A 60,948-nucleotide genomic window follows, 5' to 3' on the forward strand; every position below is an offset into this window, starting at 1 on the left:
GTCTTCCATGCAGATGGAATTGCCAGACAATTTTCCAACTACTTTCCAGAGCAGTTTCTAATCCATAATACAGCAACAATAGAAGGCCTACAAGGCATAAAAAACAGAGTAACATGGATTCAGCCAAAAGCTGAATAAATGTATCTTCAGGTGGCACTAATGCAAATAAATGCATTTTCATGTGGCACTGAAAACTAGAAAAACAAGTCAGAACTAACCACATAAGCATGAGTTTCATCAATGATTCACCAGTCTCTAGGAAGCATTATCTTTAGAGTCATATTACAAAGGCTCTAGCCAAGCTAACCTTAAAAGCGGAGTTTGAATAACCCTGGCAAGTATGCATTTAAATATGTGTCTCTAATCTATCTATCTATTTTATTTATTTGTTTATTTAATTTATAGTGTCTCCTATTCACCCATGGTGACTCAAGGCTGCTTACGGAATATAAAACCACACTTAGAACAATAAAAACTAACAAAAAATAATCGCATAAATTAATATAATACAATGTAACAAAAGCACTCCCCAACTCCCAACCCCCTACCCCGGTGACAGCAGATCACACGAGCCATTTAATGGGCTCCATTCACTCTCGGTTCCCCAGGCCCACTGGCAGAAAAAGGTCCTCAGCTCCTTCCGGAAAAGTATTAGAGTGGGGGCCATTCTAATCTCTGGGGGAAAGAGAGAGGGAGCCACGACGGAGAAGGCCCTTCTTCTGGGTCCCACCAGGTGTATCTCCCCTGGGGATGGGACCCGCAACATTCCCTGCCTCCCCGCTCTAATGGGTCAGATAGATGTGACCGGCAGGAGACAGTCCCTCAGATAACCTGGTCCCAAGCCATGAAGGGCTTTAAAGGTGACAACCAGCACCTTAAATTACATCTGGAAGCAAATTGGCAGCCAATGCAGCTCCCACAGGAGAGGTGATACATGTGCACACTGGAGTCTACAGAAAACCACTGCATTTTGCATCAACTGGAGTTTCCGGATGCTCAAGGGCAGCCCTATATAAAGTGCATTGCAATAATCAAGATGGGAAGTGACTAGGGCATGAGTAACTGTGTGTAGGGACTGTTGGTCCAAAAAGGGCATAACTGGTGCACAACCCACAGTTGCGCAAAGGCCCTCCTGGCCATGACTGCCACCTACTCTTCAAGCAGGAGTTGTAAGTCCAGGAAAATCCCTAGATTACACCTAAGGTCTGTTTGGGGTAGTGCCACCCTATCCAAGACCAACAAATCCCAAACCCAGAGCCACTTGGTCTTGCAAGGGTTTAGTTTCAACCCGTTGCTCCCCATCCAGCCCCTAACAGCCTTCAGGCATTGTGAGAGGGAGGATACAGCATCACTTAACTCACCACGGGCCAAGACATACAGCTGAGTATCATCAGCATATTGGTGATACCTCGGTCCATGGTGATGGATGATCTCATCCAACAGCTTCATATGTTGAACAAGAGCGGAGAGAGTACCAAGCCCTATGGAACCTTGTAAAGCAGTGGGTGAGGGCTGGATCTCTCCCCTCCTATCAACACTGATGGAGAGCGGTTGCAGAGGAAGGAAGTGAACCAGGACAGCACAAGGCCTCCCACTCCCATCCCCTGAAGCCACCCTAGGAGAATACCATTGTTGATGGTACCAAAAGCCCCCGAGTGGTCAAGTAGAGCAAGGATGGATGCGCTACCCTCATCCCATCCCACCAGAGATCATCAAAAAGTGCGACCAATGCTGTTTCTGTCCCAAATCCAGGCCTGAATCCTGACTGGTAGGGGTTGAGATAATCTGTTTCATTCAGAAACCTTCCTTCAGAAACAATAATCAAGATGGAAAGTGACTAGGGCATGAGTAACCCAGAGCCACTTGGAGCTGCCATGTTACCACCTTCTCAACAACCTTCCCCAAAAAGGGAAGTATGGAGACAGATCGGAAATTATCCAACCGGGTGGAATCCAGCGATGGCTTCTTAAGAAGAGGGTGGACCACAGCCTCCTTAAAGTGTTGGGGCACTGCCCCCTCCTCTAGGGAAGCATTAATCACCACCAGAGTCCACCCGCCTGTCACCTCCTGGGAAGCTTTCACAAGCCAGGAGGACATGGGTCTAAAACACAGGTGCTTGCGTCCATACTCCCTAGGATCCTGTCCACTTCCTTGGGAGCAACAGGATCAAACTGTTCTCAGATAACAGGGCAACCTCAGGTATATATACTAGAATCAACACCTGAATTGAACCGGTAGCTATTCTGTGCTTTCAGAAATAGTGCTAGATAATTCCAGTTCTGGATCAATAATTAAGCAAAATAAAAATGTATTTGGAACACCAAGGGAGTGAAGAACCAGAATATTTCCCCCTAGTGATCTTTTACTACCGTAGTAACTCAACCTTAGTTTTCAGCACTTATTAATACTTAATAGACTAGTCAGATAAAACAATGAAAGAGGCTAGGAGTACCCTGTGTTTAGGGCATCAGTTTGCCTTAATCCAACCTGGGTAATTCTATTTTCATGCAGGTAGTCCTCAATTTCATTTAGTGACCATTCAAAGTTACAATGGCACCAAAAAAATGACTTATGACCATTTTTCACACAACCTTTGCAGCATTCCCATGACATGTGACCAAAATTCAGACACTTATCAACTCACTCGTATTTGTTGCAGTTGCACAGGGTCACGTGATCACCTTTTGTGATCTTCTGACAAGCGAAGTCAATGGGGAAGCCAGATTCACTTAACAACTGTGTTGCTAAGTTCATAACTGCAGAGATTCACTTAACTACCGTGGCAAAAAAGGTCATAAAATGGGGGCAAATTCATGAAACAACTGTTTCACTTAACAACATAAATTTTGGGCTCAATTGTGGTCATAAGTCAAGGACTAACTGTACTTCAGGCATTCTGCACAAGGTATGTATATACATGCAGAATGTATTGGAATAACATGGTTGTGAGATTATTAGGGCATGGCCTAACAAAGCTACCAGTATTAAGAATAAGTCATAGCTGGGCGTAACTACATTTTACCACTGAAGTCACTTGAACATATGAAGACAATTTTACTTTCCCCATGTCCTTTAGAGGGAGTATTATAGTTGTTAAACTGGTTGTCTGCCTAGTTCCTGAAAGCCACTAATCCACAGTTCCTCCATTTTATCAGGATTAGTTTATTAGCTTTCATGTAGCTTAGCACTGTCGATTTCTGGCTTTCAGTAGCAATAACAACATATTTTGATGGCTGAGTTTTAAAACATGTTCATCCCATGCTTAAAAGCAACTGTAAAAGAAAAGGATTTCAACTCCGAGGCACAGAGTATTTCTAGCCAGAGAAAGTGCAAGATTTCATGATACAGCTTTAATTTAGTGTGGAAACGGATTTACTCTTATCATATTATTTGTTTTAAAGGAAGCATAGCAGGAAGGAAGTGCCTCATTGCAAAAAGGAAGCACGAGACAGCGTCTCAGTAAAGTTGCACAAGACATAGAAAATTCTTTGTTTTCTCATTTTTATTAATATTTATATAAAAATGGGGAGAGGAGCACTTTAGAATTTAAAATTATTATTTTTTCTTCAATTGAAAGGACTACAGAATTGAAAGAAGAAGAACTGAAAATTGGAAAGGAAGGAGTCTTTTTTGCCTAGGCTAAATGACCTTTTTATATGCTGTCTTGATGGCTGATCTTTTAGTACCCCTCATATACATTCTTCTCTGTATATGTTTTCATTTGTCTGAATTTTTCTTAAAGTGTAATGCTAGATATGATAATTAAGGGTCTGACTAGTGTTAAGGACAATAAAGTGAAATTGTTATACCCACTTATCTAGAAAAGGTATTTTGGTTGAAATAGGCTAAAATTCCACTTGCCAACTTGTAGTTATGTTCACAGTATTGACTATTGGTTTTGACAGAAGTACTAATGACAAACCATGCAACTTTGCATTTGTTTCTGTTAAATTTTGTTCTTCTATTTCTGTCTTCCGAAGTATTAGCTAGTGCTAGCTAATACTTTTGTGTTATCTACAAATTTAGCTAAGCATTCCATCTCCCATTCATGTCATTAAAATATTTAAGAATTATATAGTTGCCCAGAGTTGCCTGACAGTGTGGAATCTAATGCAAGACCCAAAATCAATAGTCTGCAGTAATGATTCAGTATACATTGGAAGAATTTCCTCCAGAAAATAACAGAAGGGGCTCCTACAGGCAAAAGGATGCTCTCCTATTTATACTTTTCAGGTAAGGATAAATAAGTGTGCACGAGTAACAGAAGATGTAAACACAAATATTCATAATTAGTAATCCTCAAGTTTGCTTTACCACGTATCTCCTGTTACTATCCTCAAGGAAATTGTTGTCTTAGTAAATATATCATGTCCATTGCCATAGCAATTTTAATAAAGGGACTGAGGACTGAGGATTTCAAGGTTAACCCCATTAGTACACATTTCTTTTATGTTTCCATCTTGTTAACATGCTCCCAACTTTTCCAAGAATTTATAAATACAGAAATAAAAACTGCACAAGGTTGGTCCCTGGGGGCACTCCATTAGGCAACATTGTTCAATGTGAGCACACTCTTTATTTTTCTGCCACTTATAATCTGTTTACCTCTCCTGCCATCCAATCCATACTTAATATGCTTGCTAATGAAACCTTCGTGGCAATGCCTAAAAAGTTTATCATACTGGATTTTTGGATTCAACAATTTCCCCAATAAATGCTTTGAGTCTCAAAAAACTTCCATGATAAAGAAGTCATTAGTTTAAGGTGCTATAAAGCTAATGTTTTAATTTATTGTATTTGTTTACTGCATATTCCGAGAAAGATCAACGGTCATCAGTGCAAATACTAGCCTGGACTGCCTTTTGGAATAACTTGTTTTTAATTTCTTTTAATTGGAAACAGCAGCTGTTTATAAAATTCATTTGACTAAATCAGCCAAGTTTATGATTCATTTAGTAAAATCAACAGACACATGAAAAACTAGTTCTGGATTTTGATTTACTTTGATAAAACTTTTTAAAGTGGATTGTTGTTTCATCTATTGCAATGTAACAAAAAAACTATCTTTTAAAAAAATCTTGAAAATAAAATAGCTACACTACATGTTATGTGGTATGTAGAGTTGTAATTGCAGGAATGTTCCAATCTCGGATGGCAAACCTCAGATAAAAAATGTTTCCAAGCAAATACAACTCAGGTAAACAAAGTCACTAATCTAAAGGAGGATTAGAGAGAGGAAGTAAACATATGTTAGACTTTAACTAGAGATAATTAATTGTATGGATTACTATGCTAAACAGTAACGAAAGTTAAGCAGTAACCAAAGTTAACCAATGATGGAGGATAATTAAAAATGTGTATAAATGCAAGACTAGACTCCAATAAAGATCATCATGATTCAGTTGTTCATGATCGAACAACTCGACTGCCTCGTCATTACAACAGTGGTACGTCATGCCAATATTTCTGTGGTCAGCATTTAAGGCTTTTGGTGAAGCTTTTAAGGCTTGAGGTCAACCCAGGAGAGAAGAAAAGGGCCCAAGACTTAGGAGTGGCTGCTGTTAAAAGCAGAGTCCTAATTTCAATGTGAAAGGGCAAAAAGCAGCTGTTTAAAATTGACGTATGTTGTGTTTGTACAAAAATCTTATTTTAAGTCAAAAAGGGCAGATAAGAAATAAAAGCAACCAGGGTGGAAAAAAATGATATGAAGCAAGTGTGGGCCCTATTCTTGCAAGTGGCAATGCTTCCTTAAATGTAGCACCTTAAGCTTCTGTAGTGATTGTGTGATCCCAGGAATCTTCACACCTAAGTGAAGGAGGGCCCTGGGGCAAGATAATTTAATCCAAGCAGTACCCTTAATGTTTTCCTGCAAATGTTTGGCTTCCATGTGAAATCTCCCACCCCCAAAAAAGACAGGACTCCTTTGAAGAGGCACTGAGAGATCCTGCCAAAGCACACAGATACTTCGAGGCACCTTTTCACTTCAGATCCTAGATGCACATCCTGAGGAGTTAAGCTTACAGCTCTCTTGATGATGAACTAATCAGAAATTACTTCTGGTAAAGCCACTAAAAGATTTCAGAGCCAGATGAACTGACTAGTGTGACAGCACGTAGCTGACCATGACTAATCTCACTAAGCTAATCATAATTAGTCTTATTTCATAGAGAATAATTGAGTAATCCCAGGATTATAAAAAAGGCTGAGAAATTAAAACAAAGAACCGCTTCTGTAATCTTTCTAAAAAGCCACTAAGCCATCATGGGTTGAGGTAAACTCCAAAGATTTTAGTTTATTGCAGGGTTGTCAAACTTGCGGCCCCACAACCCGGTTTAGCAAAGGGTAAAAAAGCCGCAATAAATCATGTGATGCCACGATAATGCGAGTTTGACACTCCTGGTTTATAGAAAAAATAAGAGACAACACACACACACATTTCTATAGCAAAGATTTGAACATGATGTTGTAGGACGAGAGTTAGGCAAATGTTTCTTCAGTCTTTCCCAAAATCAAAGACCCGGGAAAACTTAAATAGTTCAATCCATTTGATCTGGATGTAAAACATTATACCACAATTTATTAAGTACCTCCTTGTAAACATCTTAGCAGGAAAACAAGAGTAAATGTGTTTCTTTCAACTGGAATACTAGCTTAGTGGTTTATAGCAACGCTGTCTGTGTGGTTTGAATTTAGTTTCATCAAAGCAACTGACCAAATTCCCTATCTTATTTTAGTTAATAGATTAACTATATATAGAATGAATAACAATACTGTCAGGCAGATAGAAAATTGATTGAAACAGCGCTCCTTCTGAAATTGGTAGTAGTAGGGTGTTAGAGCTGAGTGTTTGGGCCAGAGAGGACAAGCATCCTTGAGGTGAGGTAATAAAAGTCACACTGTCTTCATTGTTGTGCTTCTTCCCAGTTTGTGCCTGAAATTCTTGTTACTCTGCAAATTATAAGTAATACACCTGTAGTTTTCACCAAGCATCTTTCCACATTTTTAAGCTGAATTTCAATTTCTTAAGCTCCACAAAATATTTTTCTTATGCTCCTTTATAAAATAATAATTAAATGGAAATGTTATATCTGTTTTGAGTTTTTATTTATGCCTGGAATGTTCTAGTGGCCCCTCTGGAGCTGCCAAACATTCTTCAGATTCTTCTCAGAAAAAAATGTAAATTTGTCAAAACACAAATGCTCTGACCCCCTCTTGTGGTCAGTTTTGAACACTGCATGTTTGGATAGCCAAAAAAAGTTTTTCTGGACTTTTTTCAACATGACTTATTTTAGAAAGTTCATATATATAAACTTGGTAACAGTTTTAAACTTTCCAAAAAAAATTGTAAACAGGGAACCTGATCAATAAGTGCCTTGTCTTTTCATGTTTCTTTTGAAATACAGAAAAGATAGCTCTAGCAGGCAGGATAAACACATACTGGATTTTTCTCTAAATCTCTTTAGATTTAGAGTCTTAACTATGGTTATGATAAACCAATTAATGCTTAATTTAGGATATGGAGCTAATTATTAATTCAGAAATGGTTTCAGATTTGGTACCACCCCTAATCTAAAATAGTCCTAAGTACAATTCATGATGTTGCCAATTGCAGCTCCAGATCTCTTTGACAGAGAATATACTATATAACTCATCCATAATGGGACAGTCAGGATTAAATTTGTATCAAACGTAGGAAATATCTGCAGAGAGCATGCTGCTTTGTTTCATTTCATAACCGTTTTTGAAAAAGATGCATCTATGTTAATTGGTTATATTTAAAATATGTAAGAGAAAAGTGGGTTAGAATGAGGATCTAGAAGGCATTTTCCTCTTTGACTCTGTCCAATCCCACACCATGTTTTTAAAAAAGCACTGAACATTTCAGCCCCTTAATTTTGCAAGGCTCAAGCACCTAAGAATGGGATGCTTTAGAACTGTTAAGGACCCCCTTTAGAGTTTATTTAATCTACACCAAAGAGAGACACTTATTCTTTGGGGTGACTGATTCAGACATTAACAGTGACAGCCTCACATTATAACTTTTAGTGGAGTCCTCCAAATATGTTAATAAAGCAAAGTGCATCTTAAGCCTTCCCTTTTTTATTATTGTCGTACATCTAAGTAGGCACCATCCCTTTAAGAAATGAAACGGTAAGCCATAAAACTGTAAATGTGCTTTTCTAGCATCCAGATGTGTTCTCTTTCATTTTCATCTATAAAGCATCACAAGTTTACAGAATCAAGTAATGTCTTTGATCTTCACATTTTGAATTCCTTTGAAGCTAAGATGGCTACCATCCTTCAGTTATCACAGTACTGTACCTTTAGTATAGACAGCATCAGCACAGTGATAACTGAGCCAGGGCAGCCTGTCAATCATTGCCTTTCCTTGGAAAGACTGACTTCATGTAGAACCATCAGATAACCCCAAGGTGCAGGTTCCATCAGTTGATCCACAGCTGTGGGTTAAAAAAAAAAGGAGACCACAATGAACTCCAAACTTTCTGAAAGCTTTGTTGCTTGTTTCAGACATACCTGATGTGCACACAATTACGTACATATAAGCAGAAGCCTTCCTGAATATCCATTTGTTCATTGTGCTGAAGGTTCTCTAGTTAATTATGCATTACATAACTAAATAGAAAATTATTAAACAAAATACTAGTAGTATATTTATTGATAAAATGATAACCGAACCATCCAAATTAGTGCTAGCAATGTAGATTTCTGATGAGAGAAAAGGAAAATATCTCTGGAACTTATGTTTTTCTACCACACATATTAACAATATAGGCCCTATTTTTCCACAACTTTGCTGAAATTAATGTCACTTAAGGATGCGCTAACTATTCTGCTGTCTAAGCCAGACAAAACTGATGTATAGGATTTCCCAGAAAAGAAATCCTCAGGGCACATTACAAATAAAAATAGAGTTTAGTGCTAAACTTGGGGTTCCTATAATTTTTAGCTGCCAAAAACTAAAACAACCTAGTTGGGGAAAAAAAAAAGACACTTTATTTGTTAAACAGTTCCCCTAAGTCTGACATAGTCCACTTACTTACATCAGTATGTACTCTACTGTGGTATCTTAATGGTTTTAAGCACAGTTCCACACAGCAGAAGACTGCATTAACCTGCTGTTATTATTCATATGGTATTCCTAATTATCTGCTATAAAGTTAATAACTTTTGTAGCCAGATATTCTGTCAGGACTGGACTTTTGGACTGAGTCCAGGGAATACAAGTGGAAGAAATTCACCTCTCCATTTCTGACTGAAAGCTTCCATGTGATGCACGCCTGAAAAGAAACGATTTTTTAAAAGAAAACCACAAGAGGGCACTAATGAGATGAAAACATATCCGACAAATGCTCAACCCTTTAAGAAAAGTAAGGACAAAAAACAAGAGACAACCCAATGAATTAATTAATTAGCACTTGGCAGGATTAACTACAAGTAGTCCTCGCTTAACAACCGTGTGTTCAGCGACTATTCAAAAGTATGTGTTTACAGTACAGGACATTTACAGCATTCCCCCACAAATAAGAAGAGAGAATCTTGTCCTTGGGGGCTGGCTGGCAACACTCCATGCTGCAAATGCTCCATGCCAAAATCCTACTTGGATTTCAGGGTGGATGCTCAATGACCACTTTGCTCAACACCCAAAGATTCTGGTCTCAGTTGTGTTTGTAAGTTGAGGACTACCTGTGTTTTATTTGTATAAACTCACATGTATCTTCCCCAAAACCCATATTTGTGCAAACAGGGAGAGTTATATAAAGGCTCCAAACAAAATCAACATGTGTAAATAAACTAGAAGCAGGGATTTCCCGTATTTATCTTCCCATACAATTTGTTGGCAAAACACCCAAGTGGGAGATCAAGGAGTCTCTATATGGATAGCCAAGAAAACAAACAAATGGATTGTTATTATTAGGAATTGTATTTGCGCTGTGCGACACGAAGACTGATTCCACTGCCCTGATGCCTTCACTAAAGCATATGTAAACATACCTGGAACTTAAGATTTCTCTGATATTTGACAACCAGTAGCTGTAGAGAGACAGATGGAATCAACTGTAAAATCATGTTTACTTGAATGAATATAGTAAGCATCACTTCATAAGATCTTTGATGTGTTTTCTACACAGGAATGGAATTAATGTTGTGCCAATCTGTGCCTAACCCTAAACCTTTTTTGCAACTTTTCTTGATTTTAAGTCAGCTTTTCATCTGTCACCAAGGAGATTATGGGACCAATCATCCAGGTCATTGTTGTTCCAAAGATGCTTTTTTCAAAAGGAAACTGGACTTTTTTCTTTTTCTTTAAAAATGCTTTACTTTTCACCCAATAACTTCTTCAATTCATTGAAGAACTGAAGAAGCTTCTTGGATAAGAAGAGAAATATTTTTAAAGGGAAAAAAACCCAAGAAGTCCAGTTGCCTTTTAGAAAAAATACCTTTAATAGACTATGGGATGATCTGAGGCAATAGTCTGTTTTCTATTGATAAAAGACTGCTACTACTTATTCAGTCGTCCCAAAGGTACTTTTACAAGAGGCAACTGGACCTTGTTTTTTTTCTTTTGAAGACATTTCGCTTCTCATCCAAGAAGTTTCTTCAGCTTTGACAAAATGGAAGGGAATGGAAGGATTTATATCCCTTGAAGACAGTTGGTTATTTGCATTCTTTTAGAGCAGGGATGTCAAACTTGCATTGCCACGGAGTCGTCATGTAATGTATCACAACTTTTTTCCCCTTCACTAAACTGGGCATGGTGTGGCCAGCACATGATGGGGCCATGAGTTTGACAGCCTTGTTTTAGAGAGTCGTTGAGGCCACCTGGAGGTTTATCTGTGACCTCAGGGTCACCTGAATAGTGCAAATGGGTGTGGAGCCTTCTTGGCTGCAGGATGTTTTTTTTCCCTGTGTCCCTTCACTGTTGAAGACAGGCACAGGCTGTTGGAGATGAGCTGTTGTTGTCTGCATCTCAAACTGAAGTGCAAATGGCTCATGTAAGTTTCAATTTTTCTCAAAATCCATTCATATTCCCGTACCATATGAAGGGAGTTCATCCCAAAGTGCATAGCTAAAAGTCTATGGAGATTCTCAGTCATCCAGGTTATTGTTATCCCAAAGGAGGCAACTGGGCTTTTTTTTTTCCTTTTTAAGAAGTTTCACTTCTCATCCAAGAAGTTTCTTCAGTTCTGACAGGATGGTGGACAATGGAAGGATTTATATTCCTTGCACATAGCTGGCCATTCCCCACCATCCAAATGAAAAAGTGTTACTGCTTAGGAATGTGCAAATAAATTCTGAATTCTTCTGATGATGCTGACGTGTTGGGGAAATAATTACAACAAGTTGAGCTTATGGTTTTCCTCTGCTCAGAAATAGCATTCCAAAGTTTAAAATAGACTGTAGCATTTGGACTGGATGCTAATTTTTGCTCTACAATGAAACGTATCATGGTAACCTATTTCTTTTATATGCATTAATTTCATATCCAGTTGGTGGGTCTTCAGATAGAACTGGGGGAGGTTCCTGGAAAATTATATTCAAAATAAACAATGTTAGAATAAATAGCCTAGTAATATATTTGGTGTAAAGAAGAATGCTGCATTTTTGTATACCTTAGCCTTAATAATATAATATTATTCTAATAATATGCTGATACATTATGGATCAACATCATGTAAAGCACACTCAGATTTGAACATGTCTATTTAATTCCTCCTTTCCTATGCATGGCTGCACAGGGAATGAAAGTTTTATTTTGCATTTTAAGTACAAATGTTAATATACATAGTTTATTTAAGGTGTGGATGTAACATTAGTTTCTGGTTAAAAGAATGTAATTGAAAACTGGTGATGTCTTCAATTTAGTCATCGTGAAGGACTGGGGAACTTATTCATATAACATTAAATCATGGTTCACTGCAGGCTTTCTGAATATAGTAACCTCTCAGTTGTTTTAGGAGAGCAACTGCCAGAATTCCCAGTCACAACGGTCTGGGGTGTGCCTTATATCTATTTTTATTTGTGAGTCTATACCCAGCTTTCCATTCAGAAACTCGTGGGTACATACACTGTGCTCCTTTCCCCCATTTTACCACTATAACAACCCTGTGAGGTAGGTTTAAACTGAAGTAGTCCAAAGACACCCAGGGACTTATAAATGAAGACTGACTCAATGGTGTATGTGGTGTGTCTGGCATTTACCTCAGGAAAACAGTTTAAGGGCGGCTAAGCTTCCTCTTCCTTCTCAAGCTATAAACCACACATTCCTCTATAGAACGAAGTTTCTCAATCCTGCCAACTTTTAAGACTTCAATTCCCAGAATTTCCTCCTCTCTTTGCTAGCTACATCTTTGCTAGCTAGCTACCCAATAGGTGTTAGTATGATAGACAGTTAAATATGCAAATGTGGAGGCATGTGCCAAAGACAAATCTAAGTCCTTCAAATATTTAGGAAAAGGAATTATATCTAGAATTTGGTTGATATAAAAGTAACAAAAATAATATATTGAAATAAGATAATAATGAAAAATTATAACTTAATAAAACAACTGTACTATTATTAGAGTTATATAACTTGTCCAACGTAAATATGATGAATACTATTTTATTTGTAATAAATAAAATGTAAAATGTGAGTAGAAAGGGGATATTTTTTAAATATAATAGTGGCATAGTTAAAAATCAGAAAGGGGATAAATAATGGAAGATTATAACCCAATATAAATTGGTGAATTTTTATTAGAATTATATAAGTCTGTTAAACACCACAAATATGGTTAATAATATTTTATTTGCAGTTAAAAGAGGGATATTCAGAATATGGAGATTGACACAAAAATAAGATTGAAATGGTAAATAATCAAAGAATGAAAGACTACAATTTAACAAAATATGTATCAATATTAAGATTGTCAACTGTATTAAATATGAAGAATATTGTCATATTTGTTCTAAAACGTAAGACACTCTGGTGCCATACTGTTCACACAATTATGTTTGTAAAAAACAAGAAAAAAAAATAAAAAAATAAATTTTTTGTTTGATTAGCATTTATTGATATGGTTGCTACGGTGATTCTAAGAGATTAAAAAGTAACAACTGTTGCTAAAATGCCCTGAAGGTCACCTCCCCCCCAAAAAACAATTTAATTTGGTATATTTGAGAATCATTTTTTAAAAGTTTGGTAAAAACCTTACTACGTCTTTTGCCTAAACTCTTTGTCCTGCCTCACCGAAATATAATTTGGTTACTCTGACTAAATTTATATGCAAAAAACTATAATACACAATCTTTATACTGCTAAAATTCTAGAGTCTCTTCCTCTATTGCTACAAGGTGTCAATAATACAATTGAATAAATATTCTATCTCTGCTTTTATCTTTCTTTTAAATTTCCACAGAAGTATAGGTCCTTCCTTTTGCATAGCAGCATGAAGTTTTTCAATCTTTATACTTAACTACTTCTAAATTGACAAAGATGCATTAGAACGTGATTAGCAAGAATTCCCTGTAACCTTGACCAAAATATGAAACATTATCCACTGGGAACTTGAGTACAAGCTCTGCTAAAATAATTGACTCATTTCAGGGAAGTTTGAGCAGAAGGTGTTCTCAATTTAACCATACATGCCTGTTGTATGTAATATTATTAAAGCCTGAAAGCACTGTGATGCTATAAGAAACTCTATAGATCTCAAGCTGATAAATTAATTAGGGGTAAAAAATACAGATGTACTCATAGCAATATTATTGGTTTAAGAATAATTGAAGCCAATGTATTTATTTTTCTATAAACTTACATTAGCTAGTTCTCTCCCATATATTTTCTTTTAAAAAAAAAACTTTTAAACCCTTCAGGCCTATTTAATTTCTGAAAAATTTCTGTCTTAAGTAATTAAGATTTCTTTATTTTACATTTTTTATTTTTATTTTCATTATATATATCCTAGCTTTATTATTTTCACAAACAGCTCAAGCTAGTGAACAACAAACAACCCTGTGCAGCGGAGGCAGGACTCTGTCACTTTCTAGTCTTGTGCCTTAACCACTAGACCAAACTGCCTCTCATACTTACAAGTTGCTATATTTTTACTTAGTTGTCTTTTTCTTGCTCTCTTTCCCTATATCTGATTTCTGCCCTTTCCTTTCTGGGCAATAGTTGCTGGAGATAAAAAACATTTTTGGAAAGACTATAACCATGGGGTTACATCTTAACCATTTAAGATCCACTCTGTACAAGCCAAACCTAACATGCTTATTTAGAAATACTTTAAATGAAGTACACATTAGACTGCAGAATTAAAAAGACCACTATTTGCAGATAAAAAGCAAAACATACAAAAATTGATAAATATGAAAATCATAGAGACATCACATTGCAAATCTCAACTGCACCTTCTATCTGCAAAACGTTATTGTATAGACTTCTTGCCAGCCTCTGCTTTTAAATATACCACTCTCTTCAACTACATTATTTTTAATATTTGCTTAAGAGTTCTGTGAGAGACAGAAGTCTCATCCACCCCAAATGGTACTTCGCTTGTCAAGACCACTGAACAAATATATAATTCAACACATTCAACTCACAAGCACCTTATTACTCTCAGTCATAGTTGACATTCAATCCTAGTATTTTCTTTTCCATCAAAGCCTCATAGCCCAAATAAACAAGCCCACAGAGAAATACTTACAGACTTGAGGCTGGCAACATTAGGAGTTGCATTTCTCAGAAAAAGGCATAAGGCATCTTTCACTGCTGCAGTTCTTCACTGCCTATAGGGAGTAACAGTGATAAAGGGAAAATAAGACTAATAAATATAGAGAAGTCAAATTCTATTCACAAATAAATTTAGAATTTCTTCTCTGTATTTACGGAAAAGTTTCATCAAAACCACAGATGCTGCAATAAAGGAATCAAGGTCATAGACCTGGACTTTTGTTACTTACTGGCCAGAGAGAATAAACACTCCTATATTTGTTAAAATATAACCTATTCCATCATTGTGAAGCAAAAACTTGGATCTAATAATTCCAGCCTTGTAGCCCTTCTGCTTCAAAATATGAACAAGGGAGGCCCTGGACAATCCTTCACGTTGCTAGATTTTTAAAAATCACGTTATAAAGCAAAATGTAACCAGAGAAGATAATAGAGATGATTTGCGTAAGATAGTGAGATGCAAGTTGTCAGGCATAGAAGTATAGATCACAACAGAAGAACAGTAAGAGAAAATGGAAATGTCAACTGAATTTTTGAGTTAATATTTCTGGGAACTACTCACATCCATTACTTTTTAACATTAGAACAAAGGTTAATTAATTCAGACTTGTTTAGACATAGTAGTTAATTTCTAGAAAGTGCAGTAGCTCAGGCCTAAAAACCAAATTCTCTTGGGGGAACCTAGTGACAGCAAATCAGTGGGTGATGGAAAGATACTACAGGGATGTCGCAGTTTAAAACAAGTTTAGGGTTAAGCCTTCAATTGTAGGCACATAGTCAGGTCTCTTATTGTATTGAAATCTGAGTAAATATACCTAGGATCAGTCAGCATTTCAGGGTTTTTTTCTGTAACATGTCGAGACTTTATGTCCTTTCTCTTATAGTTAACTGAACATGGCCAGTAAGTGACAAAAGTCACTTTGCATTGCTGCATCTTTGTTATATTGCTTTCACTTTGTTCCTATCCATGAATGAGGCAAATTAGCTGTACGGGTGATTAAGTAATATATTTCCACCAGTGGTGGGATTCAAACTTTTTTTACTACTGTTTCTGTGAGCGTGGCTTGGTGGGCGTGACAGGGAAAGGATACTGTAAAATCTCCAGAGGTGGTATTCACCAGTTCTGCAAACTACTCAACATTTCCGCTACCGGTTCTCCAGAACTGGTAAGAACCTGCTGAATACCACCTCTGATTTCCACTCATTCTAACATCTAGGACTGTCTCAAGGTATATAAAACTTGCCTAGTTCCTTACAGGAAATTAGGTGATTGGCAGTGATTTTAATCAGAGGCAACAGAGGCTAGATATCTTTTATGGGGATAGTAGTTTTTAATGATTATTGTATACAGCCCTTTGCGGATTCTAGAATGGATGATTCATCTTAATTCTGGGGAAAGTGTGATATAGAAGAAGAAAAAAGATACTGAGACATAATGATACTTATTTCACTCCAATCATGCATTCGCTAGGAAGCTAGGATAGGCTAATGGTAAAAATGTATTGCAAAGGCAAAATATATGGGAAACATGAAAAGCTTGGCTTCTGGAATTCTTTCCAAGGCCTTAAATTACAGGGAAGGGAAGGGGCTTAGAATGAAGAGCCAACAGCATTCCGAGCCACTGCCCAACTATTTCTTCTATTGGGATACATTGGGGATTTGCAATTCTTGTCCAGATCCATCCCCTATTCAAACTCACAGTTCTTCTATTGGAATTTCCTGCCAATCCAGTTTTGTTTTCCAAGAATTATCCTGTTGATAAACAAAGTCCCAAGTCTCTTTACGTAATCTCTTTCCTGGATTTTGCTGGATTGGAAAGAACAACAAGGTAGGGAACCCATGTAGAACATGACTTCCGGAATTCTTTCCAAGCCCTGAACATTCTACTCTGGGTCATGTGACCAGGAAGGAGGCGGGGAAAGGATCTTAAGATGGAACAACCAGCAAACGTCTAAATCCATGTCCTCTCCCAAAGGAACACTTTAGGAAATTTTCATATATATTTTTTTCTCCGCAGACTCCAAGCACACCTGGCTGTTTTCAAATTCACTCTTTTCTTTTCCAGCTTTTTTTCACCTTCACCAATTTTGGTCCCATCCATTCTGCTTTTGGAAAGTTTCTGCTGATGAACACACCGATAGGTGGACAGTGTTCTGAGATACTTTCCTTCCAATACTTCATTGGATCGGACAGAATAAAAATGCCAAGAATGAGGAAGTAACTCATACCGGTGACATCCACAGAGTCCTCTTATACATTCAGGAGTTGTGCAGATAAATGACTTTTGGAAGAGGCAGAATTTCAAAGTTCTATTAATCCTGGCTTGTTAAGATCACTTCAAGAAGCCAGGATGCTTCAGGACTTGTCTTAGGCCCTCTCAGTTACTTTAAAAAGCAGGACGCAATTTTGCTCTGTGTTTTGGCAGATGCAAATGTTAAGCAAGGGGGAAATGTTGGAGGCAGGGAACTTTTCCCAACATCGTTATTTTTTTTTTTTAAAAAAAAGACAAGCACGACAGCTAGGAGGGCAGGACCTTCTGTGCAACGCAAAAGAAGACCAAGCAGCATAACCCTCCACCTCTTTTTCCCAAGATGATGGTGCCTTTTTGGCACACTCTAGGGCAGCGTTGGTGAATCTTTTCGGCACTGAGTGCTGAAACGGGAGCGCACGCGCACACACTCAGGAGTGCCGGAAACCAGAGGAAGCTGAGCTTCCGGTTTCCGGTCAGCGCATGTACACTGGACACCTGGTCTTCCGGTTTCTGGCACACATGCACACCCAAACACAGCTGGCCGGTGTGCATGTGCGCGCCAGAAACTGGAAGCTCAGCTTCCCAGCATGCACATGCACACCGGGGAGCTGCTCTTCCGGTTTCCAGCGCTCCTGTGCACGCAAAACCCAACTGACCAGTGCACATGCACGCTCCAGAACGCAGGAAAGCAATGGGCGACAGCTGGCGTGGCCGGAGAGATAGCTCTGCGTGCCACTTCCGGCACCTGTGTTATAGGTTCGCCATCACAGCTCTAGGGAAAGCCATGCTGGCTGGGAACCCGAGGGATCTGCAGATCCATAGATCCGGATTTTCTCCAAGGGAGGGAAAAAAGGGTTTTGATCACACCCAGAGAACCGCCAGGTGCAGCTGCTTTATTGGGTGGGAAACCAGGCTAAGCCATTCCACACCTTAGCAGCTCAAAACCGAAAGGAGCGAGCGCGGGCTTAGAGGAAAGAAAGAGGCCGAGATCCATTTTGGAGGACAAGGCAGCCCCGGACCGAGCAACCGGACTCGCCCGCCAGGCACTTCGACCACCGCAGGCGCGCGGAGGCCAGCCCCAAGCAGCGAGGGAGGCGCTCGCCTCCAGCGCGCATACCGACACTGCTGGTCCGAGCCTCCGGCCCTCAGTTTTATCCGGCAGCTCCTCCTTTTGGGGAACAACTCACCCCTGCCAGCCTGGGAAGCCTCCTCCGCCTTCCTCTTCCTCCTCTCTGCGCTCCTCCCCCTGGACGGTTTCATGTAAACAACACCCGAGCTATATTTACAATCACTTGACTAGAAAGGAACCGGGCCAGGAGTCTGAAGGAAAATAATAGTGCGCCACATTTTAAGAGGCACCACAACGCCCTCCGGAGCGGACGCTTCCCTTTTCCCCCCGCACCCACCCTCACCACCACCCTTCTTCTCCCCGCTCTCTCGCTCGCTCCAGCCCGCCGGTCAAGCGGTCGCCGAGCAAACCTCCCTCCTCAGCAGCATCCCTCCGAGGAAGAGGGGTTATGCCAGGGATGGGACGGCTCCCCTCCAGTCCCGGGCCTCTCTCTCCGGTCTTTTATACCCGCCCCCCTCCTCCCCTACGCGAGCCCAAGAAAAAAAGCAAAAGGCGAACCAATTTTGTGGCTCCCTTTGGGGCAAAAGCGCGCGGAAGGTCGCCGGGACGCCTAGTAGTTAGAGCAGCGAAGGGAAACGCTCAAGCTCACAAAATAAAAAAAACCCGGTCGCTCGCCCAGCTGCGGGTCGCGTTTATGAAAAGCGGGGTGGGAAGAGAGAAAGGAGGACAGGCATCGCCACCTTTCCCCCGGAGCTTGCCACCGCCGCCGCCGCCCCTCCTCCCTGGGGCGAATAAAAGCTTTGCCCCCCTCTTGTCAAAATCCACCAACCTCTCGCAGGACTTTTCCCCGGGGCTCCGTGAGCGGATGGGGGTGGGGGGAGGTGGGAAAAAAAAAGAAGAGTTGGGATGCCAACCCCGGTGCCCTGCAATAAACGCGCTCGCTCACCTCTCCGCCCCACATCCCTAATCGTCTCTTGCCCCCCCAAATCCCCATCCCCCGCCCGCCCGTCGGCTCCCCGCGCGCTCTGCCAAAAAGTCTCTGCCCCTTCGCCCACCCACCTTTCCGGACGCGCTGCTTTTGCCCCCCGCGCTCTCTTCGTCTTTGTTCCTTAGCTTTCTTTGCGCGAAGATTATCTAATGACGCAGCGCAGAGTCGCCACAACGTGACTGTCGCCATTTTTCTGTTTTTATTGTATCTCTCTCTCTCTCTCTCTCTCGTACGCTGCCATGTGATAGAAATTAAAAAAAAAAGAAAAAGAAGAAGAAGAAAAAAGAAACAACGACACGCCAACCACCAACGCAGAAAGAGACGCGCTCACACACAAACTTCCGGGTTCCGTGACTGTGGGAGGCGGGTGTGGAATAAAAGAAAAAGAAAAAAGAAAAAAGAGGAAAGCCGGAGAAGGGCGAAGTTAACTTGTGGGCGAGGCAGGACGGCGCGTCTTTAAAAAATCTCGCTTTCCTTTTCGCCGAGCCGGAGAGTATCGGGGAAACGCGGAGGCGACGCGCGTGGAGAGGGTCGCCTGCACCCTCTGCCCCAGGGACTGTCTTGGATGCTTTTGGCGGTTTTCTGACGGCTTCGAAACAGAACAGGTTCGACTTGATCCGACGTTTTGTGTGTGTGTGTGTGTGTGTGGTTTTTTTCATCTTCTTCATTCCGATCCGGAACGATTTCTGCAAACTTGTAACGGATTCGGACGATCGAAGGCGAGACTTTCCTGAATTGCTAATTCACTCCTGAAAGTGAAAATGGTTTTGTTTTTGTTTTTTTTAAGCATCTTTGGGATATTGAACTGGTTGGCGTTTGCGCTGCGTTTATCAGTGGGGATACTCCAGTCCAAAGAGTGAATGGTTGGCTACTGAAAAGCATAGCAACAGGGCGGAAGATAAGAAAGCTCTTCGCGAGTGGTTCGCTCGCACGAAAATCACAGACGTGCTAAATCTCCCAGAGCCACATTGGTCAGCCCGGCACCCGTTTAACACGTGAAAAACTTTCATACGCACGAAAAAATTCATTCTGACGTGCTCACCGATGATTCTTCTTTGGAGACTCCGTAATTCAGCTTTAAACTTCTAAGGGCAAAAACACATATTCTGGTGTGAATGGGAATACTACGCATATTTATGGTGCTTATAAAACCAGGCAATCCCAATTTTTTTCTTTTTTTTGGTTATATATCCAGATTAGAAATGGGAAGTGTTTCCACATTAGGCCTCAGGTATTAAACTGTTTTTTTTAAAGCTGAATAACAGTCCTTTAGCAAATGGGGTTGTAAAGCCCTTTGCTATACCTATTTATTTAAGAAAAGCTGTACGGTTGCCCAATTCACTCTGCATGACTCCAGGAGGCTTACAAGGATAAAACCTCAATACAAAAAAAGAACACCTCACACACCCTTAGCAACAACAATTGGATGAGACACTTGATGGATTAAAATATTAAATATTTTAATATAATTATTCCATCCTGCTTTTTCACATTGATCAGCCTTTAATTCCTATTAATCAATCTACTTGCCTTTGTGTGGTTTTTAAGGTGCATGAAAAAGTTCCTAAAGAAATAATTCAAAAAGTTCTGGAATTAGGGAAAAGGAAATTTTCAGGGATGGTGGGCAACTATGCTGTTTCTCTCCCTCCCTCCCCCTCTCTCTCTCTCTCTCTCTCTCTCACACACACACACATACACACACACAGTCCCTGAATTTATCAATATCAACTGAACCTGAGAAAGCAAGAGTTACCAAGCTGTGAACATATACTCTTGGGACACACACACACACACACACACACACACATATATATATATATACATACATACATACATACATTACATACATACATAATATATATATATATATATATATATATATACATACATACATACATACATATATATATATATATATATATGGTTGTTGATTTGAACCAAGTCTTATAATACAATGTGGCAAATTCAATAATAGATACATTGTTATTTGGGTGATTATTAGCTTATTACACTTGGCTACCACCAGCATATGAAGTATTTCACATACAGTTAGGAATTTGTCACTCCTTTTGGTAGTTCACTGTCTTTGGAAAGTATTCTGTTACAGCAAAGTGATTTATTGGTTACTAATTTCTATTAGCACAATATAAAAGTACTGTAGCAGACAGACTGTAAATCTTAAGAAATGGGGGGGGGAAACCAACCCACTGAAGACTATGAAATGTAAAGGATCATTAGTAATGAATGGAAACTTACCAGAGAGACATCCAACCAAAAACTAAGGAATTTCCTAACAGTAAGAACAATCGATCAGTGGAAATTATGTGGGCACTTCAAAAGCTATGGATGCACCATCACTGGAAAGTTTTAAAAGGAGATTGGACAGCCATTTGTCTGACATGGTATATAGGATTTCCCGGCAGCAGGTTGGACTAGAAGACCTTCAAGGTTCCTTCCAACTCTGTTCCAATCAGAACATATCAGAATAACAAACACATAGAGAGCTGCTGTGCTTGGCCTAATGAAACTTTGAGCTGGTCTTTTATTTTATGAATGGGAGTTTAGAGGGCAACCTTATCGACATTTGTCAGCTTGCCAACTGTTTATCTAGAATCAATTTATGAGACAAGTTCATAAAGCAATAAACTTATAAGTGCTACCTTTCCAGTAAGAACTGTAACAGGAAAACAGTAACAGTAAAAACTAGAGAGCCACTGAGGTCTAGTGGTTAAGTCACCAGACTAGACATGAAGTGACTGATTTCTGGAATAAGAAAGCCAGTTTGGTTTTCTGCTTAAGGCGCTGGCTTAGAAACCAAGAAACCGTGGAGTCCTGCCTTAGGCATGAAAGCTGGTTGGGTGACTTTAGGCCAGTCTCCCTCGCTCCCTCTCTCCCTCCCCCTCATCTCTCCCGGTCCTCTCTCTCTCTTCCCCTCCCTCCCACCTCTCTCTCACTCCCCCCCTCTCTCTCAGCCCAACTCAAATTCACATTGAGGGTTGTTGTGGGGAAAATGGGAGAAAGGAGTACTATGTATGTTTGCCTCCTTGAGTTATTCATAAAAATAATAACAGTGGGATTAAAAAAGAACTGAAGCTTTACAATTTAGCTTCAGGACATGCCTAGCTTGTGGGTATTATCAAGGCACTATAACTACCACTTAACAACTATAGCAAGGAAGGTTGTAAAAAACTCACTGAAATGTTGGACTACCTGTATAACAAAAATATAAATGCTTTTTAAAAGGCTGCAATCCTTTGCTTTGTTCAGAGTAATTAAAAAAATAGAACAAAATCTTACATTTTTACATGAAGTCTTATTTTAGATGGTTGTTTTTAAGGATAAGCATCTTAAACTGTTTTTTCTTCTGTTAATACATTAGGTCTGTTCAGCCACGAGAGATATAAAATTCTCAGCACATAAGAAGTTCATCTTAAATTCAGGAGTATTCAAAGTTAATAATTGAACAACTAACCTAACTCAAGATTACTGTGACCTCTGACACAATGAGTATGAATTTGAAGTTACCCTTCTCCTTCAGCTTCCAAGTGGAGGGACATGGAGATAAAACAACAGGAGTTCAACAAAAGGGGTTCACTCTTATAACTGTATCTTTTTCTTCTTCTTCTTCTTTCAATGCACATCTTTACCAAGGGCAAGTAAAGAAAGAAAGTGGGAAAAGTTAAACCAGTTCCTACTCACACAATAGTGATTTTGATTCCAAGTAGCCACTATGGCCTTTTTTTGTTTTTTTAAAAAAAAGCCACTACCAATTTCTTTTAGGTCCTTTTGTTCTGATAATCTTAGGTATAGTGGTAAATCTACTCGATCACCAAATGAAGGCATGGATCTGATAAATTTAAAATGAGACATTATTTCTGGTAGATACTAACAACTTTTCACCAATAATTGAGAAGGAAGGTCTGAACAGGAGGTTGAAATAGAATCTGGGCATGTCCTTGGAAAGCAGGAAGAAGTTCCCAAACTTGTGAATTGATTATGTACCACATGCCTCCTAAAGACCTCATAGATAGATTTTCTCTAGGAAGATCTTTCCCCAGTTGGCTCTTCAGGTCTTCCAACAGCACAGCCATTACTGCTGCAGTTGAGCCTATCCACCTTGCTGCTGGCCATTCACTTCTCTTTCCATCCACCTTTCCCCACATTATAGATTTTTCAAAAGAGCTAGAACAGAGGTCTCCAAACTTGGCAACTTTAAGACATGTGGACTTCAACTCCCAGAATTCTCCAGCCAGCATAGCCAGAATTCTGGGAGTTGAAGTCCACATGTCTTAAAGTTGCCAAGTTTGGGGATCCCTGAGCTAGAATTTCACATGATGTTTGAGAATACTAAATGAATAAGTTCTATTTCTATAAAAGTTGCAGAAACCAAAAAACTTGAGTCCCTACAGTCTAACATTTGTAAAAAAAACAAAAAAAAAACAACAACCCTGATTTTAATGTTGTGCACATAAATTATTACATAGAATAATTTATTTGTTCTTACATTGTGGGGCCAATTTAGCCACTACTGGTTTTTTTAGACATGGCTTCCTATCTTTTCCGGAAAGACTTTGGGCCCCACCAAATGTTACACATCAACTCTTTTGCACAGATTTAGCGTGATTGTGAAAGTGCTGGCCTAGAACCCAGGAGACTGAGTTCTAATCCCATTTTAGGCATGAAAGTAGGTGACTTTGAGTCACTTACTCTGTCTCTGCCCAACCCACCTTCTAGGGTGGTGGTTGTGAGAAAAATAGGAGGAAGAGATATTATGCACGTTTGCTGCCTTGAGTTATTTATAAAATAATAAAGGCGGTATACACGATTAATCAATTTGGGTTATATTTCCAGAGACAAAGATAAAGGATTGGCCTCTAAAAGTGTTAAAAAGCTTCTTCTCATTCTCTAGCAAGCACCTACATTTTTTGTCTCTTTGCAAACTTGGGAAATCACCTCATAGAAAAAGTGAACAGGTTTAAACAGGCTTCTAAAGAAACACACTTCCATCAAATCATCCTGGACTCCCTATTCATTCTCATTAAACATCATTTCCTTCCATTTCTTTGCCAGCACAGTAATGTATTTCAGAGACTTTACCCCAAAAAAGGGGGAAAAAAATGAAGGAAAAAAATAGCTATTTGAGGAAGAACATTTCAGGGTTAAGATTTAAAAAATAAAAAATAAAAAATAATGCTTATTCCATTCTGCCTGGCTAAGCTCCCTCCCCTTCCTACATACGCACACGCATCTCCAACAACGTTTGCAACATTATAAAACAGCAGCACCTCTCCTGACACCGTCTCCTCCCCTCCCCGCAGGGCCCAACTACACCTACATTCCAGTCTCTCCATCCAGTCCGATGGCAAGGTGGATGGAAAAGGGTTGGATCGCGATTCAGCTTTGGCAGTAGGCTTTCTGGAACCGGTAGTCGAACGAAGGGGCAAGGTTTATTGCAAAGAGCCCGACGAAGTGCCGTTCAGGACTACAAAACCCAAGACACCTTGCTTTAAAAGAGGGGGCGGAGTTCGTTTGCTGTTGACTCCAACTGGTGGGATTTCCTCCCTCCTTAACGATGTGCTCGCAGCTCCTGCTGCTGCTGCTGCTTGCGCGCAACTGGGCAGAGTAATTGAGAACAGTTTGCCTTTGCGAAGACTCTCTCTCTCTCTCTCTCTCTCTCTCTCGCTTCTCTTAAAGGCGCAGTCGGAACTGGGACGTCTTCCTTTTTTCCCCTTTTTTTTCTTTTTGATCGAACGGGGATCGCGAATATGTGAAACAATCGGTCGACTATTTTAAAAACGCCATTTTGCGGACTTATTCCCCCCCGCCACCACCTCTTCTTCTTAGGATTTGTGCATTTGCTTTCTTGTTGCTCCGAGAAGCAGGGGTGAGTTTGGTTGTTCCTTCTGCTTAACAGAAGAGCTGTTGCAATCGGGGCGCGTGCATTGGCGAAGGGCTGACCCGAGTACAACAGGAGATGGCAATCGGTCGTTTCAAAAGTTTTGCACACGGGAGCCGTAAATCTGACCGGCTGGGTTTCAGAAGGTACTTCAGAAGCCCGACGCTTGCTAAACTTCGGCGTTTTCCTCTCTTTTCATCAGCCCGAAGAAAGTTTTTTCTTGCGACTTCCAGGGAACCGCTAAGAGGCGGGTTTTTTTGGGCGGGGAGGGGGGAAGGAGAGGAGGGAAGGAGAAACAAACCTCGCTCACGTGCAACTCAAAGAGAAAGTGGTCGGCGGTCCCTTCTTTCTAAATTTTGCAACATTTTCCACCTTGCTCTTCGCCTTTTTTTCCAGACGCGCGTCTTGCTGGGCTGGAGGAAAAGGGTCTGGAAGCGACAAACCACCCACTCAAGCCTGAGTGGGCAAGCATTCCTCTTGGCGAGTTAGAAAAGTTGAGCTTCATCAAACGCCGTCGAAATAATAATAATAATACAACAACCCACCGCGGGGCTCAGATCGCTGGTTTCTTTCTACGCCTGGCTTGCCAGGGGACTTCAAACCCTGCCCGGGTGGTCTTAACCGGCTCTCTGGCTTGGAATAAAGGGAGGGGGAGTTAGGGAAAGTGAGTCTTGAGGGAAGAGTCCTTGCTTTCCTCTCGCCGTCGGCGCGGGTGCGGGGTTCCGCCTTTCTTTCCCAACTTTGGAACCGGAATCCCGGCTCTTGACGCTTTAAACTCTCTCTCTCTCCCCCCTTAAGGTAGATTGCAATGGCTTCCAAGCTCCTGCGAGCCGTCGTCTTGGGTCCCCCGGGATCCGGCAAAGGGACCGTGTGCGAGAGGATCGCCAAGAGCTTTGGCCTCAAGCATCTTTCCAGCGGGCAGTTTTTGCGGGAGAACATCGCGGCGAACAGTGGTAAGTAAGTAAGAGGATGAGAGAGAGAGAGAGAGAGAGAGAGGACTGGCCTCCTCTCGGCTTTTTATTTTTTTATTTTTAAAAAAATGTATTCCAGTACGTGCCTCTTTGCATGCAGGCGAATCGGTCAGATTCCATCCACTCCTCCAGCGGTAGGTGGAATCTGCGTGAACTTCTACAAAAGTGCGTGTGGATCTGTAGCACTTGGAAGGGGTAAACGGATTGGCTTGTTATTTTTTGGATGTGCGGAGAGAAATAAAGGGGGAATGTATGTTTGTTCGTTTATTTGCTAAACATATACAAGATAACAAGTATAAGTACATAAAGGAAGAACCGAGGGAGTAAATACAGAGAAATGGGGACAGTAAGAAAGGGATGGTAGGCATGCTGGTGTGCTTGTGCACGTCCCCTTTAAGGACCTCTTAGGAATGGGGTGAGGTCAATGTGTGCAGAGTTTTTGAGCCTGCTGTTTAAGGTATGCTCTTTGAATATTGGGCAAATTAGGATCTCTGGCAAATATATTAGTCAGGCAAGATAAATATTTTTAAAAAATGGTACTCTCGTCTAAGGACTTGTAAAGGGGAATGGAAATAAGTCTTGGGCTGTCCATTTTTAAATGCTTTGATCGGAAGTGCCGGCATTACAGTAGGGTAGAATCGGTTGTATTGTGTGTTATATATGCATGTGCCTTCATACAGATGCATTTGATTCATGCATATCTAGTAATATAAATAATAAAGCATCGCGTTCTGTGTTTCTTGCTAACACTGTGTACTTGTCAGGTTTCACTCTTTTAAATAACTTTGTAAGTATCTCCAGAAAGCTGTAAGTTATTGGATGGTTACAATTAGCTACAATCCTTCACCCATTTCTCTGAAAGTGAGCTCTGCTGAACTTAATAGGGCTTAGTACAGTACTATATATGCATATGTAAGATTGCGGTCTAAATGAAGTAACTTTAAGAACTTTTTTTAAAAAATGTATGCATATTTCTGAAAGTACCGTAATTTGGAAATATGGAAGATGTAATCCAAATAATCCAGTGTATGCATATTTCTAAAAGTAACTTTGAAATATGGAAGAAATAATCTGAGTAATCCAGTAGTTACTTCAGCCAAATTAGCATTAGGCATTTAGTATTTCTAACAACTAGGTGTTAGAACTACAGGTAGTCCTTGTTTCGCCACAAAGTCATTTAACAACTGTTGATTCTAAAAAAGTAACTTTATGACCCTTCTTTCTGTTTATAACCTTTGCAGGTCTATAAAGTCAAGTAAGGAAAAGTTGAAGTAGGGTTGTAAACACTGTCATGAGTCCACTTATTGCTCACTTCACTTAATAACCAAGTTGCTGGTCCCAGTTGTCCTTTAGAGACGACTACAGTAGACCTTACTGTTTCAGCAAGATTGACTACTGAGTAGTTAGGAGTAGGATTATAATTCAGGCTGTCAAAATTGTTGGTTTTGTGTGTGTTCTTCTTTGGAATTTGGAGGGCCGGTCCTTCACTGTTTCCATGGCAGCCCTGTGGATCAGATTTAAGCACCCTGCGGGCCTTGAGTTTGATACCCTTGAAATACATGTTTAAAGAGCCCTTTGGAATATGAAGTCTTACTTGGCTCTTGTGTTCCATCTTAAAAGTTGTGCTTCAGAAAGTAGGTGGACAAGGGAAAATACTGAATAGGATTAAATCAGAAACAAATTGATTTAATATAGTTAGCATGATTAGTCTCCATGCGATGAATCATTTCCCTTGTGTTACAAATAATTATGACTGTGCATTTTAGAACTGCCTTAGGGCTTCACGCAATCCTTGATTTGCAGCTTGGGCAACCAGATTTAATTTAGTTTGTAAGAAGCTATTATTCTGACACTTTCTTCTTTTGGAAAGCTATCTAGAATTATATACTGTGATGGTGATGTGTACATGTAGTCCCCGACTTACGACCACAGTTGAGCCCAAGATTTATGTTGCTAAGTGAGACATTTGCTAAGTGACTTTTACAACCCCATGTTACAGCTTTTCTTGCCACAGTTGTTAAGTGAATCGCTGCAGTTGTTAAATTAGTAACATGATTGTTAAGTAAATCCGGTTTTCTCATTGACTTTGCTTGTCAGAAGGTTGCAAAAGGGAATCACAAGATCCAGGGACACGGCAGCCATCATAAATGTGAGTCAGTTGTCAAGCATCCAAATGTAAACACATGACCCCAACGGGGATGCTGCAATGGTCATAAATGTGAAAAATGGTCCTGTCACTTTTTTCAGTGCTGTTGTAACTTTAACGGGTCACTAAGCAAACTATTGTAAGTCAAGGACTACCTGTATTTCTAAAATTGTGCTTTGCACCCAAAGCTTTGTTAGGCTTGCAGTTGCTGTCATTTTGACTGTCGATAGCAGTGATGGCTAACTTTTTTTGGCACTGAGTGCCCAAAGCGCATGCGCACGCGTGCGTCTCCAAAATGCAACGCGCGCCCCTGCAGCCATGCATGTGCAAATCCCATGCATGTGTGTATCCCCCGCGCAGTGCCCTGCATCCCCTGCACATGCGCCCCACCTCCCACGCATGCACCCTGCCCTCCTTCATGAGCCCCCCCCCCCACGCATTCGCAGCAGAGACTTGAAGACCAGCTGGCTGGTGGGAGGCATTCACGCATGTGCGGTGGAGCTGAGCTGGAGTGATGGCTTGTATGCCTACAGAGAGGGCTCTGCATGCCACTTCTGGCATCTGTGGCATAGGTTCACCATCACAAGTCTATAGGGTGCAATGTTCTTGTCTCCTGACATTACCATCAATTTTATTTGTTCATGTTTACTGAATGTACAAATGGTCAATTCTCTTAAGCAGCATTAGTGGTTTCCATTTGATTAGCCAATATTAGGTACAGTGAAGATGGTTCTTGGAAAAATGCAATTGTCAAACATTGTGTTAAGTAGAAGGGTGTATGCTTACAGAAGGATGAATTTCATTATTAGTATGAAGATGATCTACCTAATCTACTGTCATACATCTTGCATTTAGGTTTAGAAAACAAGATCTGATGTGGTTGGTGCTGCTGTTACTTTTTGTGGCCACTAAATTTAGGAAATCCGCTTTCAGGACCTGGTACTAGTAGTATTCAAGATCTCTTAAAAGCAGAGAAGATAGTGGCTGTTTCTAGCACTTTAGAATAAATCCATAACTTCTAATACATATCACTTTGATATGTTTCTAAATCTTGCAGGTCAGATGGTTGCATCATAAATCCTTGAATCACATCGACTACAGAAAGGTTACGATCAAGTTATATATCCATTCTTCTTTAGGAACTCCCTAGTGTTATTTTACAGGGCTGCCCTGAGCAACTTTTCAGTCTTGTTTCTCATGCCATAACACCTTATATTTTCTTTGAATTTATTAAAATATATGTTTTGAGGATTGGGATAATGCCTTCGACTGCAGATAGTCCTATGGTTATTTAGTGAAATTCCATTGTTCATTGTGGGCTGGAAATGGGAAGTAAATGGCAAAATTGTTGTAAATTATGGTCACGTGAACCTATGGTGCTGTAAATGTGGTTTCCAAGTGTCCAAAATGCAATCATGGTGCAGTGCAGGGGGAGGTAACATTGAACTTTGAAACTGGAGGGTAAGTAGCTTTATGGTGGTCATTTTGTTTGAATGGTTGCTAAGCAACCAGTTGTATGGTCAAGTGCTACTACCATGTTCTTAACTAAATTTTTATTGGTTAGTATCCAATCTAGAATAGCCAATCAGCTTGGCAGCATGGTAGTGGTAGTGTTTAGTTAAATACAGTGCCAGTTGCTTTGATGTAAACTGCAATAAAAAAATCGTAGTGTCTTACTGACCTTTGAATGTCCAGCTGGTTTAAGCAAGACTGATTACGTAGGGGGATAAAATAAAATAGGAGCATTAGCATTTAGTAATAAAATGCATTATTATTCACATTCCATAAACAAATTGTTAGCAAAAACAATTTTTTTTTCTTTTTCTTTATTTATTTTTGGTGCTTTTGAATAACTTTGACTCCTGGCAACTACACATACAAGTTCGTGCACTTTTCTTGGCAAGGTTTTTCAGAAGTGGTTTGCGCCTCTTTCCTAGAGCTGAGAAGGTGACTGGCCCCAAATCCTTCAGCTGGCTTCTTGCCTAAGGCAGGACTCAAATTCATGATGTATCATGATGTCATTTAATGACGTCTTTAATCACTAGACCAAACTGCCTGTTTTTCTCTCAAAAGTTCTATAAATTATGCTTTTCTATACATGGGTACTGTACCTGTTTCCGAGTTACAGTGATCTTCTTTGCTAATTGTTCAAGGAGGTTAATTTAAGTCATTATTTCATCTGAAAGAGAAGTACTGGAAGTGCTTTGGATTTTTAGACTTTTCTAATTAAAGTAGCCCCCATCCCCCCAAACAGAGTTTCCTCAAGGAACTGGGGGAAAAATAAGCTGCTTTAAGAGTTATTTAAGTGCTATTAACTTTGATGTGTCAACTTCTCAAAACAGTGGTGTCTTTTTAAAAGGTTCATGTGGGCAGGTTGCTTTAAAATGAATAGTAGAGAGATGCTTGTTCCTGTGAATTCTGAAGCACCTCTGAATCCTATCAGAAGTTTAGATAGCCTTCCTGTACAATAAGCTATATTGGCAATGTCAGTCAGATAAAAGCATTTGTGTGACACCGAAAACTTGGATGATCAGGAATATTTGAAGAGATTCTTATTGCGCACGGTCAACTCGTGAACTGCTTGAAAATGAAACCCCCCCCCCCCACAATTGGCCAGTTTTGCACTGTTTATAACTTCTAGTTTAAAAGTCTTAATGGTCAAATTCACACAAAAGCTGTTTAAAAGTCTTTATGGTCAAATTCACACAAAATCTGTTTAAAAGTCTTAATTGTCAAATTCACACAAAAGCCAGAATTGTTCAGATCACATCGTGTGCCCAACTTGTAGATTAGCTGCTTTATCACCCATTCTTTCTGGAACAGGAAGAAAGCATGCTGGAATTCTTACAAAACTGGGACAGGAAATAAATAAAATGTTGACATCAGAACACCAAGAAGTTATGCTATATTATTTAACCAGCAAATAATAAATAAATTAATATATATATATATATATATATATATATATATATATATATATATATATATATATATATATATATATATATATATATATATTTATTTATTTATTTGCTGGTTAAATAAAGCATAGTCTTTTAGTACTGCTTTTAACACCATCCTCTGTAATCATAATTCTATCCCATTTCCTATTGTGACAGACAGGGCTGCTTTTGTAACTTGATTCTCCTTGAGACTTCTTCCACCAGTGAGGTATCTTGGAAAGCGATCTATTTGTTTTTAAACTTTACATAATTTTTCATACAGCAATATTCTGCTGTTGAATGTGGTTGAATTATAGAAGTGAGAGGTAATAAATTCAGACCATTTCATTTGATATTGCTGCAAATAAAAACATCCAAAGTCATGGCTTTTTGACCTTTTCAAAGAGCCAAAAGTTGAGGCTGAATAGCTTCTGCTGTTTGATTTATTATACCTCTGCTGCTCAAACCAAAGTTATGTAGACTTCTCTCTGTCTCTTTCTCTATGTATAAAAATTATTGTAAAAGAGCAAATGTCACTGTAACTAAAAGATAGAAATCTCTTTCTCTGTGTGCAAATGATTTGATTTTTATCTTTTGGTTGCAGTGACATTTGCTATTTTATAATAATGCCAAGCTCAGTCTTGATTTCTTCTACATGCATATGGACATACATGCATTATAAATCTGTGTATTAAAGACTTCCTATAAACACAATAATACATTAAAATGGAATATATCTCACCATCAGTGCAATTTAATAAAGTATTTGCAAACTTGGAAAACTGCTTAAATCAATTAGAGCTACTGCTCAATTAGTGAACTCCTTCTATATATAATTCTGTCTCTCATTTCTCCATTTTCATTCCCCCCCTTTTTTCAGCAATGGCTATACTCTTAAGATTATAGTCTGTACAGTGAGGCAGTATGCTATGATACATACAAGTTGATGCTAGAATAAATGCACTGCTTTTGTTACAAGAGGTAAATATGCCTTTTTTTTGTTTTTTGAAAGGAGCTACTTCTTAGAGATGATGTTTTGTATTTTGTGTTGTTTGCTGTCTGATCTTAGGGAGGAAAATCTGTGTCTTTTCTTGACCTGATTAACCCTTTGGTGGTTCTTGGATGTTGCTATATCTTCCTTGCCTCTTCATTGGGGTTCCCATGTGACAGTGGGATACCAAGGTACTTATAGCTAGTTTGTATGTCTGCTAGGTGGCCCACTGGTAGTCTCAAAGGTGCTTTTTCAAGAGGCAACTGGAGTTTCTTTTTCTTTTTTTACCAGAAAGTCCAGTTGCCTCTTGAAAAAGCACCTTTGAGACAACCATGACCTCAATGACTGTGAATCTCCATAGACATTTGGCCTTAATTACCTTCCTTCTCTATACTATCATTTGATCGCGTTTTCTAGTCCAAATGATATCCAAATATCCTTACTGTTGATCTGTGTCAGTGGAATAGTAAGTCAATGTCTCGTTCACTTCTCAGATACAGCGTGATGTCCTGGTTTATTAGGAAAGCATTTTGAAATTGTAAAATCTAAAATTACCATTATAAAATATTTTCTTTTAACCCCACCAGAACATTACTGGAAAACATAATCAAGAACCTTTATTGTGACTTCCTGGATGAGTGGCTGATTTTGATAGTTGAGCTGTAACATTCCTAGTGCATTATTTACTTTGGCTGGTGTCGAATTAACTATAGCAAACGTGCATGTATGGTTATTAATGTACAAGCTTGTTAAATCAGTAGCTTGCTCTTGGTGTTTCCTCCCAAAGGAAATAAGATGTTTTACCTTGAAGATTTTAGACTAGGTCTCAATGGAGACAAAACTATATTTAAGACAAAAAACTAGGATTGTTACAATGTTTTTAAATTTATTTTAAAGTAACAGTTGTCTAAAATGCTGTTTTACTCATATATATAAGATTTTAGACTAGGTCACAGTGGAGACAAAACTATATTTAAGACAAAAAACTAGGATTGTTACAATGTTTTTTAATTTATTTTAAAGTAACAGTTGTCTAAAATGCTGTTTTACTCATATATATAAGATTTTAGACTAGGTCTCAATGGAGACAAAACTATATTTAAGACAAAAAACTAGGATTGTTACAATGTTTTTTAATTTATTTTAAAGTAACAGTTGTCTAAAATGCTGTTTTACTCATATATATAAGATTTTAGACTAGGTCACAGTGGAGACAAAACTGTATTATATATTTAAGACAAAAACTAGGATTGCTACAATGTTTTAAACTTTATTTTAAAATAAAGTTGTCTGAAATGCTGTTTACTCATTGTATGTATACTCATTGTATGTATACTCATTATATATAGGAGAAACATAGTTACTGTGTGTTTCTACATTCTTATATTATCTATACACGAATCTGCCATATTGTTTACCTTTTGGGCAAGCAGTTTTAATGCAAAGCACAGAAAAAGTCAGGAAAAAGAAATTAGAGAAACAGGATAAATGGCAAAAAAGGGAATTAAGTAAATCTACTAAGTTCACTGTTTCTTCCTGTGCATTTTTATCCATAGGCCATAGATGTAGAGCAGTGTTTCTGATCTCAGTGACTTTAAGATGGATGGACTTCAAACCCCAGAATTCCCCAGAGGTTTGGAAAAACTGCTCTGCATATATCTGTGACACTCTGTATCATCATTCTTTTGTGTGAGTGTGTGTGTGTGTGTGTGTGTGTACATACAATAAAAACGATGATACAGAGTGTCACAGATGAGAGTCTATCTATCTATCTATCTATCTATCTATCTATCTATCTATCTATCTATCTGAATGTATGTGTGTTAATCTACCCTTAATACTTTTTTTATTAAGGACTCAGACTTTTATCTTCTCACAGTCATTTTACTTTCAGTTTCATTTCTTTCACTTTTTCTCTTTTCTTGTTTGTTTTCCTCCAATCTTGCTTTTGATAGGCTGGCTCAAGCCAAGAATCTCTCTTGATTCTTGAATCCTTCACTAAGCGCTTCAGTCTTTACTGTAAACAATAAAGTCAAGCATGATTTTAGATGTGCATTAATTCCTTTGCCAGGGCTATGCATGAATAGACTTACACTTCAGCTACACATTAAACAGAACTGTTTCTAAGCAGATGCTCATCAGTCATTTGATTCATTCTTGGGACCTCCAAATGACCTGACTGCTGCTTTGTATTCACCTCGTTTGCTGCCAGTGATCCATTTATATCACCTGACATAGCTTTTTTTTCCTTGATCACATTTGTACAGAACATTTTTCTAAGAATTTCTAAATTTCTCTTTCATTATCATCATTCACTAGAATCAAATAACGCAACTGCCACCACTTTTCAGTGCCTACTTTCTTAGACCCACAAGAACTATGAAAATGCCCATGGAATGTACTAGGAATAATGGCTCAGATCTATGGAGATTCTCAGTCATTCAGAACATGGTTGTCCCAAAAGTGCTTCTTCAAGAGGCAACTGGACTTTCTGGTTTTTCTCTGAAGATGTTTTGCTTCTCATCCAAGAAGCTTCTTCAACTCATTTGTTCAGGATGACTGTGCATCTTCCTATATCAGCTGGCAGGATGGTGATGTTTAGGGTTTTTCCTAGAGATGTCCCTCCTCTCCTTTCTTGAATTGTGAAAAGGGGTGTTTTGGCACTAGTGAGGGGCTGTAGATACCTTCATCCTTAATTGTTTTGCTTCTGATTCTGGAGGTTTATTGTTCCTGGCGGTTGACGCTTTGGCTGTGAAGAGATCTAAAATTGGTAGCTGTTCTGGTGTTACTGCAAAATCCAGTCCTTTGGCCAAAACTTTATTTTCTGTTTGAGTAAGCTTCAGTCCTTGGGTAAGCTGAAGAAACTTCTTGGATGAGAATGGAAATGTCTTCAGAGAAAAACCAGAAAGTCCAGTTGCCTCTTGAAAAAACACATTTGGGACAATGGCTCAGATGCACCTTTTCGGCACCGGGTGCCCAAACCGGAACGTGCATGCATGCGCGTGCATATGCATGTGCCAGAAACCCGAAGACCAGCTGGCTGTTGTGCGCATGCCTGTTTTTTGGGCGTTTTTGGGGCCATTTTCAGGCTGTTTTTCAGGTCATTTTTGGCCATTTTCAGGCTGTTTTTGGTGCTGTTTTCAGGCCCCTCTTTGGCCCCCAAAACGGCCTGATTTTTGGCCATTTTTGGGGCTGTTTTCTGGTGCTCTGGCACCCACAAAGATCAGCTGTCCAGTGCGCATGTGCACACCATAAACCAGAAGAACAGTTGGCTTGGCTCTCTTGCCCACAGAGAGGGCTCTGCGTGCCTCCTCTGCCACGCATGCCATAGATTCGCCATCATGGCTCTGTGGTTTGGGAGGCCTTCAAGACATGGTCAGCAAAGGAAAGATGAGGGATAAGTTTGCCAGATTTGAGCTACTATTAAGAGTTTTCTTTATCTTTTTGTTTGTCTAGAGGTGACCTTTTTTTTTTGCAGCTCAAGAGGTTTATTTTGAATCCTAGGAACAAAACACCCAAAACACAGGATTTGTTTTAGAAAAGATGCTCCTGGCCTGAAACCGATTGACAGAACTTTTGGAATTTAGTGTTTTGTGCACACCTCCATTATTCATCCCCCCTAGCAAACTACTTTTTGACATAGTTTTAGTCCTTTTAGTCCATTTTTAATTCTACACTGTGATTTGCATATTCATTGATCCCACTCTGCAGCATCAGGCTGCCTTCAAATATATTATATCCATCCCTATTTTATAGCTGTTCAAAGAACAACTAAAATTAATTTATTAAAAAAATGCATTCTGCTTTTGTAAAATCGTCAAGCGTATACAGATAGTTAATAAATCTGTATTGAAAATAAACTCCAGCCATGCTTAATCAAATCACTTCCCCCACCAGTCTTAGAGTGAGATGAACATGGTGAGACCTTATTCCAACCACAAAGTTGCTTTTATCCAAAAGTCTTTCGGATGTATGTGAAGTTTTTTTCCCTGTAGAAATAGAACTGTGATTATACTCTAGTAGGTGATGATCGAGTGCTTTGAAATGAATAATCAAATGTCTATATAAACTCTCAAGGCCTTCGTAATAAAATATCAAAAATAATTACTATGATGTATTTATTTTAATAAGGAAGCAATACTTGATCTCAGTGAGCAGATCATAGCTATTTCCCAGACTTAAGTCTGTCGGTATATATACAAACATATGCACATGCTATTTTAAAACAGGCTTGCAACATACAAGTACATTGTTGTAAAAAATCTGCATGTGCAAAGTGTTGCTGTAGGTCATTTGCAGTCGTTTGTTGCATAACTGTATTTTGCTTGTTATTGAGTCAAACTTTGTAGGAAGATTACAAAGAAGGGCTTGAATTGCTATAAGAAACAGGCTAAAGGCATGTGTGCAGATATGTGGATTTATCTCGTTATTTTTTTTAAAAAAATCTCAACAGCTCTTCTTTGGCAAAATATACACACTCTCACCTCTTGGCCTGATTTTAATGACACTCCTATTTATTTAATCTATGACTAACCCTTCTGCTATTCACTTGGCTACCAGTTCTCCTGATATATTGCTTTCCATATAAATATTGTAATATCTGAACTGATCTTTTTAAAGCTTACTGATAAGATTCTTGATTTTTTTCTAATTTCTTACCTCTGTCTATATCCAACGAGTATTAAAATAAGCATTCAAATAAGAAAGATAAGATTTTTAAGGGTTTTGGGGGGCTTCTGCCTTTTTATTGTTACTAACATTAATGATTTGTGGCTTTTCTTCATTTGGTTGTCGTGGTTACTGCTTTCAAAGGACTTTGCCTTATGTTCTGAAGTGACTTCTTTTTAAAGGAAATCTTCCTACAAGACTTACAAATATGCTGTTTACACAAATCTTACTTTTAGTTTGATTCACACAACATGGTAAGTTATAATACAGCTTGCTTGGCTTACTGTGTTATGTTGAGTCAGCATGTTAGATAAACAAAAGCAAGCAGTGTTTAAGCAAACTAGTGATTAATACAAGAACCTAATCACTGTTATCAGTCTTAAATTTGGGCTTTACTCTTTATTATTCAAATAGTAACTAAAATGAGTTCCTGAGACATCCACAATAATATTTATAATAAATGAGAATGCAGCCATAAAACAATCATTGAAGATGTAAATTGAGGATCAGATGCTCTGGGTCAGAATGAAGAGCTATTTCTGTTAGACTAGTTTCATTTAATATGTTGATTTGGGGAATGTTCATGATTACTTTTTTGCATTTTGTAATATTTTACTCTATTCTAATTGTAAGATGCCCAGCGGCACTGGAAGTTAGGCGGCCTATAAACTGCATGAATAAAACTAAACCAATAATTAAATATATAGATGGATAAATATGTTAAAGCACCTTTTCCATGAACATTGCAAGGGATGTGTGAATATATTGTACCCACACTTCTATATAGTAGAATGTAAGAGTCTAAAAGCCTTCTTAGATTTAATACACCTCAACTTCTTGGCAGGATGCCTTTGGAAAAAGCCATAATCTGAACCTTTTTAAAACATAGGCAGTTTTGCGTAGCACTAAGTGGCCTTGAGATTACCTAAGCCTCAAGGCATTTAGGGATTTGAAAGGAAGAATTGAATTAAAAACCATAGGCAAACCAGGCTTCCAAAACAAAAAAAGATGTGAACTGATCAGTTTCATTTACAGTTACAACTCTATGAGTTGAAGGTTCAAATTATTTTCCAAGAGTAGCTCCATGTATGGTACACCGTAGAAATCCCGTAGGAAGTTCAATTGGCTCTGTTTAACTAAGCTAGATTATCCCTGCCAGGTTTAAGTTGCTCAAGCAGCTGTAACTGGGGAAGAATGGGTTTAGTGGCAAAGATTCTGCTTGGATGTCTGATGTTAAAAATGAATCCAGAAGGAGTGTTGAACTGAAGCCTACTTGTGTGTGTTTGTGTTTTGAAAACAAACCCCAACCATGCTTAAAAGCTACATGTTAAGCATGCTAGTTAAACTTTGAAAACAGGCCATAGCCTCAAGGTGTCAAATTCCCTTTATTTCAGTTACAAGGGAGCAGTTTTTAACAGGGGAGCTATAATGGAAAACTAGAATAATTGTTTTCCCAAAGAATTAAGGTGCTAAAAGAGGAATAAATAGAACTACTCCTAAGGGAGAGTGTTGAACTAAAGTGGAGGCTGTCAGAAGCCCAAAATGAATACGCAACTGTTTCTTTCACATAATATTTAATGACCAGACTGCTCATTGGTGTCAGAAATAATCCTGTCCTTTGGGACTCTGTCCAAGTTTCATTTCCTTCCTCTATAGAGTTAATCTTCTCTCTGGCCCACTGTCCATCTGTGTCTTTTCTTGACCTCACAAGAACAAAACCATTCACCACATTCTTTTCTTCACCATTAACTGTGAATTCATTAAGCTCTCTAGTTAACAAATCTTTGTCATCTCCCTGTTTAATATTAACCCAGATTTTTCACTTTTCATTTTATTTTACTAATGAGCTCTTTTGAATCTTTCATCCAACAAACTGCCACTGCAGTTATTTCAGATTTTTAGAATTTCACCCTACAATTTTGATTTATGCTCCTTGTCTCCCTCAGATTTATTATATTACATCTGCATTTTATTACTTATACACACACGCATGCATATGTATATGTATTTTAAATATGTAGATATTCTATTATGATGTATTATAATTTATTCATTGCTTGAGTTAAACAGATATGGGGATAATTCCCATCTGTCCCTCCACTTTCTCCAAACTGAGTTCTTACAGTACCTCCTTATTCATTATAAAGGTTTCTCAGAAGATTAATCAGATGTTCTGACACATCCATTAGCATTAATACATGTCACATTCTGTTATGGATACGTTCTCATTTTCATTTTTGTATTGCTTTTTTGTTTGTTGCTATCCTCGAGTCCTACAGCATTCTCTTCTGCTATACACTGAATTTTTACACTGCAATCAGTTAAGTGTCCTTATTGCTGAGGCTTTCATCTTTCTTTTCCTTTTTGGAATGTGGAAATAATATTTTCAGTTGGGTCTTCATACTGGTCCTTAGTTTCCAATAGCAAATTGGTTTCTTGTTTCAATAAATGAAATGAATACTTTTTCAAAATTAATACAAGTATACTCCCCAACTTATGACCCACTTAACAATTATTTAAAATTACAGTGGGCTTGGAACAAGTGCTGTACAGCCCAGAAAGTACTCCTGGACATCATAAAATATTGTGTCTCCGTGATTTCAGGAGCTTAGCAACTGGTTCACCGTTCATCATAAAATATTGTGGACATCATAAAATATTGTGTCTCCGTGATTTCAGGAGCTTAACAACTGGTTCACCGTTCTGGTTGGATGCGGCATCCTTTGGTTACATGACTGTGATTTGTGATTATTATTATTATTTTGCCAGTTTCTGGGAAAAAACACTCCTTCAGAAGAATGGGTTCACACTTATGACCATGATATTTGCTTAATGACCATCACACAATCGAGTCATGTAGGTGCCTCAAATTATGACCATAACTACTTATCACTAGAAATCTGGTCCCAATTGCAATCATAAGTTGATAACTACCTGTATATTCTTTTATGCTTAGCTATATTCTGAGTTTTCCAGGTAAAATTGTCACGCTTACTGTCTTTTACTTTTCTAAATTGAAAACTTGTACATTTGATACCATTACATGTTACAGTCTGTTCTACAATCTGCTGATTGGGTTGTGTTTCGGTCCCTCCTTTTTGCTATTATGTAATCAGTTTTCCTTTTGTGTGTGTGATGCTGTGCATCTAGGGATGTCCATAAGTTACTTGAAACACCTGTTGGCAATAAACCAAGAGTTCCCCTTGTAAAACTCTGTTTTAATGTATTTCCTGCATGTGATGCTGACTGGAGTTGCTTTTTGTAAGATGGGTGACCATATACATGCTATCAATAAATAAAATATGTTTATCTATTTGTACATTATTATTGCTGTAAAGCATATTAAATCATTTCTCGGAAATCAAAGTTTAGTTTAGCTGCAAATACATTCTGTAATTTATTTATTTTTACTTATATGCTAAAAAAGGCAGATTTTGTAGGAGATAAGATGTTGTCTTCAAGTTTCCCTAACATCAAAGGATCCCCCCCATCAAATTAACATGTAAAAAGAATTATGTGGGTTTCTTGCTCATAGGTTGCCTAAGTTTTGCAGGAAAAGACTTGCTAAACCATTCTGGATGTATAATTTAATAACTTTCTATTCAAGATTTATATGTATCATTTGTAATGTGCAATTTGAAAACTGGTGGATCCGTTGTGGGATGTTTCTTTTTCTGATGTTTGGTTCTGCATAATGTATTATTCCATTTTAATTGCCTCATGTTGCATGCCACCCATAATCACACTGCCAGTATATACTGTAAAAATAAATAATCCAATCCATGACTAATGTGAATGCTGTTTTAGGACTGTTGTTTTATCTGAGGATTTTAGATATTATCTGGAAGCCAGGATTACTTACAGTAAAATAAGAATATATTTAATTCCTCTAGTTTCTGAAGGTTAGAGCTGTCTGTTTTGGAAGATCTGATTGCCTGAACTGCTACAAGAAAAGATGCATTTATTTTCTGATAATATTGGCCCTTTGGAAATATTATTAAATGGGCAACAAACATAAAATCTGCAGTTCCAGGAACTACCATATAGTTCCAATATGATGCAAATAATGTAGCATTTACATTTTAAAGAAGAAATAGCTGATAAACAGTGTAAAATAATTTTCAAACCTTAGGCACGTATATCAATTTATGTCTCTCCCAAATGCCGATGGAATTCTTCATGGTCTCCAATGCTTCGTTTTGCAAAATGTTCAACAAAAGTTTCAAAATGGATAAAAACCCGTAAAGATCTATGACCACAATTGGGACCAGAGTTTCTGTTGCTAACAAGGCGCTTGTTAAATGAATCACACCCAATTTCACAACCTTTTTTTTACAAACCATTTTTAAGAAACCGCTGCCGTTGTTAAGTAAATCATGCGGTCGTTAAAACATATCTTGCACCCCCTGACTTTGCTCATCAAAAGCTAGCTGTGAAGGTTGAAAATGGCAATCATATGACCTTGAGATGCTGCAACCATCCTAAATACATGCTGGTTGCCAAGAACCCAAATTTTGATCATATGATCGTGATGCTGCTGCAAGAAGTGTAAGTATGAGGTGTCAACTAAAAAAAATTTCTCTGGTCTTTTAGAGTTGTCAGCAAAAAGGGACTGGGGGAAGCAATGCATATCTTAAATATTTTCATAGATAATTGCTAGGCGGCCGAAGCTTCTGGCGCGCAAGATTATTACTGGACAGTATGATTGATGACTCTTGGCTATGGATGTGTCCCATTGGAGAATATACATCAAGCGGGGTGGGGGAAAACCAGTCTCAAGGGTGAGATGAATGATGTGTCTTAGAGTTGGCTGCACCCAGGTAATGCCGGCATTGTTCACTCCTAATAAATGATTTCTTTTTTTTAACTCTGAGAGATGTGGCTAGAGGCTCATGATTTGAATAGGGGTGGATTGTCGGAGCCCTGACATGAGAACTGGTTTGAGTCACTTTTTTCAGTGCTGTTGTAACTTCAAAGAATGGCTAAATGAATGATTGTAATCTAGGGCCTATCTGTGCAGTAGAATCTCTGCTGTACATGTTAAAAACAGTGGCTCCCAACCTTTTGGGACCAGGGACCGGTTCCATGGAGAGAGGTTTTTCCACGGACCGGAGGCAACGTGGTTTCGTGTGCTGCCTGCATCCCATGGATGGGGCTTACTTGTTTGCGTGGCCCGGTTTTGGCATGCCATGGCCCAGTGTCGGTCGACAGACTGGTGGGGTTGAGGGACCCCGATGTAAAACATTCCGTTTATCCCAGGATTCTGTGTTCTGATAGCTGAAAAACAGGGGATAATATTGAAATAATTGCGCAAGTTCTGGTTTCCTTTTTTCTTAGGTCTGATTGGCGCTTCCTGCTTATCTCTTCTCTGTGCCACTCCTGCTAATTTTCTGGTCAGAAAAGGTTCCAATTCTAAGATACTTTGTAGAGGTTGTACTCTTTTAGCAAATGCCTTGGATAGTAACTGTTCACAGTTATGACTGGTGAAAAAGTAATTGCAGCCAATGTCTGCATTTATAACCCTTCTAGTCTCTCTCCCTCTCTCTCTTTCTCTCTTTTTTCTTTTTTCCCCTTCACAGAATGGAGAGATTGCCTAAACAAGCTATCTTGCTATCTTCCTGAGGTTTTTTTTTCTTCTGTAGCACAGCATGTGCTAACCACAAGTTAACAGTCTGGGCTAGGTGACTTTTAATGAGTTGATTAGAACCCTTCAGTCTACTGGCAGCTGCTGCCAGCAATTGACAAGATCCTAATCAGTTTTTTACTAAACACTTCCTTTTGCCTCCCTCATGTGCCAGCCTGCTAAGCAAGCAGCTGATGGTATCACATTCATTTTGATGTGCATCCCCAATTGTGTACTTGCTTTACTCTCTTGTAATCCTATCCTTTCCAGTGAATGCAAATATAATTATCTTCTTGCTAATTATCCTAGCATTAGGGTAAGGATTCTGAAGAGCAGTAAGGAAAAAAAAAACCCCAATAAGATTGGCCCTTTTAGCTGTCTTCCTCCTGCATCAAGTTCCAGAAACCTTCCTTAGTTGTTTGGGTTCATTCAGATGGTTGGGATCATATCTTTTAGATCAGGGATCCCCAAACTTGGCAACTTTAAGACTTGTGGAGTTCAACTCCCAGAATTCCTCCTCCAGTCATGTTACCTCAGGAATTCTGGGAGTTAAAGTCCACAAGTCTTAAAGCTGCCAAGTTTGAGGACCTCTGCTTTAGATGCTGTAAAGCAAAGGAAAGCTGAAGCAAAATTGTAAGCACAGTCATGGTCATATGATTTTCCATTTAACAACCAGTTCAGTTAATGACCAAGTTGCAGGTCATAATTATGGCCACTAAACAAGGCCTACTGTAATCTGTTCCCTAGTGTTAAGGAAAGCAGTAATTCTACTTGCATTTGTGGGGAGTTGGGATGAATGTGCTGGTAAAAAGTATTTGATAAAACAAACATGCTCCCATTGCTTGAGATTCTTCCTCTTCTTGGCTTCTGAGGAAGAAATGGCTACCTAAAAATGGCTATGTAAAAAATGGAGCTGACAACTGCAGCCAAATTAGGAGACTTTTTGGCTCGGGGCCGCATTGACTTTAAAATTTGACAGACGGGCTGGGTCAGCACAAGATTTTTGGGAATCGCCCCTCCACCCTTCCCCCTCTTCTCCTCCTTCCCCTCCCTTCGGAGGCCCCTGAGTCAGGAGTTGCTACCGCCGTGCGCGGCTCAGCGGCTCCAGTCCCGTGTTGCCTCGGGAAGGGAAAGGCAAAAAGGAAGAGCCGCGGCGGTGCTTTGCAACGGAGCAGCGGCACCGGAGGCTCAGGCTCAGCGGCTCCTGGTTTTGCCTTTTCTTTCCCAAGGCAACGCGGGACTGGAGCCACGCGGAGCTGCGCCAGCGGTAGCAACTCCTGACAGCCCCAGCCAGACACCTGAGCGGAGCCCGGGCGGAACTGCCTGTTGCTGCTGCCGGAGCACCGCGGTCGCCTCCTCCAAGCAGCCCGCCCGCCGGCTTCCCTCTGCCGCACGGCTTGGGGCCAGACGCGAGCGCCCGTGAGGAAAAAGGAAGCCGAAAGTTGCTGGGAAGTTGCTCGGGTGCTGGGAGCAGGCTTTTAAAGTGCCGCCCGAGCAAAGTTTAAGCAGCCCGCCCGCCCACCGGGCGAACCTTCCCGCTCCTTGGCGGGAAGACGCTCCAGCCTGCAAACTTTGCCTTTGCAAAGTTTAAGCCTGGAAGCCCCGGAAAAAAAGGGGATTGGCGGGGACTCACCTTTGGAGAGGTCGCACTCGAAGGTGATTTCGAACTCCCAGCCGAGGCCTTTGCAAAGTTCTTTCTTTCCTACCCCGAGAGCGCTCCACACTGTTTTGCAGCTTTGGGGCCAGGTGGCACAGGGCAATACGCCACGCCCAGCGATTTTTTTTCAGGGCGGGCCGGATTGGACAGACCAACGGGCCGGATGTGGCCCGCGGGCGTAGTTTGCCCACCCCTGAGCTAGACAAATAGACTGGCTCGTTATAATTTCTCTCTGGACAAGGAAGGGACTTGAAATCACCCACAAGTGCTCCAGTCATCTCTTCCTCAAGAGGTGACTACAAGAGACCAGGGAGTAGCTATCTTGCTCCAACTGTGGTTGTTGCCTTTGAAAAGGCACTACATTCACATACTTCCTTTCTAATTGCTTTCACAAATTGCTTGTTAACTGCTTTTTAGCTATTTTGGATCAACTGAATTTCCTTCCATCCTTAGTGAAGGAAGTTTTAATTTCAAGTTTAAGAACTTAATTTTTTTGAATGAATAGTAAAATCGTGATTAAAACTTCATTTTAGAAAGTTACAAATGGACTAAGGATCGAGAAATAAGATTTTGTAATTATTTATAAAGAATATTTTCTGTAGGAAAATGCTTCTATTTTTTTTCAAGATTTTAAAAAGTGGGTGATAGAAGGAACTAAAAAGATTACAATTAAAAGAGAAAAACACTCAAACATGATTTATAATTACAAAATGAAGCAAAATATTTTAACATTAGACATATTGAATGTCTTTGAAGAGTGGTCCCAGAAGTTAATTTTAATAGTGTCTGACTCTGTAGATAGACTGAAAGGTGTTATTGAAGGGGAACAAGTTCTACCTGACAAGATCAAGACTGCATTGAAAATGGATTTAAAAATGACTACAAGAATGATATGGAAAAACTGGATGCACAATATAAAGTTTGTGTCTTAAATTTAATTAATTCTTAATTAATTAAAAAGAATATAGAAACAACAAAGATAATGACCTGGATAATTTTCCTGTACTGGATTTCTAAAAGGGATTTGTTGAAGTTTTGAAGAGTTTTGCTGGAAGGGACAAAAAATGAAACATTATTTGAAGGAAGTAAAGAGCAAGATTGTTAGCAAAAAGAGGGAATTCAAGTTTGTTTATTTGATTAAGGCTAAATAGGTAGAGTATATTATCTCTGGTGTCCCTTGCTGGATTGCTGAAATGAGGGAGATTTTATAAAAAAATAATAATAGATAAGAGATGGGTTAAGGGAAGAATGAATCATGTGTTACATTTTAAGAGAAGGTGATAAGTTACTAAAATTGCTTATACTTGTGAAGATGAAAATGGGAAGTCACTTTTTTATATATGCTATTTTTCTTTACTATGTGTTTATTTTTTATTTTTTTCTTTCTCTTTTTTCTGTGCTTTTTACCATTTCTTTTCTTTTACTTTAAAAAAACTTTGTATGAGTTATTATTGTTGCAATTATACTGTAATTCTTAATAAAATTACTATATAAGAAAGATTGTTTTTCCAAAATCTTCATTGCACAAAGAATGAATCCTCATTTCCTTCCGCTATGGATCCTTCCCCTAAAATAATTAAGTAAAAAAGTTCATGCTACTCAATTATTGTCAGTTACTGTTGGGAGCTGGAATTTTGGTAATGAAAATCAGAGAAGCAATTAGTGTATTGGTTATTAATGCCAATACGCAGTTTATTGAAATACCTAATCTGTGGCATTTAGTTTTCTAGAGGAAAAGAAGAGATGATTGTTCAGAAGTAATTGCATAATCTTTCAAATTTAGGCAATTTATATCTCATTTCTTACCAAGCAGTTCTCTGTCTACACTGGTATTATAGCAGAAACAAGGTGGGGGGGCAGGGAGGGAGAGAAAATGAATGAGAATGAATCCCATTTAATGAAGAAAAAGCATTAGAAATAACTTGGTTAAATGCTCACAAGCTTTTTTACCCACAAACAGATATTGGTCTGTTGGCAAAGCAGCACCTCGAGAAGGGTCTTTTGGTACCAGATCATGTAATTACACGTTTAATGATGACAGAACTGGAAAAAATACAAACTCAGCCTTGGTTACTAGATGGTAAGTGATTATTTTGTTTTTTTCTTAAGGTTACAACAACAAAAAATCTTTTTTCTGGAAACCTTTAAACATTTCAGTTAAATATATGCTCTATCACGTAGCACCAATATGAAAAAATTGATACTACATTGTACCAGAATGAGACTGAACCATTCTTTTTAATAGTTGGTAATAAAATAGACAAATAAAAACATATTGAGAGCATCTAGGAACAGAAGATACATAGTTTGGCTTTTGACAAATATTTGTTCATCTATTGCTGCAGATAATTATATACTTACAAATTCTGTTCCGTATATATTTTTGTATGCTTCTGTTTTGCCTCAGTCAAATTTATTCTAAGGGACATTTTACAATGTTGCAAAAAATAACAAGACAAAAACAGAATAATGCAATAGATCATAATAAAAAGATATCAAACTTTTTCTGTTTTTAGGGCAAGCGTTATAATATCACTAATACCATCCTTTTCTGAAATCTTTAAAAAAAACCCTATGTCTTTATCAGATTTCTAAACACCAGAGAAGATACCAATTATGCCTCTTTGGATAAGCTATTCCATATCAATCCTCCCCCTTCCAAAAATGCTTGTTTCCAAGTGCCTTCTCTGAAATTTCTGTCAGGTGGAGACCATCAACAAACTCTCTCTAAAGCTTATATTAGATAGGGAGCTTCATTTGGAGTTTTGAAGTGTGGTTTTTGTCCTATGCTTGGACCTGACCTGAATTGAAAAGACTAAGTAATCACCTCCTTCAAAGGTCCTTTGCAGTTGTCACCTTCAATCTTCTCCAACATCTTCCCCCAAAATGGAAGTTGTAATTGTGCTTGCAAAACATAACCCTTTCGCTTCTTCATCTTTTAAATTAATTTAGTTACATTTGTCTTCAACTTCTAAGAATTTGAAAGGGTGGTATTTTCCCAATTTCTGTGACCCTTAATGGGATAGGTTTGATTCAAAGAAAGTACCAAGCCCAAATTTACCCAGTGAGTTTTTAGTGCTGAAAGTAGACTCCCTGTTTCTAAACCAGTGATTCTGAAATTAGGTCCCAAGATTAAACATTATACTCTCAGGACCTAGTTGTGGATGATGATTGAGGACTCCAAAGTGCTTCGGTTTATGTGGACTGTATCTATTAAAATTTATTATAAATTAAAACTGAGGAATTTTTAAATATTTTATTTTATGGAGTCTCTGAAAGAGTCTTGGGGACCGTCACATTTTGAAAACCACCATCCTGGATTAACATCTTAACCACTAAATCATGCTAGCTGTCTTCTCTTCTATCCAGAAGTGGTATATCAGTATCTTGTTTATCCCCAATGCTCAGGGATGTGACAACTATAAGCTGTCAGATTCCTTTATCTTGCTTTCTGTAATATGAAACAGTGCACCCTTCATCTGTTCCTAGAGCATGACAAGTAGCAACTGGCAGGTGGGAGGAGACAACAGAGCCAAGATACATTGCTTATAATGAAATCATTTTATGCTATTAGCATTGTTAGTGATAGATCACTTTGGCTAACTTGCATGTTGAATTTCAAAAGGAGAAACCTCACCCATTTTCTTTTTAAAAAGACAAGACAGCTTTATTTGACTATAAATAACTTGAAGCTTCAACAAATTACCGTAGGAAAATTGGACAAAATGGATTTCAGAATCCTGATTCTATTTTTATTTTATTTAATTTTTTATGTAAAAGAAATTCTTTAAAAATGGAATAAATAAATATTCAAAAATTTATTTTTGAAGTGTAGTATTTGCCCATATATAGAATAGAAGCAACTTTAAATAAAAAAGAATAAGTTGGATAACTTTTGCTGTCTCAGGCTACCTACACCAATTACAGAGTTGTCAATGCCTGGAATGCACTACCTGACTCTGTGGTTTCTTTCCCAAACCTCCAAAACTTAAACCTTAGACTGTCTAGTGTTGACCTCACCCCATTCCTAAGAGGGCTGTAGGGGGCTGTAAGCACACCAACGTCCTACTGTATCCAAGTAAGAGTAGATTCTTGACTCCGTTTCAAACTAATATTAGCTGATGAGTTGATACTTCTATTAAAGTGGCTTATAAGTGAGAGAAAGCTCTGAGCATGAATATATTTTGTACATGCTTATGGTTAATTAATAGTTGCCTTTCCCCTTTTTAAAATTAGAGTACAGATCTGGGACACTTATTTATTTTATTCAAAGCATTTATATACCCACCCATCTTCCAACCAACTCTGGTGGCTCCTAATCAGAAGTCAAAACAACAGATAAAATCATATGAAAAGTGTAAATCTTAAACAGATTAAAATAAAACATTAAAAATAACACTTGGCTTGAATCACTCTGTCGTCAGTGAAATACAGTATCTGATGGAATGGGAAATGTTCCCAAGTTGCCACCTTGCTATATAATGAAACTAGTGTCGGCTTGTGGCCCTTGGAACTGATGTACACGGCTTGCAGAGTTTTTGTGAAAGAAGGTGTTGTTCCCTTATGAATGATTGAGATTAATACACGATCCCCTTATGTAGTAATTCTTACTGTTTTAGGAAAAGGCATAAATGAGTCAAACATGCTGGTAGAAAAAGAAAGCTGTGTTGTGCTTTTATAAGAGAAAAAGGAAAACATGTTTATTCTGTTTCATATTTTCTTGCTGTCTTGGTTCTTTCAATTGCCTTCAGTTGCCTTCTTTATGCATACATAGACGAATGGGCCATTTTACACACATAGGAAAAGGCAAAGCTTCTGGCTGTGTATGCTCTAAAATATTTGAATGTTCTAGAACTCAAAACATGCTACTAAATTCGACTTAAAATAAAAGCCAGTATAAGATTGCCACCTTTGAATTAATGCAACATATTTGCTTGATCGAATGCAGAACTTTTGCCTTTTCTCTGAAGAACGAAGAGCCTAAAGCACGACTATTTTTTAGGGAGGTGTCATTGTAAATATTTAACTGCTTGGCCACTGTGATCAATTTGTAAAGCACCTGCTGTCAGAATTGCTTCGATTCATTGAACTTCTGACGACTGATTCTTTTATGGTAATTAGACCATCTTTCTGCCTTGGGATCTTTGAGGAAGTAGAATGGGTGCAATCTAGATTGTTCTCTTCCACACGCAGTTTGGAATTTACTCATCCTGGCTGCTATCAAGAAATGATTGAAGAAGTGATGACTTGAATCCGTGGGATTGTTAATACCCTCTTACTTCGATAAAGGAACTCCCCCTAAAGGAGACTGAGGCTATCTCTTGATCTAGGTTCTCCATAACTATTGCCCAGTCTCCATTATTATTTTTTGCTTCAGTGCTTATTGACTACATTTTAATTGTTATTTTATATATTTTATTGTAGGTTTTATTGGGTGCATTCATGCTGTGGCCATTTTGGAGCAGCCTTGTGTGTGATATATAAGCATTGTAAATACAGTACATGGTAATAAATTAACTGGAATTACTATTTTAAGGCCATAAAGTAGGGGTGGATTTTTTGTTAACATTACAAACTCATTCCACAATTTATTATTTTCATTTCACTTTTTCATATAGGTTTTCCAAGGACATTGGGTCAAGCTGAATCACTTGACAGGATATGTGAACTGGATCTAGTGATAAGTTTGAACATCCCATTTGAGACCCTTAAAGACCGACTTAGTGCTCGTTGGATTCACCCAGCAAGTGGCAGAGTATATAATATGGAATTCAATCCACCTCAAATCCATGTAAGATAATGAATTGTGATTTGATAAAAGGAAGGGTGGACATTCGGATAATTCAATATCCTATGCATTGTATTTTCTAGATAGACTCACACTGATAGATTTATACATTTAGATTACATATTTTGGGGAAATGAAAGAGGAGCAAAAACAGTGGGGGAGGAAGGGAGGGCAGGGGGAATAAATATCTAAATGTATCTATAAGTATCAGGCTGAATGTCCATCTCTCACTAGAAATTATTTTGAAATAACAGATGTAGTCCTTTACTTAATGACTGTTCTGTTTAGCAACTGTTTGAAGTTAGCAAGTTACTTAAAAATAATTTTATGACAGGTCCACACACTTATGACCGTCATAGCATCCCCACAGTCACATGATCATGACTTGAATGCTTAGTAACCAGTGTGTATTTATAATTGTTGCAGCATCCCACAGTCACATGATTGCCATTTTTATGCTTCATATCCAGCTAATGACAAGCAGAGTTAACGGACTAGCCAGCAATACTATAAAATCACAAGTTGTGGTCACATGATGCATGATGTCTTAATACACAAGGATGATTTGTTTAATGATCACCAATGTTTCATGTAACTACCATGTTATTTAGTGATGGAGTTGCCAGTGAGTTAAGCAAGGTCAATCTCTACTACTTAATGATATCTGGCAGGATGCTGCTGATTTCTATTATACAAACAAACAAAGAAACAGTCAGTCTTGAATCAAAGATCCTTAGATCACAAGAGACACAGATCATCTTGGTAATAGAAAAGAGACTTCAGCAGCACTCTAGGGGAAGTACTGACTGCCACAGCCTGCTGATGGGTAGCAGGTTAACTGGATTTATCTTATGGGACTACACAAGGGATGTCAAACTCAATTTTATTGAGAGCCACGTTAGGGTTGTGTTTGGCCCTTGGGGAGACTGGAGAGGGCATGGCCAGGGTGGGTGTGGCCAACTCAACATCACTCATGTCACGGGCACCTCTGGTGGCCCGAGCACTCTGCCAGAGAAAATGGGCTCTTGAGCTCCATTTTCAGCTGCGATGGCCTGCAACCCTCTGCCAGCAAAAACGGAGCTTGGGAGGGCCACCTGTGTTCTTCCCAAGCTCTGTTTTCACTGGCAGAGGCACCGTGGGCCGGTCCTTTGCTGTTTCGAGGACGGCTCTGTGGGCCAGATCTAAGCACCGTGTGGGCCAGATCCGAAGCATGGACCTTGAGTTTGACAATCCCTGGATTACACTGTTGGTTTCAGCAGGCTACTCCGGGACTGTCTTTACCCAAACCACACAAAGTCAGCCAAATATTAATTCCAATCATTGGAAGGGGTTTTAATCTCTATGCATTTCCTAAATAGCTTGCCCTGGGTAGAGTTAAAAAGAGATTCCAAAACTTAAGTTCAAGAATATCTATACCTATGATCCCCATAGGCTCAAATGCAGAAAAAAGAGGTAAAATTTCAGTCAGAAATATAGGGAATTGTGACCTTCAGATCTGGGGAGAAGAGCTATTAATCACATTGCAGCCTGTGAATGGTGTAAATTAGGATTTGGGTCTTTTTTCTTTTTACCTTGAGAAGTAAGACCAATGGGAGCAAGCTCTTAAGATGTATGGAACAAGACTGTTTGACAATGGAGAGACTGGTCATTGGTCAAGAGATAGAAATGTTTTTACTGCAGGTTTTTCAAACTTAGTTTCCCACACAGTGTAATTCCCGCCATATTTTAAACAGGGTATTGATGACATTACTGGTGAACCATTAATCCAACGGGAAGATGATAAACCCGAAGCTGTTGCTGCTAGACTAAGAAAATACAAAGATGCTGCAAAGCCTGTAATGGAATTGTACAAGTGAGTTGGAATCTAAATACCATACAAGCCATTTTTAAAACAATACAAGAAAAGGCATGGAGTGTGTCAATAATCTTTTGCTTTTTAAATATTATTAAAGTTTTACAGATACAGAAATAAAAAACTGACATCAGCTAAGAAAAATATAAAACTAAAAAGTTCAGAGAGAAAAATAAATAAAAATAAATAGTAACACCCTCAATTAAAGAAGAAAAAAAGGGGGGGAAAATATAAAGAAATGATTTCTCCCATAAGAATAATCTCTTGTGTTTCTGTCTGTTGTGGACATACCACAAATATATATTTGTTGCAGTTGTCAGGTTCCGCTTCAATAAACTGAGAATAACCACAAACACACTTTGCTTTGCTTTGAAGTGTTCATCTCCTATTTGCAAGCAGCAGGATCTGACCAGCATGTAATGCAAATTTAGTCAGGACTGCCTGCCTAGTGCTCTCCACCACCTTTTAACCCCACACAAAAGCCACCCTGCCTGCCCCACACCCGGTGATTAACTCTAACAGACGAATAAGGGAAACGCTTTCTGCCAAATAAGGGAAACGCCAGCAGTCTCTGAATTAGTGCCTCTCAGCTGTTTGCGAGTTCCTTCTGGCTCTCCGGCTCATCAAAGTAGGTATCAGCGCCGAGCGAGTCATCCACGCGCCCCCGAAATGGCAGCCCATGTGTCCCAGGGCTGACAGTAGATCTTTGTTGTGAAGACCCATTGCGACCCCATGGACAATGTTCCTCCAGGCCTTCCTGTCCTCTACCATCTTCTGGAGTCCATTTAAGCTCACGCCGACTGCTTCAGTGACCCCATCCAGCCACCTCATTCTCTGTCGTCCCTTTCTTCTTTTGCTTTCAAATGTGCCCAGCATTAGGCTCTTCCCCAGTGAGTCCTTCCTTCTCATTAGGTGGCCAAAGTATTTGAGTTTCACCTTCAGCATCTGGCCTTCTAAAGAGCAGTCAGGGTTGATCTTCTCTAGGACTGACCGATTTGATTGCCTTGCAGTCGAAGGGACTCGCAGGAGTCTTCTCCAGCACCATAGTTCAAAGGCCTCAATTCACACACACACACACACACACATACATATGAAAGCAGTTGGAATGGTTTATTAGTTTCTACATGAATTGCAAAATATAACAAACTATAGATAGGTTTTAAGAAATATTTTCTATTGCAATACACAATTATTTTTTATATTTAAAAGTCATGGGATACAATACAAATAGTTTTGGATAACACAAACTTTACTGAGTAATATTTTCCCTTTGTTCTGTTTTCCTACACCTATTGACATGTGAATGTATGCCCAGATGAAAATACTTCCACTCTGAAGTATCTTATTAGAAATGCCCTTTATTTTCTTTGTTCAGTTACAAACATGTTATCTCTTTCACAACCTGAAAGACCTCTGGGAATATAGCTAATGGCTTAATCATGATTACACACAATTTGTATTCAACAGTTGCTAAAAGACTTACATAATTAATACAACCGAAATGAACATTAGCAGTTGATCATTCAAGTATATTTCAGTTGGTTCTAAAATTGTAGTCTTATGCTAATCAAAGTGTTTAAATACAAGATTCAATTAATGCCGTTTTTAGTTTCTGGATTTAATGCTCCCATGTCCCCTCTTTAGAGTATAATGTGTATTACCACAATTTCAAGAAGTGGAATAAAAATTGGCCTGGATGTGTTTTGCAAGTCATCCTTCTGATAAATTGAGATTGATCCTAGGTATCTATTCTCAAATCCTACCATATAGGTATTACTGCTTTGAAATGGTGTAAATAATGCAATATTTTTTTAATGATCAAGTTAAGTATCTGAAAAGATGAAGGAAGCATGAACAAATAGTTTAGTGTGTAGTGTCTTCTTAAATTACCTATTTTTTAGGTTTGTAAAAATACTACAATTTATAACACAAAACTTATATGTAAAGTTGGAAATGCATCAATTTGTGAAGAACTCTAAATAAAATCTGACAACTGTTGTAAAGGAAGTGATACTGTCCCCTAGGAAAGATGCCTGTGCACTAATTTCTTCTTATTTACTAATTTATTGGTTCTATCATATTGGTCAACTCTGTTTTGCAATTAGTTTCATTTCAGCAGAGTCAGAATTATTATCTAAGTTTAACTGTTTAAATTATGAATAGTAATGATTTGAATACATTCATTAAATTTTTTATATTGGACAAGTAGTCATATCTCAAAGCTTATTTTGTTGTTTTTTATTTCTATCTTTTTTCAGTTAGTTTTGCTTAGATTTTTTTCTTTTATGATACATGCCATTCTAATTCTTTGCAATTTTGTTTAATATATTAATATTTCTGAATCTTCAAGTGCTTGGTTCATCATCATCTGTAAGTAATTCCAATAAGGAATTCAGAGATAACATGTGTGACTAAAGCACAGATCGACAAAGACTATACTCATACTGTATATTGGTCATTTTTAATTTTTTAACTTCTTAATGATATTGGCAATAGCACTTATATTAATGTACCACTTCATAGTGCTTTACAGCCCTCTCTAAGCAGTTTACAGAGTTAGCATAATGCCCCCAACAATTTGGGTCCTCAAAGTGATTTTACATTTGGTTAACTATTTTTAATGGTTTTATTTTGCTTTTTTCAATAGTTTTGTATGTTAATGTTTAAATAACATAAACCCATAGTGCACCTTCCTTAACATGATTTTATCCTTTGGCTTGTATATTTCTCATCATGTGTAAGACTGCATTTCTATCACAAAGGGATTGCATGTAGTTTTATCATTGAGTGCTATTTTATGGTGATTGTTGACCAGAATAAAGATACTGCTATATTTTCAGTTGGTTACATGATGGAGAAGGCTAAAAAATGCAACAGAGTCAAAAGAGATGAGCTATCTTTTGCTGATGCATCTTCTTTTCTATCAGTTATTCTCTCATTCTTTGATCGTTTCTTAATCTGTAAGCATCAAGCTGCAGGAAAGGGACAGGTTGTTAAAATTATCTTGAGAGATGTGTGATCTGGAGATATAACCTGCATATGACAATGAAATAAGGGGGAAAGAGATATTATAATTACTACATATTAAAATAAACATATGTTTGGTTGACCAATTGATAAAAAAGATGTTTATGCATATACTACTTTTTCTGTTTTATTTAGAAAAGTAAATTGCAACTTGGTGATTAAATAAATGTTCTTTCAATAAGCCATTTTATTGTCATTCTATTGATATCTACAATTCCTGGAATTCAGAATAAGTTGCCTAAAGTCATAAGTAAAAGTACTTATCAGTAAAGGTATGCACACTGACAAATATAAAACTGTCAGTCCTGTTTTATATTGTTACCTAATCCTTTTGGCTTTTACTAACTAAAGAACACAGTAGAACCTGCAATACTGGTTTTCTTAAAATTATTCATTTGCTAACACAAATGTCTAATCTCAATTTCAGAAACAGAGGGATTCTTCACTCATTCTCTGGAACAGAGACCAACAAAATCTGGCCTTATGTTTATACTTTGGTGTCCAACAAGATTCCTCCAAACCAAGCAGAAGAAGCTAACTAAACATCTGTAAAATGGGAAAAAGAATTTTATGTTGTTGATTTTGGTCTTGTTTATGATGTGCTGTATCTCTACTCTGCTCTTTTTTTAAAAGAGTAGCTATTCTCTCTGATTCTACTGGAGAATAGTTGTGGAACTCCGTCTTTCAATGATTACTCTGTATGGAATTCTACTTCTTGGCATATAAATATTTGTGCACGGACTTCAAGTAATTGTAATTAATATGCAGAGACAGTTACACCTGAGCTGTTCTGTAGAATCCATTCCTCAGTCTCTCCAGCTACATTTAGATCTTCTCTGTATTCAGTGTGCATTTTCATGGGTCCTTAATCTAACACTCCATTTAAATGGAAACACACGGTATTCTAGGTGTATATTCAATGCGGTAAGCATTGTAGGAAATACATGCATTATGCAGGTCAAATAATGTATGTTTTGAGTACTTAAAAAACTGAGAAGAATCATGGTGAATTCAATCTCTCGGTTTGCTAAGAAGACAACCTTAGATAAATATCTGTTATAAAATGCTGCTGTATAATAAAATTAGACTTTTAAATTTGAGTGGCTTTAGGCCTTTCTTTGTTGAAGAGAGCAGGCCTGTTCTAGTTCTAAGAACAGTTGCACTACATGGTTAGTAGTTTTAAAACTTTGATTTTATAATATAGTACAACCAGTCACTAATAAAAGTGCAATATCTCAATTTTTTTTGCTCCTGTAAATTTGTCCCAATTAGCCATCAACCAGGCAAATGATTATGTGGGCAAACATAAGTCAGACCTAGTCGGTTGTTGGTGCAATAAGTAGCAAAAATCTATTGCTGCAGAGATGGCGAAATATATATTTGCAGTTCTATGCTTGCATTTTAGAATTGTCCAGGTAACTCTTAAAGCTTGGTCATATCACATGTGCAAAAATGTATATCAAAACTATGAATTAATTTAATGACAAGAAGGGAGATTTCTGACTTTACTGTCTGTATTTCCAGTATCCCCTTAATTTCCTTGCTAATTGCTTCATCAGACTGAGCCTGCAGGTAAGAGAAAACTTTGAATGAATAAAAACAGATCCATCTACTGTAAACCTACTCCTTAATATTCACTCTGCTTTTACAATGTTGTTGAGTTTATATGCTGCAATGGTGCAGTTAATGTGAGTATTGACCAAATTCCTGCCACCCGATTTTAAATCTAACAGTTGAATAGATTTATTTAACTTTTGGTGTGTTTGTTCAAACTTATCTTTTCTCAAAGGATCAATTTCTACATTGCAATGAATATGAGAAAACTGGGGCTCTGCTGTAGGTATCTCTACAGATTTTGTAGGATTCAACATTATTTTTTGATAATGGTGCTGATGGTCCTTGTTGGCCCATGCTAAGTCCTCGGGAGAGTTGTCCTTAAAAAGTCTATAGGAGATGTAAAAATAGCATAACTTTGCTAAATTGTCACGAGTTGCCTTATTTTATGCTGTAGAAAAGGGATGAGGTAAGGTGGAAATGCATTTGAATAAATTAGCCTTTTATGGAATTATTATTTTCTCTTTATGCTTTTGATATCTAAATTATGCTTTTTGACAGAATAGAAACTTCCACATATAATGAAATAGAACAAAAGTTTAATTGTTGGAACTTAATGCCCTTTTTTCTGCATTCCTACAAACACACATTATACATAAGTTGATACTTGGGAAGGAAATGGTAATTGCAATTAATATTTTCAAAATTGAATTGGCAAAGCCCCAGTTTTAGTATAGTACATTTCAAACTGTTAACTATTATTAAGAGTTCAAGAACTTTGTTCAGTTATTTAACCTTGCTGCATAAATTTTGAAATGAACTGTGTAGTAAATTTTATGTAGGAAGATATGCTACTATACAGTTCATTTTTCAATATCTTTACAGGTTTAGGGAGATGATCTGAATCAAATCATATAAGCATATTTTTAAGTACACATACACATCTTCCATGATTAGGAAACTTGTTCCATCTATGTCAGTGAGTAGCACCCTTTTAATAGGTCTACTAGAGCTTGGTTGCAATAATTACATCAGGGATGTAATTGAGGGGCACATCTGTTGTGTTTGACCTCGGGTGGGACGTGGCCAGGGTGGGCATGGTCCGCTTGATGTCACTCATGTCAGGGGCACCTGTGGTGGCCAAGTGCCCTCACACTCTTCCTTGCTCTCATAATCTATCTCCTTCCTCCCACCCTCCCTTCTTTTTCCTTCCCTCTTCAGTCTCCTTTTTTCTTTTTTCCCTTCTTTCCTTATTTTTCTTTCCTCTTTCCCTTTCTCCTTTCCTGTCCCTTCTTTCATGCTCAAATGCAAAAGGGGAAACATTTCTCCTTTTGTTTTGTTTTTAGTTTGTTTTACTAGCCCTCTGCCAGCAAAAATGGAGCCTGGTATGTGTGTGTGTGGCCCCTTAGGGCCTGTTTATGGCCACAATGGCCTCCTGTAGTCCTCTGCCAGTGAAAATGGGGCTGTTGGCGGAGGCTGTTGTGGCGAAAAACAGGTCCTGAGTGGCATATTTACTGGCAGAGGCACCGCAGGCTGGTCCTTTCAGGGAGGCCCTGTGGGCCAGATCTAAGCACTCTGTGGGCCAGATCCAGCTTGGGGGCCTTGAGTTTGACACCCCTGAATTGCATGATCACTAGATATCAGCAGATGAAGAAAAATTACAACTCCTAGCTGCCTTCTAGTAGTAATGCAGATTTTTGAGCTTAGATCTGGTAGGATTTTCCTATGAAGGTCTTCATATTGGCCTTGTAGTGATATACTACTCATTTTAGAGAACATACATTTCTACATTATATAAGACAATAGAAAGAAATTGCTTTTCATTTTTGTAAGAAATTTATTTTTACACAAAGCATTAAGAGGGAGAAACAAGCTGCCGTCCTATATATGCCGTCTCAGGAGCAAGTTTTCTTGAGTTCTGTGGATCTCATAAATTGTTACACATGGTATTGTCCATTTGCCCTTTAAAACTTTACACACAGATATTATTACTAATACACTATTTTGTTACTTGTTAATATTATTTGATTTAAAGAAGTACTCTAGCAATTACTTATGTGTGAGTGTGCAAATGCAAGTTAGTTACTCACTGTTGCATTCGTTGTTTTCACAGAACAATTGAGGTAGAAGCCAAAACGTTAAGAGTCATTGCATCACAGTAGAGCAGGGGTCCCCAACCGCGGTCCGCGGACCGGTACCGGTCCAGCGGAACAAGTCTTACCGGGCGCTGGTTGCTGGGCGCCGCCATCTTTTTGGTAAAAAGTGCTTCCGTTGAGCTTTTCGGGTAGAAAGCTCACCGGAAGCACTTTTTCATCAAAAAGATGGCGGCTGCGCTCGGTGAGCTTTTCGGGTAGAAAGCCATTTCTGCCGAAAAGCTCACCGAGCGGCCGCCATCTTTTTGACGAAAAAGTGCTTCCGGTGAGGTCACCGGAAGCACTTTTCCGTCAAAAAGATGGCGGCGCCCAGTTGATGCGGGTACCGGGCGCGGCGCCCAGCTGATGCCGGTACCGGGCCGCAGGCGTCAAAAGGTTGGGGATCACTGCAGTAGAGTATTCTCAAACTTAAATTATGAAGCTTGTGCTCGTTGCACAGTGTGCATGAAATCCGCACTAGTCCTGTATATGTCAAACTTGTAGTATGATCTACTTGAAAAGCAAAGTCTTGCTTTTGGTTGATAGCTACTTCAACATATCACTGCAACCACCTACTTTCATTTATTACTGCCATTTAACTTTCAAGCATACTGTTGAATTTCTACCTGTTTTATATCTTGAACCTTTAAAAACATTGCCTTTTTATGCTATGCTGCATTGCCATTTACTCTTATTTTTTTAATGATGTATAAGCATTTATATGAAGCAATGCTTGTTGTCATGCTGTTATGGAAGTGAGCATGTCTGAAACCAACCCAAGCTTTTTATTTTGCAATGAAACATAGAATGCCATTTGGACTAGATTACAAATTGGTTGTTCTGAGTGCTTCAATGTTTCTGACAATTTATTAATTGAAGATTCCATATATGTAGGTGCAACTCATCTACTGTATTTTTAGCATGACTGGTTTTTTGAACTTCTTAAGAAAACAAATTATGCTTCACAGTATATATTTGGAAATATAACTTTTCAAAGGTATTTTGGCATTTTTTAAAAAGACCTTGAGTCATTTCCACCAAATTCTATTAACTCTCGCTTCAGGGAGTTATTTCAGGGAGTTATTTCTTATTTCCTTGATGCTATCAGTAAGTGGAATCCAAAGCATCACCCTTGTTGCAGTTTTATAAAGTTTAGAAACTTCAATGTAGGCCGCATATGCAAGAGGGAGAGGAAACTGTTAAATATTATGTATATCTTAACTCTTTCGGAGATAACAAAGCTTTGGCACAACAAGAACATTATTTTATGTATATTATGATGCACATCACTCAGAATCATTTGGTAAGGTGGGCAGCAATAGAAATCAAATCAATACAATAATAAACAAGATATGCTTGTTGTAGCTTTTCACTGTAGAAGGAAGGTTCATTTCCTCCTAACCTACTCCTGCTCAAGGTCTAATGTTACCAAGGGAGAAATGCTAAAATCCTCTCTGGTTTCCAAAGTGTAGATTTCAGAGACTGTTTCTGGAGAAAGTTCTCTTCATTGGTTTCCGTGATGGGTTTATACATTGCACTAAATCAAGCCATAATAGCCTGGTTCAAATGTAACCAACCCGAAGTCACAATGGGTGAATTCACATATCATAGCCCCAAGCAAGCATTTGGTTTAGCTTTCTACTCTGCCCCAAATTTTTTTCTCCTTGGTGTTTTAATTAGTGTTAGTCAATTATGAGCATGGACCTTAAATGTAAGGCTGGGTATGCACATTTTTTTCCTGTGCTCCAAGCACATAGTGAAAATAGCAGATAATGCTACAGGGATTTGTGATTTTCTGAAGAAAGGAGGGACAGAGTTCTGATCTTAGGTGAATTATTAATTTGAACCGATTCTATATATCTAGCTTGAAAAAAAATCTTTCAAAAAGACTTAACAAAGTGATAAAATAAGTTTCATTTGGAAGAATGAAATAGGGGAATCCAGTACATATATCACTGGATGCTGTGACAGCATATAACTGACCTTTGTTAATTTTGAAAAGCTAACTAGAATCTGACCTGTTTAATGGTTGGATAAGAGATGACCATGATATGGCTGTAGGCTAGTTTGGGAAGTTGAAAAGGCCTGCTGAAAGAAGGCAATAGTAAACATCTATCTTCCAAGCAAAGTACATGGGTATTCCATCAAGTCATCCACTGTTGACCTTCCCTTGAAAGAGAATATTTACACTTAGATATTGGAGAACAGAAGCAGTCTTCTGGCTCTAGTTTATAAGTCTTAGAATGTTGACATGTAAAAGTTACAGGAATCAAGCCATTCCAAAATTCATATTTATGGCAAAGGGGTAATCTACGAACACATTATATTGCTTTATGAATCTTCAGTGTATATAATTAAACATCAAATATGTTACAATATTAAAATACCTACTTGGTGCCCTGAATTGTACACATTCATTCCATATGTGGAATATTCAGATGCTACTGACTTTTTGTGATACCTTTCCCCCAGATTATTACGTCTTGTAATTTACCATCATTTTCACCTCACAATGTCAGCACCTTACTGTGAATCGGATGTGTTTTCTAAACTCAGCAATTGTTATAATGACTATAATGAGATCATATTGGAACCTAGGTATTCTTTGGTTAGACAAGTGTTGTAAACAATTTTTGTCTAGAATAACTTCATGGGA

At 38.4% G+C, this 60,948-nt stretch overlaps 1 protein-coding gene and 1 long non-coding RNA gene across 11 annotated transcripts; one reads left to right on the forward strand and one right to left on the reverse strand.

The window, feature by feature from the left end:
* Positions 1-9,924: 9,924 nt before the first annotated feature.
* Positions 9,925-19,475, reverse strand: LOC113411086 (uncharacterized). The gene is made up of 3 exons (XR_015748600.1): positions 19,117-19,475; positions 14,712-14,793; positions 9,925-11,544 (listed from the first exon to the last, which is right to left on the reverse strand). It is a non-coding gene; the product is annotated as an uncharacterized LOC113411086 (long non-coding RNA).
* A 46-nt stretch (positions 19,476-19,521) lies between these two features.
* On the forward strand, positions 19,522-56,666 carry AK4 (adenylate kinase 4). 10 transcript variants are annotated; one of them, XM_087960411.1, is made up of 7 exons: positions 24,594-25,087; positions 25,338-25,434; positions 25,740-25,894; positions 45,900-46,019; positions 49,558-49,730; positions 51,461-51,579; positions 55,034-56,666. In XM_087960411.1, exons 3-7 carry the CDS (start codon positions 25,750-25,752, stop codon positions 55,146-55,148), a joined length of 672 nt encoding a protein of 223 aa, XP_087816537.1. In that variant the 5' UTR covers positions 24,594-25,087; positions 25,338-25,434; positions 25,740-25,749; the 3' UTR covers positions 55,149-56,666. The 10 variants fall into 10 exon arrangements, with proteins under 10 accessions (XP_087816543.1, XP_026521769.1, XP_087816540.1 ...); XM_087960412.1 differs by having other exon boundaries at positions 24,607-25,087; positions 25,744-25,894; XM_087960417.1 differs by lacking the exons at positions 24,594-25,087; positions 25,338-25,434 and adding an exon at positions 19,522-19,650 and having other exon boundaries at positions 25,744-25,894.
* Positions 56,667-60,948: the final 4,282 nt, after the last annotated feature.

Source organism: Notechis scutatus, chromosome 3 (genome assembly GCF_049901735.1).
Source record: "Notechis scutatus isolate UNSWTSFEM ecotype Mainland chromosome 3, rNotScu1.2, whole genome shotgun sequence".
Taxonomy (NCBI): Eukaryota; Metazoa; Chordata; class Lepidosauria; order Squamata; family Elapidae; genus Notechis; species Notechis scutatus.

What these genes read in the sequence shown, in the direction of transcription:
- AK4 (XM_087960417.1), top strand. Translation starts at nt 25,750, where the DNA reads ATGGCTTCCAAGCTCCTGCGAGCCGTCGTCTTGGGTCCCCCGGGATCC. An exon ending in TCAGCCTTGGTTACTAGATG is followed by an intron (nt 46,020 to 49,557) that starts GTAAGTGATTAT and finishes TTTTTCATATAG; the next exon opens with GTTTTCCAAGGACATTGGGT. An exon ending in TCAATCCACCTCAAATCCAT is followed by an intron (nt 49,731 to 51,460) that starts GTAAGATAATGA and finishes TATTTTAAACAG; the next exon opens with GGTATTGATGACATTACTGG.